Source organism: Urocitellus parryii, chromosome 11 (assembly GCF_045843805.1).
Source record: "Urocitellus parryii isolate mUroPar1 chromosome 11, mUroPar1.hap1, whole genome shotgun sequence".
In the NCBI taxonomy this organism is placed as follows: Eukaryota; Metazoa; Chordata; class Mammalia; order Rodentia; family Sciuridae; genus Urocitellus; species Urocitellus parryii.
In genome coordinates this window covers 30,970,028-31,040,874 of record NC_135541.1, presented here as the reverse complement: position 1 = coordinate 31,040,874, position 70,847 = coordinate 30,970,028, and the positions used below count along the sequence as shown (strand labels likewise).

General features: G+C 43.3%; 3 protein-coding genes across 7 annotated transcripts; all 3 read left to right on the top strand.

The window, feature by feature from the left end:
* Positions 1–17,203: 17,203 nt before the first annotated feature.
* On the top strand, positions 17,204–27,283 carry LOC144249251 (cytochrome P450 4A11-like). 2 transcript variants are annotated; one of them, XM_077791537.1, is made up of 12 exons: positions 17,204–17,392; positions 18,590–18,731; positions 19,408–19,452; positions 19,943–20,070; positions 21,915–22,036; positions 22,398–22,552; positions 22,961–23,067; positions 23,154–23,344; positions 23,446–23,579; positions 24,484–24,548; positions 24,694–24,770; positions 27,024–27,283. In XM_077791537.1, exons 1-12 carry the CDS (start codon positions 17,204–17,206, stop codon positions 27,190–27,192), a joined length of 1,524 nt encoding a protein of 507 aa, XP_077647663.1. In that variant the 3' UTR covers positions 27,193–27,283. The 2 variants fall into 2 exon arrangements, with proteins under 2 accessions (XP_077647663.1, XP_077647664.1); XM_077791538.1 differs by lacking the exons at positions 24,484–24,548; positions 27,024–27,283 and having other exon boundaries at positions 24,694–24,749.
* A 4,316-nt stretch (positions 27,284–31,599) lies between these two features.
* On the top strand, positions 31,600–43,484 carry LOC144249250 (cytochrome P450 4A11-like). 2 transcript variants are annotated; one of them, XM_077791535.1, is made up of 12 exons: positions 31,600–31,849; positions 33,065–33,206; positions 33,882–33,926; positions 34,416–34,543; positions 36,379–36,500; positions 36,861–37,015; positions 37,410–37,516; positions 37,603–37,793; positions 37,895–38,028; positions 38,936–39,000; positions 39,146–39,222; positions 41,487–43,483. In XM_077791535.1, exons 1-12 carry the CDS (start codon positions 31,661–31,663, stop codon positions 41,653–41,655), a joined length of 1,524 nt encoding a protein of 507 aa, XP_077647661.1. In that variant the 5' UTR covers positions 31,600–31,660; the 3' UTR covers positions 41,656–43,483. The 2 variants fall into 2 exon arrangements, with proteins under 2 accessions (XP_077647661.1, XP_077647662.1); XM_077791536.1 differs by lacking the exon at positions 33,065–33,206 and having other exon boundaries at positions 31,692–31,849; positions 41,487–43,484.
* Positions 43,485–45,572: 2,088 nt separating this feature from the next.
* LOC113189061 (cytochrome P450 4A11-like) lies at positions 45,573–65,891 on the top strand. 3 transcript variants are annotated; one of them, XM_077791447.1, is made up of 12 exons: positions 45,573–45,761; positions 48,876–49,017; positions 56,640–56,684; positions 58,005–58,132; positions 59,006–59,127; positions 60,339–60,397; positions 60,823–60,929; positions 61,016–61,206; positions 61,308–61,441; positions 62,509–62,573; positions 62,722–62,798; positions 65,034–65,891. In XM_077791447.1, exons 1-12 carry the CDS (start codon positions 45,573–45,575, stop codon positions 65,200–65,202), a joined length of 1,428 nt encoding a protein of 475 aa, XP_077647573.1. In that variant the 3' UTR covers positions 65,203–65,891. The 3 variants fall into 3 exon arrangements, with proteins under 3 accessions (XP_077647573.1, XP_077647572.1, XP_077647574.1); XM_077791446.1 differs by having other exon boundaries at positions 60,243–60,397; XM_077791448.1 differs by lacking the exons at positions 48,876–49,017; positions 56,640–56,684; positions 58,005–58,132 and having other exon boundaries at positions 60,243–60,397.
* Positions 65,892–70,847: the final 4,956 nt, after the last annotated feature.

Below are 70,847 nucleotides of genomic sequence, written 5' to 3'. Positions count from 1 at the left end.
AGTTAGACCTTCCCATTTCTAGTATGTTCTGCCTCCCTTCTTGGACTTAATTGGCCTTTCCCATGTGAGGAATGCCTTTTATGGTAATGAGAGGATCTATAAACTGACCTCCAATGGCCTATGAGCACACAGCTTTTGTCACCTCCTTCTGTTTTCTCTCCTTTAACAGACTCAGCTAAAATGAGCTGGCCACGACCCCTCAGGCAGAGCCGGCCCCCCTGTGTGTGCAGGGGCTGGGTATACTCATTTGGCATAATTCCCTAGTTGACTGTTTGTGAGTCCAGATTATAGGGTGTCAGGTGCTATATAGGGGATTACTTGTGCCAGTGTATTGGGGGCGTTGAATAAGATCCATCCCAGCACATTCAACAGGAGCTCCATGAATTGTGCTCCTGAGTGGAGGTCTCACCTGCATCAGATGGGGTTGGATTCCCACCCTGCCCACACCCCTACCCCCACCAGCATCTTGAGCTCTACAGGGCACCCAGATTATGACAGTGGCTACATGCATTTATTGGTGGTTTGCTGTCTGCTCTGCTTGGTAACTGCTGTCCTGGGACAGAGCAAGTGATCAGGCAGAGGCTCAGCTGCAGGACAAGGGAGAGCTGGAGGAAGAGGTGGTTGGATTTCCAGGACATCCTCCTGCTCACCAAAGTGAGTCTGTAGGAAAGAAGGCTGAGGGTTTGCCCAGGAGCAATGGGAGGGACAAACCCTGCCTTCTCAGCCATGGCCTCCCCAGATGGAGAATGGGAGGAGCCTGTCTGATGAGGACCTGCGTGCCGAGGTGGACACCTTCATGTTTGAGGGCCATGACACCACGGCCAGTGGTATCTCCTGGATCTTCTATGCTCTGGCCACACACCCTGAGCATCAGCAGAGGTGCAGGGAGGAGGTCCAGAGCCTCCTGGGGGACGGAGCCTCCATCACCTGGTGAGTGAGAGCTCAAGAGGTGGGAGAGCCCTGCCTCTGGTAGGGACAAGGTGCTGATCTGCCCAGGCCCTCAGGATGGTCTTCGCTTCAGTGACTACCCGGGCCAGATCCCCTATGCCATCATGTGCATCAAGGAGGCCCTGAGGCTCCATCCATCAGTGCCAGCTGTGAGCAGAGAACTTAGCAAAACCTGTCACCTTCCCTGATGGATGTTCCTTACCCCAAAATATGTGCTCCCCAGACTCACTCACCTAGACTCTCCCAAGGGACCAAGGAAGATTTGAATGTGCTTTACCAGTCCTGAAATTCACTGGGTCTCCCTTTATAGCTATGGCAAAGGAGTCTTACTTTGAAATTAGGATGCATCTTATGAAAGACTGAGCTTTACTTTAGCCAAAGCTCAGTAAATGAAAGTTTACCTATGTATCTGTCCCCAAAACTTTATCCTAAAATTTCATTCCTTAAGAGGTGGAGGATAGAGAGAGAAACAAGCAAGGGCAGAAAGAGCAGTGGGCCTTCATTAGGGTGTCAAGTGAAATGAGGGAGATCAGGAAGTCCTGTGTCGTGAGCCCGATGTGGTACAGTCTCTGAAGAGCCCTGATGACCAGAGATGACACCCCTGCCGTGGGAGGAAGCCACCAGTTGAAACATTCACCATTGCATATGTTCTCAGTCCTGCCACATTCTAGCTGTGCAAACTTACACAGAATGATTAACTTTCTGAGACTCAAGGATCTCATTTGAAAAGTGAGAATGAATAATGTCTTCCTTGGAGGGTGCTCCTGAGTATTGGGTAAGTTCATGGACATTCTCCAAAAGCTCTTGGAAGGCATTTGATGAATGTGCATTGTCTTTTTAATTAGTACAGACCAGAAGGCTCTGATAATTGCTTCCTTTTCATTCCTGAGTTGGTAGTTTTCTGTTCCTTTTCCATTCCAAGGTGTTTTGCCAAACCCAGCTGGTCTCCCTCTAACAGGACCACCTTGATCAAGATGATGATTTATGGTCCCAGGCTCTTTCTGTGTGCAGGTCTCCTGCTGGCTGAGAGGCCAATCAGTCTCTCACTGTCTCCTCTCTGCTTCACAAGTATCACAGTCACACTCTTCACTTACACCCTTCACCACAACCCAAAGGCATGGCCAAAGCCAGAGATAAGAGGACCCTGGGAAGAAGGTAGGAGAGGAATTCTCTGGGACCAACACTTCCTCCTTCTCCCACCTCTGGGCATTCTGTGCCCTCATGGGTTGAAAGCAGGGACTTGACCCCCTACCTGTCCTGGCCTTGGTGCTCTCCCTGCAGATGTTTAACCCTTCCCCTTTTGCATCTGGTTCTGCTAGACCCAGCCCCTCTTTCCCACCTTCTCAGGAGGATTAAGGTGAGGTGTCCTCCATGTGGTCACATAGGATGAGATGGAGAACCAGGGAGTCTATGGTCACATCCCTCTATAATTCCTTATGTTTCTTTGTGACATCTTTAGTATGCCACCATTGTTGGTGTTTGCTGGAAGCAGGCATCATGTGGGTGTCTCTGAGTACCAAAGTAGCATTCCAGGGCCTACCATGGAGAGTTTGTTCCACCCGCCCTTTCCAATGGTCATCCAAAATCAATGTCAGTGAACAATTCAAATTTCAGGATATTTTGGTGTTTTTCCTCACTGCTGGAGTATGGATTTTCAGAATGAGTTTTTGTCATGTAAACTAACCTTCCTGTGTTTCTTTTTTATCAATTTACAGATGTCATAAAGGATGGATTTCTCTCTTTTCTCACTTTGTCAATGTAGCCCACCACCTTTTCTGTTTAATTCCCTAGTTGGCCACTACAATGTATCATTGAAATATTTCCATATATTTAGAAGAATCATACAGGCCTTTCTGGTCCTATTACTGAAGCCATATATGTGAGAGTTTTCAGCCCATTGTAGAAGGTTGAACACCAGTGAATGTTGTCTCACAGTTTTAGCTTCTGGCTAAAAAAATATTTTCACTGCATGTTACTCATTACATATATCTACTTCCCCAGTCAGCAAAATTCTGCAGGTGGAGAAGGATCTCTACACCATAGTGTCATGGCCACCTAGTCAAACATTGGCAAGAAGAGGATGCTAAACTGCCTCTGGAGAAAACCCATTATTTAATTGACACAGAGCACATGTCATGTGTACTCCCAAATACACCTGAAATAGCTGTTGACCTAGATAGGACCAGTTCAAAAGAGCTGCTGAGAAAACCCACCAAGGCTGCAGGAATCAGCTTGTGAAATACACATTACCATGAACCTACTAAATAATTAGTAGAAGTCAATAATTCTATGAATTCTATAATTTCAAGCGAACTTTCACAGGACCAGTATTAAATGTTTATCTTTATCCTAGAGAATCCATCTCTCTAGGATAAAGTTTTTCCTGGAGTTGAGAACTGCCTCCTAGACATTAACTATGAATCATGGTGCTACCATTTGAGGGCAGGAGAATATTAGATAGCTCAATTACTAGCTGGAAATGCTTATCCTTCATTTTTCCACTGCATTTCAATTTATTTTTGAAGTTCAACAAAATTAATTAAAACACAAAAGAAGTCAAATGTATGTTTTTCTATGCTACATCCGTGCTCAAAGATAGAAACACAGAGACACAGGATTCTATTCAAGTTCAGCAACAAAAGCAGAGTGGGTGTTGTACAGGATGAGACACCAACCATTTGAGACAGACATGATTCCTTTCTTCATTTTTTTTTCTACTCTCCATTCACTCACTGAGAAGCATATGGAAGGTTTTATGTCTCGGGCACTGTTAGAGGCCTGGACTGTGGTGTGTCTATTTTAGTCACCTCTTTGCTGCTGTGACTAAAAGACCTGACAAGAAAGAAGTTTACTTGGGGGCTCTCGGTTTCAGAGGTCTCATCCGTAGATAGCTGGCTCCATTCCTTGGGGCTTGGGAGGAGGCTGAACATCATGGCTGAAGAGTACGGTGAGGGAAGTGGCTCACATGATGATCAGGAAACAGAGAGAGACTCCACTCACCAGATACAAATATATACCCCAAAAGGCATGCTCTCAATGCCCACCTCCTCCAGCCACATCTTACCTGCCTTCAGTTACCACTCAGTTAATCCTGTCATGGGATTAATTCACTGATTGGGTTAAGGCTCTCACAACCCTATCATTTCTCCTCTAAATCTTCTTGCATTGCCTCACACACACACACATGAGCTTCTGGGGGATACCTCATATCCAAAACATAATGATGTCCTTGAATAAAGCAGGGATGGCAGCTTAGGGGCCTGGGAGGGAGAGGGACAGCCAGCAGAGGGGTGAGAGCCAGCTGGTCACTGGTCTGAATGGTGAGGATATTCAGGCAGAGGTGAAGGGAGGGCAATTTCAGTGATTCCCATAGCAGGAGCTGAGCTAGGAAGGGGGACTGGAGAGACAAGACGTGGTTGAGGCAGCAGCTCACAGCAGATGTGGAGGGAGCTGAGCCATTTGGACACTCTCCTAACTGTTGAAGGGAATGGTGTATGAGCGTTTGGGGAGGGGAGTCAGGGAGACCCTAGAAGTGCAGGTGAGGGGGACTGAAGGCTGACAAAAAATTCCTCTTTCCCACCAATTTGGAGGATTGAGATGGAGAATTTGGGTCCCTGTTTGTCCCACTACATGGTGATCCCTGGGAATGTGGTACCCTCCCCCAACCCATGTGACCCTACAAATGTCTTTCACACTGGTAAACTAGAAACTTAGTGGAGCAGTGAATTATCCAATAATTAACTCTCGATGATTCGAGATGACACTGTCCCTCTGAGTCCGATGGTGTGCTCACAGAGATTTTATGCCCATCAGAGCAGACATAGCATCAGGGTTAGCACAAAAAAATGTGGGAGGCCTTGTCAAAGGTCTGGAGATTGCGAACAAAGGTCTGAAGTAGAGGTTTGAGTGGCCTGTAAAGAAGGCGTTAGCTAGGCCCCATAAAGCAGCCCCTGCATGACCAGCTCCGGGCTATGACTTAGGGGCCAATGCCAGTCCAGATCAGAATGGGGCCTGAGGCCACTTCTCTTTCACTGTCCCTGCCTGACCTAGGCACGGCATTGGAAGCAATTTTCCATGAATGAGATGAATGAAGGTGGCTGTGGCCCTGACCCTGCTCCACTCTGAGCTGCTGCCAGATTCCACCAGGTTCCTTTCCCCTTGGCACACTTTGTGCTGAAGCCCATGAGTGGGATCCACCTGCATCTCAAGAAGTTCCAATAATACTGGTGAGGCCAAGGACAAGCTCTGAGGGCCTCCTGCTGCTACCTGTCACCAGCTCTGGTCCCTGACTGTTGCCCCAACATCTTGCTTTCTATCTTTTTACCTGCCCTTCTCCCACCTGCCTGCTCTCCTGCCCCCTCTCCTCCTGTCTGTTGGTCCTCTGTCTCTCACCTAACTCCAGGCTCTCTACCTGCTTCTCTTTATAACTCTCACCCTCCTGCCTGTATCTCTATCTCCTGGTCACCTGCCTGCCTACCACCCTGTCTGTCCTTTACCGATCATTTTCCCTTGTGCTGTTTGTTTGTCCATCTATGAGTTTCCTACTGTTGCTCTAAAAAATGACAACAACCTCAGTGGCTTTGCATGACAGAAATCTAGTTCCTTATGGTTCTGAAGATCAAAGTTCTAACATGGGTTTCCTTGAGATGCAACCAGGGTAACTGTGCTGTTACTACATTACATATCCAGGGCAGTAGTGTGTCTCTTCCTTTTGTCATTTCCATTACTTAGAGCTGCTTTGCTGGGCTTCAGGACCCATGGTCAATATTCAAATGCTGCAACACCTTTAAATCTCTCTACTTCTGTCCTTACATTAAATCTCTAGCACAAGGACTTTTGTGATTACAATGTGTCCACTATGATAATACAGGACATCATAATCATTCTCCCAGGTTGAGGATGTGTACATTGTGTGAGCCATATTCAGCCTAACACATTCCTTCCTATCACCCAATTTTTGTATCTGTGTCTCTCCTGTACATCTCTTACCCAAACCTCTTCAATTTCCCTCCCTCCTGCAACAACATTCATGAAGTTGAAAAAAAAAAAACATTCACGAAGTTGGATGAATTGCCTATCTTCCCTTGGAAGAAAATGGAGGAAAAAGATGGACAATTGGGAAAACAGAAGAGACAGGTCACTACAGAGGAAGGAGGAGGAGATGAGATCTGCTTTGTGGTGCCAGGAGCCTGCCTCACCAGATGCAGCCCACCCACTCCAGGTCACCTTGTTCATAGGATCCCTGATGCCCCGCACCTGCCCACTGGTTGAGGGCTCCATGAAACCTCAGCTTTTTGACAAGGTCTCTTCCCTAGAAATTCAGAAGGAAAAGTTCATACTTGTTAGGGAAAGAAAGCAGAATTCAAACAATAATAAGTGTTGGCGAGGATGTGGGGGAAAAAGGCACACCCATGCATTCTTGGTGGGACTGCAAATTGGTGCAGCCAATATGGAAAGCAGTATGGAGATTCCTTGGAAAACTGGGAATGGAGCCACCTTTTGACCCAGCTATTCCTCTCCTCGGTCTATACCCAAAGGACTTAAAAACAGCACACTACAGGGACATAGTCACATCAATGTTTATAGCAGCACAATTCACAATAGCTAAAATATGGAACCAATCTAGATGCCCTTCAGTAGATGAATGGATTAAAAAAGTGACATATATACACAATGGAATATTACTCAGCAATAAAAGAGAATAAAATCATGACATTTGCAGGTAAATGGATGACGTTGGAGAAGATAATGCTAAGTGAAGTTAGCCGATCCCCCCAAAACAACTGCCAACTGTTTTCTCTAATATAAGGGGACTGACTCACAGTGGGGTAGGGAGGGAGAGCATGGGAGGAATAGAAGAACTCTAGATAGGGCAGAGGGGTGGGAGGGGAAGGGAGGGGGCATGGGGTTAGAAATGATGGTGGAATGTTATAGACATCATTATCCAAAGTACATGTATGAAGACATGAATTGGTGTGAATATGCTTTGTATACAAACAGAGATATGAAAAATTGTGCTCCATATGTGTAATAAGAATTGTAATGCATTCCACTGTCATGTATTTAAAAGATAAAATCAATTTAAAAAATTGTATTCAAGGACTAGTGTTCCTCACACTAGATTTTTTTCTAAATCATATTAAGTTAGAGACTTGAGCTGAGAAGGAGGGCCAGTTGGAGGTAACTGAAACCTGAGTGGCCATCCTGAGGGAGGAAGGCTTCACTGACCATGCTTACATCTGGTGATTGCCTGGGTGCTAAGGCTTCTTACCTGGGTGCTACTTCTTGTATCTGTTCCCTATACTCTTCCCGGGCTTCCCAAGTCCCTGCACTAAGAAGGAACCAGAGAGGGCAGATTGAACATGAACTGCCTGGTTCAAGGATGAAGCAAGGAGAGTGAGATGGGAGGGTCCTGGACAGGCTGAATGGCAGTCTTCTGGCATCAGGTGGGACAGGAGGGCTCATGCTGGCCATGCTCAGAGAGCGAGGACAAAGGGGAGCTAACTGCCATTATGACACTCAGTCCTGTGGAAACAGGAGGAGCTGCACATGACAGCAAGTGACAATGTCTGAGTCCCAGAGGTGGAGACCTGACCGCAGAGGGAGAAATCTGAATGTCCACATGTAATGAGCGACTTCGGTACTTACCTCTTCCATACATATAAAATAACCAAAATGAATTGGAGAGTTAAGAGAGCCCACAGAAGGGCAGGAAATGTTTTTAAGTCAGATGAAGATATATGAAGAACCCCAATTTAACAACAAAAACACAACCATCCCATGAAAAAAATAAGCACAGAACTTCAATGGACACTTCCTCTGAATAATATGGGTATATGGCCATTAGAAGGACAGGATGCTCAATATCATTTGTTGTTAAACTAATGATGTAAATCAAACCCATAATAAGACACCCCTTAGGGTGCATTAAATTAATTTTTAAGGAGAATAAGAATATTTGGACAGAATGTGCACAACTCTTATGGAACTCGTACCCATTACAGGTAAAGGTGAGCTGGTACAACCAATTAGGAAACAAGATAGAAACAATTAGGAAGAAAGAAAGTTATAAAAAGAATTACTGTAGGTTTCAGCAATTCCACTACCAGGTATTTATCCTAAATAATTGAAAATGGGCACTAAAATAGATATTGGTAAGTCAGTGTTCATAGAAGCATTGTTCATAAGAGTCATAAGGTGGAGTACACCTGAGTGTCTATCAAAAAATGAATGGATACCAAACATACAGCCTATACATACAATAAGATATTATTGAGTTATAAAAAGGAATGAAATCTGATGTATGGTGTAGCACGAATGGCCTTGATCAGAGTCTGCTCAGCGAAATGAGCCAGACACAAAAGGACAGATATTATAAGCTTCCACTCACAGCTATAGAATGGGAAATTTTATAAAGCCAAAAATAAAACTAGAAAAAGTAGATTAAAGATTGCAAAGGAGCCAGATGTGGTGGTGCATGCCGTTAATCCCAGTGGCTTGGGAGGAGAAGCACAAGTTCAAAGCCAGCCTCAGCAACTTAATGAGGCCCTAGTGAGACCCTGCCTCAAAAAAAAAAAAAAAAAAGGGATTGGGATGTGGCTCAGTGTTTAAGCATCCTTAGGTTCAATCTGGTCCCCAAACATATAGAAACAAAGCAAAGAAGAAAGAAAGAAAGGCGGGGGTGTGGGGTGGATGGATGGGGTGGTGGTGGAGAGAATGGGCATTTATAGTGTTCTGGTGCATAATTTCATAGTTATTTTGATCTTCATGCCTAATTTTAAATTTCTGTGAGCACCCCTATTTTGTTTTCATTTTGGCTGCTCACATGTGTGGATAATGAGTAAGTTTAGGCACACGTGGACAACCTCTCTTTGGGGAGTCCAGCCAGTTATTGTGGTTCTTTCTTGTGAAAAATTACACTAAAGATAATTTATGACCATTTTAGGGATCATTCTGACTCCCCAAACCTCTTATTGGGACTTAAAAATTGTCTCTCTGCACACACTGTCTCAAGCCTTAGCTGAAATGTCCCCATCCTCCAGTTAGCCTTCACTGAGCAGACTTCTCGATCCCACATCGCTCCTCAGTGACTAACCTGATTCTGAGACAGGCAAGCTAGCTTTCAGTCTGCTGAGGTGAACAGACGTAACAGAAAAATAGGAGTCAAAAAGTGATCCAGTCTTCAGGGTTATGGAATGAAGCAATCTCCAGGAGATGGGAGGCTGGGAAGTCAGCTCAGCCTTCTGAGGCAGAAGGAACAAGGATGGCAAAATCAAACCCAGAATGACAGTCTGCCCTGTTCTGAAAATGATATTTGGTGCCTTCCCAGATGGTGGTGAGGGGGCAAACACCTGTGTAGCATACTTGCTAAAGTAACCTGAAGTCATCTTCACCTTATTAGCATGATAAAAACCACACTCCAAGAGGAGACTAATATGCTAATGAGGCAGGCATTGCTTGAAGAGGCTTGATGAAGACAAACGTGGGTGCAACTAACTCCCCCCCCCCTCCATGGGATAAAATCAAGGGAATGGGTTCCTGCCTACCTTCCAGATGCCTTCCAAGCTGAACACCTTTGTCCTTTGAGCCAGCCTGACACTCTTGGTCAACACTACATCTCCCTCTTGCTTCTGCAGAAGCCTCCAGTGAAGAGCCTTGGTCCTGTTACACTGTGCATGTGCCTGATTATTCTAGAAGAGAGCACAAGAACCCATCATGCCCGGAATACTTTGGTGTCCAACACCCACCCCTCTTCAGAGATCCCAATGGTGATCTCCAATGGCAGAGAGAGTTGACCTGGATCTACCTTCAACTGACCAATCTTCAGCATTTAATTGAATAAGTGAGCAATTCAGCCTTGCTAGGGTGAATCATAAACATCACATTCCACAATGGCAAGTTGTCATTTATATACATCTCCATAAACTTACTAAATTTGCAAATAAAGATTTGCTGTATAACCTAATAACTCTGAATGATGCCTTTATTTAAAAAAAATGGTTCTTTTTAGTTATACAAGACAGTAGAATTCATTTTGATATATTTATATAAGTATGGAATATATCTTATTTTAATAGGACCCCATTCTTGTGGGTGTACACAATGGTGGGATTCACTATGTTGTATTCATAAATGGACATAGGAAAATTATTTCAGATGTATTCCACTGTCTTTCCTTTTCCTATTCTCCTGCCTTTCCCTTCATTGCCTTTGTCTAATCTACTTGAATTTCCATTCTTCTCCAACCCCCCTTACTGTGGGTTAGCTTCCACATATTAGTGAAAACATTTGACTTTTGGGGACTGGCTTATTTCACTTAGCATGATAGGCTCCAGACTCATCCATTTACTGGCAAATGTCATTAAGTCATTCTTCTTAATGGCTAAGTGATACTTCATTTGTGTGTGTGTGTGTGTGTGTGTGTGTGTGTGTGTGTATCTCACAGTTTTTTTTTTTATCCATTCATCTATTGAAGGGCAAGGGCACCTAGGTTGGTTCCATAGCTTAGCTTTTTGTGAATCGTGCTACTATAAACATTGATGTGGCTACATCACTGTAGTATGCTGATTTTAAATCTTTTGGATATATACTCCATACCATTTTCTAGGGTGGTTGCATTAATTAGCAGTCCCATCAACAATGTATAAGTACACCTTTTTCCCAAATTCTTGCCAACATTTATTATTAGTCTTGATAATTGCCATTCTGAATGGAATGAGATGAAATCTCAAAGTAATTTAGATTTATTTTCTCTGATTGCTAGAGATATAAAACATTTTTCCATGTATTTATTGACAATTTGTATTTCTTCATTTGAGAAATGTCTCTAGTTCTTTTACCCATGTATTAATTGGGTTATTTGGTATTTTGGTGTTAAGTTTTTTAGTTGTATATTCTCAATATTAATGCCCTATCTGAGGAGCAGGTGGCAAAGATATTCCATTATGTGGGATCTCTCTTCACAATCTTGATTCCTTTTCTGGGTACAAGTTTTTTAATTTGATGTCATTCCACTTATTAATTTTTATTTTATTTCTTGTACTTGAGGAGTCTCATTAAGAAAGTTGGCTCCTGTGTCAACATGTCGGACTAGTGGGCCTACATTTTGTTTTAGCAGGTGCAGAGTTTCTGGTCTAATTCCTAGGTCTTTGATCCACTTTGAGTTGAGTTTTGTGAAGGGTGAGGGATTGGGGTTAAATTTCAGTCTACTACATAAGAATTTCCAGTTTTCCAAGCATCATTTGTTAGAAATGTTTTTGGCACCTTTTTCTAGTATGAGATAACTGGATTTGTGTGGGTTTGCCTCTGTGTCTCCTACTGTGTTCCATTTAACTATATCTCTGTAGTATAATATGAGGTCTGGTTTTGAAGTCTCCTGCTTTACTATATATATATATATATATATATATATATATATATATTTTTTTTTTTTGCTAAGGATAAGGATTGCTTTGGCTATTCTGGTTCTCTTATGTTTCCAAATGAATTTTAGTGCTGCTTTTTCTAGTTCTGTGAAGAATGTTTTTGGTATTTTCATGGGTTTACATTGCTTTTGGTGGTATGGCAGTTTTACAAATTTATTTATTTATATTTCTTTTAAGAGAAAAAGAGACAGAGAATTTTTTTTAATATTTATTTTTCAGTTTTTGGTGGACACAACATCTTTATTTTATTTTTTATTTTTTTATGTGGTGCTGAGGATTGAACCCAGCGCCACGCGCAAGCCAGGTGAGCGCGTTACCACTTGAGCCACATCCCGAGCCCATACAAATGTATTTTTTTTAAAGTTTATAAACAAAATGAGAAAATACATGCTGGAGACTTTAATCTTAAAACTCTGTTATATTTAAATTTTATATTAGATGTGTGGTCATTATTAAATTTGTATCAATAGATAATAATATGTTAAGAAGAGGTACTGCCAGGTGTGGTGGCACATGACTATAATCACAACAGCTCAGGAGGCTGAGGCAGGAGGATGGTGAGTTCAAAGCCAGCCTCAGCAAAAGTGAGGTGCTAAATGAAATACAAAATAGGGCTGGGGATGTGGCTGAGTGGTTGATTGCCCCTGACTTCAATTCCTGGTGCCCTCTTCCCCCTAGAAAAAGAACACTAGTAGAGTTGAGGAGGAGGATCGGGGCAGGGAGGAGTAGGACTGAAAAACAAAACAAATAAAGAATATATTAAGAAAATAACACTTATTTGAATAGCATTTATTCCCAGTGTACATCAATTTGAGTGCTAAATTAAGCACTTAAAAAACTAGTAAATTGGCAATCTCCTTGACAGATAAGGAACCCTGCTCTTAGAGAGGTTAGATAACTTGCTCAGGGCCTTATGGCTTGAAAGTAGAAAGGCCAGGAGGACTGGCCCTATGGCAACCTTCTTCCATGCTCCCCTGAGGCCATATTTTATAATTACTTGTTAACGCATTGTTTCTCAGGACATGTTTAATCCCGTGATAGAAGCAGGTCCATAGCCTATCAGGAACCAGGCAACTTATACAACCCAGTTCACTTATATATGTTCCAGTTCACTTTTTACCTTGCTCCCGTGTTTACCCAGAGCTCCAACTATGCCAAGAAAGCTCTGAGTAAAACAGATCACAGAACATTAATACACGAAGCTTGTCTCATCATCTGCCTTTGACAATATTAATTCTGCTTATCCAAGAACATGGGAGGTCTTCCAATCTTCCAAGGTCTTCTTCAATTTCTTTCTTTAGAATTTCACAGATTTCATTGAAGAGATCTTCCACCTATTTTCCCCAGAAGATAAGGCAAAGCCAGTGGATGATGTTCACTCCTCCCTTTGATATTCTATGACCTTCATAGTGTGAAAACCTACCTGTGCAGAGCTTAGGCGTAGCCATTTCAGAGGGACAAGAAAGATGAGGTCCTTCCCTTTAATTTTAGGCAGAAGAAGGAAAATAGGCAAGTAGACAGTTAAGTATAATTTTCACAGACAGCAGAAAGTGCAGAAAGGAAATAAAGATGCTATCACCAGAGAGGACCTGCTTGAACAGGACAATATGGGAAGGCTTCTAGTTGGAGAGGATGTTTAAGGTGAACCTGGAAGGATGATACGGTCTGAGGGGGTGAAGAGTCATGGAAGAGCACTCTGGAGCAGGGAAGCAAGCACAAAGGCTCTCTCGGGTGGGAAGGCTCTTGATGTCTCTTAGGAGCTGCCCATGAGGAGACAATCATCTGAGAACAGGTTGGAAAGACCAAGGGAAGGGTTCTGTGTACTCCACGACAGGGCATCACTAAGGTGAAAGAATATGGAAAAGCCGTCATCTGCTGCCCAGAACATAGATGGTATTGCACAAATAAATGACAGTGCAATTATCACAGAAAAGAGGAAGTTCAGGAAGGAAATAAAGAAGGTGTTACCAGAGAGGCCAATAGGAAGACCTGCTTGGGAGGCCACCTGGGGAAGGCTTCTTGTTGGGGAGGGCATTTGACATGAGCCTGGAAGGAGGATAAGTATCTGGCTGTGTGAAGAGTGTGGCATGTACACTGTTGGGGGAGGGACAACAAGTTCAAAGGCTCTAAAGTGGGACAAACCATGGTATCTCACAAACAGCCCCATGATGAGACAGACACCTGAGATGAGGTTGTGAGGTCAGGGCAGGGTGGGTGTGCTCCATGACAGGATATCAACAGACTGAAGGAAGAAAATATATGACAGTTCTTGTCTCCATGCTCTGCAGGCTGCTGGTGCTAAACTAAATAAACTCAAGTAGTAGAAAATGAGGAGTTAGATTTGATATGATGCCCTTGACTCTGACACTTCTTTTGTGACTTTCAGAAAATCAATTAGCATCTGTATGCACTAGTTCTCTTGTCTGTAGAATAACATTAGCAACACCTGGTAAACTGAGGCACAGGTGTGCTTTGCAAAGTCTAAGCACTGTACAAATATTTGTGAAGCTTCTCTGTATGCCAGCACTGTGTAGGGTGTTGAGGTGAAGGAACCTCACTTTCTCAGACTAGCTCTGTCTGTCATGCCAAGGAGAAGCAGAGGTACAGGATGTCCCCAGCTGATAAAAACAGAAACAAAACAAAAACATGAGAGTTCTTTTTATGCCTTTCATCAGTTGAGAAAAGTAGCAAACATTTAGGTTTCAAAAGTGTATGGCTGGAATAGTCAGTCTTTGTAGATGAATAATTGTGAGAAATGTAAAATGGAATCACCATCAAACTCAACTTTATGAAAATTCTGAAAGTAAGAAGGGCCTGGGGTAAACTACACACAAGAGTACCTGTTCCAAGCTGTCACCTCAGGATCCATGGCCTCTTCCTCTGCTTACCTTCACTTTTAAACTAAAACCAGGAAGCATCCAGAAACATTAAGAAATATCAACTTATATTTTAAAATGTGGCATCCAAACCTGACCGGGTCTGAGAAGGATGATGAGCTAACCAGTCCTAAGTTACTCCCTCTCTCACTCATCAAATCAGAATGTATTAACTGGGCATCATCAGTATGTGCGGGTCTCTTCCTCATGCTATAGGGAAAATCAGGAAATACAATGTCTAGTTACAACCCTCTAGGAGTCTTTGGTTGGGGTGTACATAAAGAAAAAAGATTGCAAAAATATTTACTGGTAAGAAATCTTCACATGCCAAACACAGTTTGACTGAAACATCAGATCACACCGCACATGGAGCTCTGTATTCTGCTCTTGTCACTTATTTTGTAATCATTGCTCATATCCTGCTAAATTCTCCATCAGAATAATTTTCAGTGACAAGGATCTAGCCACATGGTTGGCCCTGTACCTTCTCACAAAGCGTCCTTGTGTAGAGAATCTTGCATTTGTGCCAATATGTGGAGTAGATCATCTGCCATGTGTTTGTGCTACATGGGAACACTGAATGAACATGGTAGACAAGAAATACTCCCTGCAATGTTGGAGCATGCCCTAGAACTGTCCCTCCAGCTAATTATTAAATTCACTTTAAGGGTCAACAGCAATGTCTTTGGGTCCCAATGGCCTGGGATAGAATCCTGGCTGTGCTTTGGACCAGCTGGTTGAACCTGGGCAAGAAGCTAAGCCCTTTCTTCCTTAGGTTTCCCATCTGTACTATGAGATGTTTTGTTTTTAAAAACTGTTTTTAGGCTTGTTGGGAAAGAAAGCAGGTAAAGAGTTGATCATTACCCTGAACACAGAGTGCTCACTACTCTAAAGAAGACATAAGAATGGAAAGGAATGAGGAAAATGAGGAAAAAAGTTGAGAGAAATATGGTGTGAATAGTTATATGCTCCTCTTCCCTTGGGTTCTGAGAGGACACAGGATCAGAGGACAAAGAGAAGAACTCTGCCCCTTCTTGATTAATGAATCACCCGTCATTGATGTCAGGCAATGAAGGAGCTGGTGGGAAAAACCATGTGGATGAGTGAAGGGGTCAGGCCAGAAGGAACCTTGCAGCTGCTGGGAGAGCCAGCTTCCCCCAGATTCTTCCTGAAGTATCTTGTATTTTACTCTCTGAATCCTACATGTTTGGTTTTGAAAGGCCAAGTTTTGTCGTCAGAGATTAAAATGCACACACACAGATAGCAGTGACAAAGATGAAGCACCTTATTGCAAGCTGGTGTTAGCTTATATAGAAAGTGAGAGTCAGTGATCTTAAACCAGGAAGCTCCCTGGGCCAATCATAGTAAAGGTCAGGTCATCACCTAAGGTGCATGCACGTCCGCCCTGCATAAGATTCATGGGGGGCATGAACTGTCCACGTGTACGAAAGACGGGAGGGACAATTAGAAGGTTTTCAAAACAACTTGTTATCCGTCCACTGGCAACTTGCCCGCCACCATGTTGCATTAGAGGCTCCTTATGTTGCATTAGGGGCTCCTTATCTGAAAGGCCCGGGGAGTTCTAGCTGCCCAATGGAAATTTGCCCACTGCCATTTTTGAAAGGCCCGGGAGTTCTCAGGGAGACTCCCAACAGGTTTGATCTTGGAGAACTATGAGAAGTGAGAGTAAGGGTCTTCAAGATGTGAACCTTCCCTAATTCTCCATGGTGTGTTGGAGACTGATCTTCCAGAGGCCCACCCACCCTCAGGTGGTCTCCTATTCCTTCCTTCTCACCTGGTGGACATTTCATTGCTCCACTATAGCTTTATCCCATTTTCCTATACTGATGTCATTTTCTTCATTGACTCACAAGACACTGAGGCTGCTGAGAAATTTTCTTGAAATTGTTGAAAGACTGAAAGAATGAGCTGCACTCAAGAGTAATTGGGAAAAGGATTAATAGCCTTCTTACAAGGAAGACACTGAACTCAGAGAGGATAAGTTGCCAGGCCTCAGTCTCCTGAGTCCCACTCCAGTGCTCCACTCAGAGCGTGCTCACTCTCCATACGGTGGATATGGAGAGTCTCAAGGAATATTTCTGAAGCAGCTGGGACTCACACACTGGAGGTGAACAGTTGGGCTCAGATTTGGTTGCCAATAAGAAAGGATTCTAATCCCACCACCCACTTTCTTTGACCATTTTCCTCTGAATACCTCACCTTATGTTTTTGGAATAATCATTTTTTCATCAAACTGAATGTTTGATGGATTAGGCTAGGAATTTCTTCAAGTGTGAGTTCCTGTGTGTTCTTTATATAGCTTGACCCACCCACTTCCTAGCTGTGGGAGGAGCAATCCTCCCAGACTTAGGCAGGGCTGGTCAGGGTATCTTAGTGACTGTGAGGGACAGTGAGTGATCTAGAAGCTTCTGCACCATGAGTGTGTTAGCACTGAACCACATACTTTGTTTTGAAGGCTCTTTTCCTCTGAGCATTCAAAGCAGGTGATGGGGGTCAGTGCTAAGCCTTCCATTTACCTCTTTGTAATAATAAACTTTTCATTATTAAATAATGGCAGCAGCACAACACAGCCACACCTACTAAATGTTAGATTAGTAACATTCTCAAAGAAATTCTCAAAGTCTAGGTTCAGGTCTGTTCTTTAAGCAGCTCTGGAATGCAACTAGCATGCAGCCTAGCAGATAGTTGGTGCCCAACAAGTATATGTCATCAATATGGAGAAGGGGAAATGGGTGTGTGCATGGCCATTGCCTCTGTCCACTGATAAGTTTTTGACCTCACTGTTTCCCAAGGTGAAACTTTCAGGTTAATCAATTCTGTACACTGAGATCAAGCCCTGCCCGCACAGTTCACACTACCACAAGTGGGTGGGACGTTCCTTCCAGACTTAATCAGTGACAAAGGGACAGTGAGTAACACAGAAGCTTCTGCACCATGAGCATCTCTACACTGAGCCTCACCAGATTCCCGGGCAGCATCTCTGGGCTCCTCCAAGTGGCCTCACTGCTCAGCTTGCTTCTGCTGCTGTTCAAGGCAGCCCAGTTCCTCCTGCACAGGCAATGGCTGCTCAAAGCCCTTCAGCAGTTTCCATCTCCACCATCCCACTGGTTCTTTGGCCACAAGGTAGGAAGAAATGGGAAGGGGAGTAGGAGGGAAGGGAGACTTCAGCCCAAAGACTGGCCAGGAAGTCCACAGGACAAAGCCTGTTGCTGGCAGGACAAAGCCTGTTGCATGCTCTAGGCATCTGAGGAACACCCGGATTACCTCTCAGGCTTGGCCCATCCCAGCACCAGGAGCTTACTCCTTTAAAAGAAGCCTGTCCTGCTGTTACTCACCTCTGTCACTCACTCTATCACCATGCAGATCTGACATCTGTCCTTGCAGCCTGGTACCTTAGAGGACTGTTGTTTGTTCTTCCTGAGTCTTTTCTTCTCAAGGACAAGCTCACCTAGACCCCTCAAAGATCCTCCATCTCAGAACCAGCCTTCTACAGTCTTTCCTGCCCCACTCACAGACTAGGATACTCTTTGGTCCTGAGTTTGCTCTGAAACACAGATATCAGTGTGATGGAGTCAGTATCCTGAGGAGATCATTCTGGGATAACAAAGGGCATGAATATGAGGAGGAGTCAGGACATAGGGAATCAGCTACCTCTGCTCAGGTGGGGGGACCAAATGGATAGGTTTGTTTCTAGAATGTGTGTTTTGAGGGGGCAAATGTATGTCATGGGTATAGGAGACAGGAATAGCAGCACATTTTTTTTTTTTTTTTTTTTTTTGCTGGTGAGGGTGACTGGTTTTAGTGTTAACCTCCAAACAAGATTTGTTTATCTCTCCCTCAACGCATCTTGCATGTGAGGTCTTTGGGATTTGGGCACCCCAACACTGTCTTGTACCCCAGTGCCCAGAGCAGAGCCTGGCCCCTTGTGTAGAGTCAGAGGAAGGAGAGAAAGGAAGAGCCTGAGGGCAGTGGAGGGAGGGGGCCAAATTCCTGCACTTCCAGCACTGAGGGAGCTCACAGAGCATGATAAGGGACAGCAGGGAGAGAAGCTCTGCTAGGAATTGTGCTCTGAACACACTCAAGAGGAGGTGGAGGATGTCCACACAGACAGCTGAGGCTCTGCCCCCCACAGCTCTACTCTCCAGGGCCACAGGATCCAGCTTAGGGCAGCACACGTAGGTTAGCAGAAACAGCTCCAAAACCCTGAGTTCTGCTGAAAGATCCAGAAATATGTCCTGATGGTTATGCTGCCCTTCACTACAGTCCCTAAGCCAGAAATAAAAGATGATTTTTAAAACCTTGTCTTTCCCCTGATATCAGATCCCGAAAGACCAGGAGCTACAATACGTTCTGAAGTGGGTTAATGAGTTCCCAAGTGCCTTCCCACACTGGCTGTGGGGCAGCAAAGTGCGCTTCCTCATCTATGACCCTGAATACATGAAGGCGATTCTGGGGAGGTCAGGTGAGAGTGAACCCCCTCTCAGCAGGCTCAGTTTTTCTCTTTTGAGATCATACCTGGGTCTCTGAAAGTCCAGACAAATTGGCCATTCATAAGTAGATGTGAATAATCTACCTACTGCTTTCCCTGGATACACCTACTACTTGGGCAATAGTATTTACTTCATAGTGGACATTAAAATAGCTTGTGGCACTATTTTTTTGTCTTTTTCCTGTCTTTTTAAAAAACTAATTGAGAAAATCAGTGAGGTATATGAGTTGTATCTATTGAGGTGATTTGTTAGGTATATTGACTGTATCTGAGAATCAAACTTCATATCCAAGTGACCTTGGTTTGAAACCCCCAATTTCCCCCTGTTTAGATAATAAGCTATCTAAGCCACCACTCATTGTGAACACACCCCAAGGCTCAATCATATTCTGTGGCATTGAGAACATGTCCCGTATTACTTTTCAGCTTCTTATTGTAGTCCTGCTGGTCCAAGGAGCCTGTCTTCCTGAGCCATTTTACAGTCTCAACAGAGACCAAATGGGATGGGAGGCAGTGGGAGGTGACATGCGACAAAATGCCAATTGATAGTCATCAGTCACTTATGACAGCCCATGGCCTCAATCACAATTGCCCCGGGTCTGTATTATTTGTTTGCTGTTTGTAACTAATCCCATTACTTAATTTTCAGATCCAAAAGCTCATAGTACATACAGATTTGTGGCTCCCTGGATTGGTATGTACATCTAAGAGTGGGCACTCTGAAATTAGGGTTGGCAAAATCTCTCTCTCTGATTCACAGAGAACAAGAGTTGATGAGCCACTACTGTGATTGTCCCTAAATGAAGCTTCATTTCTTTTAATCTATCCAGACCCCCACCCCTTCTGCAAGCTCTTGTGAGCCCTCCTGAGGCTAACTCCTTCCACCTCTCCTTCTAGGTACCTCCAAACTGTCTCAGCCTGACATGGACTTGGGTACCTCTTTTTTCCTGCCCACAAATCCTTTCTACATCTCCTTTGCAGCTGTCATAATCACATCAGATGCACCAGGCCAACTGGGAAATCCATATTCCTGAAAAGTGCCAGTCATTACTGTGTTTGTCCAAAGATGTTCTGCCCTCTGGGTTCTCTCCCCCAAGAGTTCCACTATTTGTCTATCTTAAATTGTCCCCACTCTCCATCTCTCATTGCCCACTCACTGATGCACACAACCATATATGACCCAGGGTATGGTTTGCTCCTGTTGAATGGGGAGACATGGTTCCAGCACCGCCGGATGTTGACCCCAGCCTTCCACTATGACATCCTGAAGCCCTACGTGGGAATCACAGCTGACTCTGTCAGAGTGATGCTGGTGAGTCTCTCTCTTTCATTCCCATTCACTCACTCAAGGCCTACACTCAGATTCCACAGCCTAACAGCCATCGAAAACAGTCACATGGAACAACAATCTAAGGCCATTACTGTGAGAGTGAGTTCTTCAAAAGTTGAAGGAGCAGAGTGGACCCAAAAGCAGGATATAGTCACTTCCTTATGGTCCAAGGCAGACAGCATCATGGTGGATATAGACTCCTCTTCCTACTTCCAAGTTTTCAGCACAGTGAACTGCAGGAGGAGTTGATCCAGCTTAGCACTGCCAATCCTGGGGTAGGATTCTCTCAGGGTGGAGTTGAGGGCTTCCATGTGGACTTGAGTGACCCATGTATTGATATGGACACCAGGTCCACATCTCACAGTGAACCTGCCCATCCATCACATCCATCAGAACTCAGATGAATGATCTGACAGTGCTCAGCAACTTTTCTTTTTTTTTAATTGGTGTTCGAAACATTACAATGCTCTTAACATATCATATTTCATACATTTGATTCAAGTGGGTTAGGAACTCCCATTTTTACCCTGTATACAGATTGCAGATTCACATTGGTTACACATCCACATTTATCCCTACTGCCATACTAGTGTGTATTGTATTTTGTTGCCTTTCCTATCCCCTTCCCATACCCCTGCCCTCCCCTCCCTCCCATCTTCTCTCTCTACCCCATCTACTGTAATTCATTTCTCTCTCTTGTTTTTTTCTCTTTCCCCTCACATCCTCTTATATGTGAATTTGTATAACCCTGAGGGTCTCCTTCCATTTCCATGTAATTCCCCTTCTCTCTCCCTTTCCCTCCCAACTCTCGTCCTTGTTTAATGTTAATCTTCTTCTCATGCTCTTCCTCCATGTTCTGTTTTGAGTTGCCCTCCTTCTATCAAAGAAGACATTCGGCATTTGTTTTTTAGGGATTGGCTAACTTCACTTAGCATAATCTGCTCTAATGCCATCCATTTCCCTTCAAATCCCATGATTTTGTTATTTTTTTTAGTGCTGAGTAATATTCCATTGTGTATAAATGCCACATTTTTTTTTTTTACCCATTCATCTATTGAAGGGCATCTAGGTTGGTTCCACAGTCTAGCTATTGTGAATTGTGCTGCTATGAACATCGATGTAGCAGTGTCCCTGTAGTATGCTCTTTTTAGGTCTTTGGGGAATAGTCCGAGAAGGGGAATAGCTGGGTCGAATGGTGGTTCCATTCCCAGCTTTCCAAGGAATCTCCATACTGCTTTTCAGATTGGCTGCACCAATTTGTAGTCCCACCAGCAATGTATAAGTGTACCCTTTTCCCCACATCCTCCCCAGCACTTGTTGTTTGACTTCATAATGGCTGCCATTCTTACTGGAGTGAGAGGGTATCTTAGCATGGTTTTAATTTGCATTTCTCTGATTTCAGCAACTTTTCTTGAAGGATAATGAAAAGAATTATTTTCAATATGTGGCTTGTGAGCCCCAGAGATTCAATTTGCTTAACATTATCTTGTCCTCATATTTGGTATTCTGTTAGTTTTTAAGTTTAGGTCATGAATTTGAAACCTAAAGAGTGTCTCAGGAGCTTTCATCAATCAAATGGTCAGAAGTGATTGCCTAAAATTCTAAATTTAATAATCTATTATGTAAATGTTTGTTCCATTTTGTAATAAAAATTTCTGAGAAAGAGGCAGCAGAATACAAATATTTGCTTGAACTCTTCATTTGAGAAAATTTGTGTGACCCTGAGATTCAGGAAAGAATACTTGGAGATGCAGGGAAAGAGGGTAACCTAGTCAGCACAGGCCTTCTGAGGAACTGCATAGGGTAATGACCTTCTTCCTCCCCAGGACAAATGGGAGCAGCTTATTGGACAGGACTCCCTAGAGATTTTTCAGCATGTCTCCCTGATGACCCTGGACACCATCATGAAGTGTGCCTTCAGCCACCAGGGCAGTATCCAGCTGGAGAGGTCAGTGCCAAACTGACCTCTTGTTCTAACTAACTGGTGTAAATTTACCCCAGAGTCAGTGATGCATCTTGGATGCTCATAAATAAAATGGGAGATTCTTATCCTGGTCTTAGGCCAAGGCCTGATCCCTGACTAGACCCAAACATGCTCCAGACATAGGTCATTGATTCCTGCATGGGGTAGAAGTCTGGTTATCATGCCATCTTCTAAAGTCCCAAAGCTCACAAGAGATGTAACACAGATACAAGGTGTACCTCAGTGTTGTCTGTCCACAGCATTAAAGGAATCTCCTAATAGAACTCACACTGCTTCCAAGTCTCGTGGCTCCACAATCCAATCTGTTCTTCAATCTCTCCATCAGAAATTCCAAGTCCTACATTCAGGCTGTTGGGGATCTGAACTACCTGCTTTTTTCTCGTATGAGGAATGTCTTTCACCAGAACGACACCATCTACAGACTGACCTCTGTTGGCCGCTTGTTCCACCATGCCTGCCAGCTTGCCCATGAGCACACAGGTTCTGTCTCTAATCCTGTCTCCTTTCCTTTACCAGGTTCAGTCTAAGAGATAGGGCCATGGCCCATGAGACAGAGGCAGGGCACCTGCTAACCATGAAAATAAACTAGGGCACCCTCATGTTGGCACTATCCTACTGCAAGTGTTAGGAGCTGAGATGTTAGTGTGTCAGGTACAGCACAATACCAGTATCATCACATTAGCAGTGTTGAATGAGACCTATCCCACCAGCAATCAACAGGGACTCCCATGGGAGGTCGGCCTGCATCAGATGGTGCTAGACTCCCACACACCCACTCACCTGTGCATTCTGAGGTCCACAGGACACCCAGATTGTCATAGGGGTAAAATGGCTTATTAGGGGTTGTTGTAGCTGTGTATTTGCCTGGTAATTCCTATCCTGGGACAGATCAAGTGATCAGGCAGAGGAAGGCTCAGCTGCAGAATGAGGGAGAGCTGGAGAAGATCAGGCAGAAGAGGCACTTGGATTTCTTGGACATCCTTCTGTGTGCCAAAGTGAGTATGTGGTGGGTGGAAAAACCAGAGACTTTGCCTAGGAGAGGGAGGAACAAACCCTGCTCTCTAATCTATGGACTCCCCAGATGAAGAATGGGAGCAGCCTGTCTGATAAGGACCTTCGTGCCGAGGTGGACACCTTCATGTTTGAGGGCCATGACACCACAGCCAGTGGTATCTCCTGGATCTTCTATGCTCTGGCCACAAACCCTGAGCATCAGCAGAGGTGCAGGGAGGAGGTCCAGAGCCTCCTGGGGGACGGAGCCTCCATCACCTGGTGAGTGAGAGCTCAAGAGGTGGGAGAGCCCTGCCTCTGGTAGGGGCAAGCTGCTGGTCTTCCTGGGCCCTGCCTGCGCCTCAGGATGGCCTTCACCTCAGGGACCACATGGACCAGATGCCCTATACCACCATGTGCATCAAGGAGGCCCTGAGGATCTATCCACCAGTAACAAGTGTGAGCAGAGATCTTAGCAAACCTCTCACTTTCCCTGATGGATGCTCCTTACCCAAAGGTATGACCTTTGTATACTCACCTATTCACTCTCTAGGGAAACAATGGATGAGAGATCCACCTGATTTTTAGTTTTTATTAGCTTCTCTCAGCCTCCCTTTCCTCCTCTATAGAAAGCATAGTTACTCTGAAATTTTGATGAGTCTTATGAAATTCTGGACTTGAAGCTTAAAATCAGAAAAATTTCTATAAAAAATGTCAACCTCTAGATTAATATCAGCCTCCAGATATTATCCTTGTGATTATCAGTATTTGAGAAGAGCAGGGTAGAGAAAGAATCATACAGAGTTGAGAATATATATATATATATATATATATATATATATATATATATATATATATATAAATGCCTCAAGGCAAATGAAAGAGATCATGAAAGTCCATGTTACAAGTCAATGTGGTCCTTAGAATGTAAGGATTGGTCAGGATCATAGAAGGGAGAAGCTGATATTCCTGCCCTGTTAGGAAGCCACCTTTGGCTCACCCAACATTGTGTCTGAACATTGCTCTGGCACATGCCAGCTGTGTGAATATGGGAAAGATAACCTCACTGAGACGCCAGTATCTCATATGAAAACGGGTGTAGACCAGTGTATTCTGAAGGGTGCTCATGAGGGTTGGTTGAGAGCATGCCTACTCTCCACAGTTTCATGGAAGGTATTGGATGGCTGTGTGTTGTCACTTCATTTGGTGTAAGCAGTGAGTCTCCAATATTTTCTTGTTCTTATTCCTAGGCTGACAGTTTTCTTTCCTTACTGTCACTCAGATGCTTTGTAAAGTCATTCTACTCAAAGTGACGATTTCGGGACCCATGCAACTTAGGTGTGCATGTTTTCTGCTGTTTGAGAGACCAGAGCTATAGCCCAGTAGGGTAATTAGTCATCTGTCTCCTAACTATCCCACAGGTTTCATGGTCACACTCTCCATTTATGGCCTTCATCACAATCCGAAGGTGTGGCCAAACCCAGAGGTAGGAGGCCTTGTGGGGAGGGAAGGGGATGATGTGATGATCAAACCCTCTTCTTGCTCCCTCATCTGTGGATCATGTCCCACCATGATTGGAAAGCAGGGACTTGATCCCAACTTGTCCTGGTTTCCTGCTGCTCTCTCTGCAGGTGTTTGATCCTTCTCGATTTGCACCTGGATCTTCTCGACACAGCCACTCCTTCCTGCCCTTCTCAGGAGGATCAAGGTGAGATGTCCCCTGAGTGCCAATGGGGTGGGGAGAATGGGGAGTCTCTGTTCAAGACCCAATATTTTGATTCCCTAGTGTTTTTTAAGGCTTCTTCATGTAGGCCATTGTTTGTTGGCTTTTGTGGGTAGAAGTTGTTGTGTGTTTGTGCCTGTGCCCCAAAGACAGGACACACTGTGGAGAGTTTGATCCACCGCCCTACCCAATGGCCAACCATTTGGTGAGTTAAACACCAAAATAATAGAAGTTTGGACCACAAGTTTCATTGTGTCTTGGTGTTTTATTCATTTTGGAGTATGAATTTTCAGAATTAGATTTGCATATACAATTGACACTTCACATGCTTGGTTTCCTCAATTCTCAAGTATCTTAAGAGGTGGATTTCTCTTTCTTCCACATTTTCTATGAGCTCATCACCTTTTCTGCTTAATTCCTCAGTAGGCACTTGGAATTACTCCTTGTTGTTCTTACTGTAAAGCCATCCGTGTAGAGTTTGCAGCCTGTTGTACCGGGGTGGACACCAGTGAGTGTGATTTCAAGAAGTTTTGGCTTCTGCCCTCCAATTTTTGGTCTCATATTAATATTCACAATGGGTGTTCATGTTCCCAGTGAGAAAAATTCTACATTTGGAGAGAGATCTCTACCCAAAATCCATGGCATAGGATGAGGAAGCTAAATGCCTCAGAGAAAACTATTCAGGCAATACAGAGCACATACTGTCTTACACTCAAAAACACACCTGAAGTTGCAGTTAAGCTGGACAGGCCATTTCAAAGGGGCTGTTATGAAAGGCCAGCAAGGCTACAGGAATCAGCCTGTGAAATACACATTACCATAAACCTACTAAATTGATTAGTAGGTAGATGTTTCCAAGTCAAACATCTGTGAATTTTACAATGCTGAATCAAATTTCATAGAACAGGCATAAAATAAAATTGTCCATGGAAAAATCATATGTCTTAGATAAAATTTATCCTGGAATTGATAACTTCCTATTAGATACTGGCTACAAATTATGGCACTGACGTTGGAGGACAGGAGACTATAAGGTAGCTCAGTTACTAGGTAGGAATTCACTGTGTGTCCAAATGCATTTGAAATTTACAGTTCAACTAATCTAAGTTATATGAAAGTATTAAAAAATTGTGTGTCTCTGTGCCAAGTCCTGTGCTCTGAGGCAAGTGTCTGCTCTCTGTTCAGTGAGAACAGAAAGGTGTTGTTCAGAATCAGACAACTGCAATTGAGACAAATATCACTCTTTCAAAAACTTTGTGACTTTCTCATCACTCATTGAACATTGATGCAAGTTTCTTTGTCCCTGGCACTGTTGGAGGCCATTGGTTGTGGTGGCTACTTGAATAAAACACTGATGGTAACTTGGGAGAGAGAGGGTCAGCCAGCAGAGGGTTAAGATTCAGCTGGCCATTGTCCTGAGCCTTGAGGATGTTCAGGCAGAGTAGAAGGAGGACATCCTCAGCAACCTCAAGAATATGAGCTGAAGCAGGAAGTGGGGCTGGGCAGGTGAGAGGTGGGTGAGGCAGTAGCCCACAGAGGGTGAGCAGGGAGGTGAGGCCTTGGATACTGCCCTTACTGGTGGGGGGCATGGGAGTAAGGAGGGAGGGGAGTCAGGGAGACCAGTGAAGCCTGGAAGAAGAGACTGAAGATGGCAAGAGGGATATTTCTGGAGTAGAAGTCTAGAGATGCTGGTGGACCAAGGGTGTGAGGGGAGGCTGGAGCCTGACCACTGGGTGGGAGGAGATGGAATCAGAGCAAACAGATCCCCAGCACAATGTCCTAATAAGATGACTCTGACATCTGATTCTGCCATCAGAATCCTTTGACGCCAGAGATATGATCCCAGGGAGTGTGGTCCACACATTCCCATGCAGTCCAGACCAGTGATAACCACACGGATGAACCAGAAACCCTCAGTAGAGAGACTCAACTAGCCAATGACTTATTCTTAAAATGGAAAGTGTTATTAGAGTTGATTGTTCAGTGTGCTAGCCTTACCTTACCTTAGCAGAGATTTCATGTCTATGAATGTAGAAGTGGAGTCAGAGCTTTCTATAGACGAGTAGGGGCCTTGACAAAGGGCAGGAGAGTGTGAATCCAGGCTAGAAGCAGAGCTGTATGCCACCTCTAATTAAAGGAGGTTTCTGAATCTTCGTTCTTATCAGGAGCTCAGGGCTCAAGGCCTCCCCAGCTCAGAGTGGGGCCTGAGACCACTTTCTTTGTCCCTGCCTGGTTCAGGAACTGCATTGGGCAACAATTTGCCGTGAATGAGCTGAAAGTGGCCGTGGCCCTGACTCTACTTCGTTTTGAGCTACTGCCAGATCCCACCAGGGTCCCTGTACCCATGTTACTCCCTGTTTTGAAGTCCAAGAATGGAATCCACCTGCGTCTCAGGAAGCTCCAATAATTCTGGTGGAACAGAGGACAAGTCTGCAGGCCAGCTGCTTGACATTTTGTGTTTCTGTCACCTGTTCTTGTACTCCTTCCATTGCCCCAAAACTGCTTTCAATCTTTTAATCTGCCCTTCTCCCACCTGCCCGCTCTCCTGCCTCCTGTCCTGTCTGTTGGCCCTCTGTCTCTCACCTAACCACAGGCTCCCTACCTGTTTCTTTTTCTATCTGTCTCTCACCTGCCTGTATCTCTATCCCCTGGTCACCTGCCTGCCCACCACCCTGTCTGTCCTTTACCAATCATTTTCCCTTGTGTTTCTTGTCTGTCCATCTGAGATTCCTACTGTTGCTATAAAAATGACAACAACCTCAGTGGCTTTGTATGACAGAAATGTAGTTCCTTTTGGTTCTGAAGATCAGAGTTCTAACATGGATTCATTGCAGTGTACCCAAGGACATTGGAGTACCACAGCACATCTATTACCTGGAGCTACATTGCTGGGCTTCAGGACCCATGGTCAATATTCAAATCCTGCAACACCGTTGAATCTCTCTACTTCTGTCTTCACATCAAATCTTTATCATAAGGACCTTTTTGATAACAATGTGCCCACTGTGTTGCTAAGACATGATCATAGTTCTCCCAGGGAGTTGAGGATGTGTACATAAATGAGCCATTATTCATCCTAGCACACTTCCTTCCTGATTGTCACCCAATCTGTCCATGTATATCTCTCCTGAAAATCTATTATATAAACCTTTTCTTCTCTCCCTCCTGCATGCAATAAAGTTCACAAAATTTTATGAAGTGTCTGCCCTCCCTTGAAAGTAAATGGAGAGAAAAGAGATGGATGAATGGGAAAAAGAAGAAACAGGTATCTTCTAATGAAGTGGCACCCAATTTCTCCATAGAAATGCCCTCTTCACCATGGCTGATTTTAGGACTGTCAGCAAAAGAGTCTCTGCTGAGGGCCATTGCCAAGTAGGAATGACGCATCGAAATTTCCTTGCCAGTGTACCCCATGTTGCTTAGAGGAAGGACTTGTGGAAATGGACTTGCCTTGGACATTCGCTGTGACATTGCATGTATGTTTGAGAAAGGTGACCCTGCTCAAGGACCAGGGTGGATCCGGGTTTAGGGAGGATCCTACTGGATTAGGGCGGATCCAGGGTTAGGGTGTATCCTGCAGGTTTTAGGGAGTATCCGGCTCCTTGGGTTTAGGGCATTCCCACTTTAGGACAATCTGGGTTTAGGGCAGTTCCAGGTTTAATGTTATTCCTGCTGGGAATAGGGTGTATCCTGCTGCTTGAGTTCCCCTTGAGTTCTCCTGGGATTCAGAAAATATTTGGGATTCTAAGCCTGGTGGAGTCAGTGAATTTTGAGGCAGAATGTGGATTTCCCAGAACGTGTTTGTGAGGGCCGGTGTGAGTTCGGGAATAAAGAATTGCTGTTTGAATCTACAAAGCTGTGAGTGGCTCGTGATTCTGTGCCCAGCCAGACTGTGGCAAGTCTCTGCAAAAGAGTCCAATGTAGATAAACTTCCTATTTTCGTGTCACTCTGTTTTACTTGGCCACTGGCCGTGAAGATACCAGCACTCCAGGTGCTGGACACCCCCTTAGTAGTTTTTCACAAACATATTCAGTATAGTACTTTGTAGAACTGTGCAAACAAGGCCTCTGGCCTTGATCTGGGCTTCACAGAGATGTCTACATTTTTAAGATAAGTTACAATTGGGCTCCATGGTAATAGCTGGCAGGGGGGGTAAGAAAGGGGAGATAAAGCTCTCCCCTTCTCAGGTGTTGTCCTTGAAGGGTTAACTTGCCCAAAACAATGAAAGAAAAAGCTGCTTTTATGTGAACTTCTGCAGACTGTGAACTTCTGAGCCCCTCCCGTTACATGCTGGATATAAACTCTGAAACTCCCTGAACATGGGGTTCAGGGGATTGATTGATTATAGCAAAAGCTGTGCCCTCTGAACCTGGCTGCAGCCAAATAAAACTGTTTCCTGTTACCTTTGGTGCCCTGCCTTGTTTGTCCCTACAACACTGAGGAAGGAGAAGATGACATCTGCCTGGCCAGATGCATGCCCACATACTCCAGGAGGCCTTGTTCCTGAGACCCCCTGATGCCCCTTAACTGCCCATGGGTTCTGTGCAGCTGATCTTAGAATTCCCTTGTAGTACACAGAAGCTCACATCTGTTGGGGTAAGAAAACAGGCCTACATTTTATCCAAGAGTTCCTACTCCTCAAGTTCAGGTCTTCTAAATATCACCAAGATAGACCCTGAACTGAGCAGCAATGCCACATGGTGGTGCCCTGCACCCTGAGTGGCCATCCCAAACCAATCCTAGCCTATAGACTGGAAACCATAGACTGAGGTCTGTTTGTAGCGTGACACCACCTTCTGTTCTCTAAATGGGCTTCTCCCCGGGAGGGCGGGGGGGGGGGTGGCCACCAGCCAGGGTCCTCCTCTCAGGTTCCTGGTTGCCCTGGACAAATTCAGCCCTGCACTAAGAGGAACCACAGAAGGCAAGCTGGACAGGAAATGCCTGCTCCAAGGATGAAGGAAGGAGAGAGATGGGAGTGTCCTGAACAGGCTGAATGGCAGTCTTCTGGCATCAGGTGGGACAGGAAGGCTCATGCTGGCCATGCTCAAGTAAAGATTTGATCATTACCCTAAACACTGAGTACTCACTACTCTAAAGAAGACATAAGAATTGAAAGGAATGAGGAAAAAGGTGAGAGAAATGTGATGTAAATAGTTACATGCTCCTCTGCCCTTGGGTTCTGAGAGGACACAGGATCAGAGGACAAAGAGAAGAACTCTGCCCCTTCTTGATTAATGAATCACCCGTCATGATGTCAGGCAATGAAGGAGCTGGTGGGAAAAACCATGTGGATGAGTGAAGGGGTCAGGCCAGAAGGAACCTTGCAGCTGCTGGGAGAGCCAGCTTCCCCCAGATTCTTCCTGAAGTATCTTGTGTTTTACTCTCTGAATCCTGCATTTGGTTTGGTTTGATCTTGGAGAACTATGAGAAGTGAGAGTAAGGGTCTCTAAGATGTGAACCTTCCCTAATTCTCCATGGTGTGTTGGAGACTGATCTTCCAGAGGCCACCCACCCTCAGGTGGTCTCCTATTCCTTCCTTCTCACCTGGTGGACATTTCATTGCTCCAGTATAGCTTTATCCTATTTTCCTATACTGATGTCATTTTCTTCATTGACTCACAAGACAGTGAGGCTGAGAAATATTCTTGAAATTGTTGAAAAGACTGAAAGAATGAGCTGCACTCAAGAGTAATTGGGAAAAGGATTAATGGCCTCTTACAAGGAAGACACTGAACTCAGAGAGGATAAGTTGCCAGATCCTCCATCTCAGAACCAGCCTTCTACAGTCTTTCGTGCCCTACTCACAGACTAGGATACTCTCCTGAGTCCCACTCCAGTGCTCCACTCAGAGCGTGGTCACCTGGATCATATAACAGCATGGTGCATATGGAGAGTCTCAAGGAATATTTCTGAAGCAGCTGGGACTCACACACTGGAGTTGAACAGTTGGGCTCAGATTTGGTTGCCAATAAGAAAGGATTCTAATCCCACCACCCATTTTCTTTGACCATTTTCCTCTGAACACCTCACGTTATGTCTTTGGAATAATAATTTTTTCATCAAACTGAATGTTTGATGGATTAGGCTAGGAATTTCTTCAACTGTGAGTTCATGTGTGTTCTTTATATAGCTTGACCCACCCCCTTCCTAGCCCCTAGTTGGTACTCAAAACATATTTGTGTGCAATAAGGAGTAGAGAAAGTGAGTCTGTGCATGGCCTTTGCCTCTGTCAGTTTATAAGAGTTAAACCTCCCTGTTTCCCAAGGTGGATCTTTCAGGTTAATCAATTCTAGACTCAGGTCAATTTTTGTCTCACCCTGCTCCCTCCCACCTGTGGGTGAAGCAATAATCCCAGACTTAGTCAGGGCTGGTCAGGGTATCTTAGTGACTATGAGGGAGAGCAAGTGATGTGGAAATTTCTGCACCATAAGTCTTCAAAGCAGGTCATGAGGTTCAGTGCTAAGCCTTCCATTTACCACTTTGTAACAATAAACTTTTCATTATAAATAATGGCAATAGGTTCTCACAACACAGCCACACCTACAGAATGTTTGAATAATTACCTCTGCAATTCTGGGTTCAGGTCCTTTCTGCTACACCAACTAGAATGTAGCCTAGCACATAGTTGGTGCCCAACAAGAATATGTCATCAGTATGGAGAAGGGTAAATGGGTGTGTGCATGCCCATTGCCTCTGTCCACTGATAAGGTTTTGACCTCACTGTTTCCCAAGGTGAAACTTTCAGGTTAATCAATTCTGTACACTGAGATCAAGCCCTGCCCGCACAGTTCACACTACCACAAGAGGGTGGGACGTTCCTCCCAGACTTAATCAGTGACAAGGGGACAGTGAGTAATACAGAAGCTTCTGCACCATGAGCATCTCTACACTGAGCCTCACCAGATTCCCGGGCAGCATCTCTGGGCTCCTCCAAGTGGCCTCACTGCTCAGCTTGCTTCTGCTGCTGTTCAAGACAGCCCAGTTCCTCCTGCACAGGCAATGGCTGCTCAAAGCCCTTCAGCAGTTTCCATCTCCACCATCCCACTGGTTCTTTGGTCACAAGGTAGGAATAAATGGGAAGGGGAGTAGGAGGGAAGGGAGACTTCAGCCCAAAGACTGGCCAGGAAGTCCACAGGACAAAGCCTGTTGCAGGTAGGACAAAGCCTGTTGCATGCTCTAGGCATCTGAGGAACACCCGGATTACCTCCCATGCTTGACCCATCCCAGCACCAGGAGCTTACTCCTTTAAAAGAAGCCTGTCCTGCTGTTACTCACCTCTGTCACTCACTCTATCACCATGCAGATCTGACATCTGTCCTTGCAGCCTGGCACCTTAGAGGACTGTTGTTTGTTCTTCCTGAGTCTTTTCTTCTCAAGGCCAAGCACACCCAGACCCCTCAAAGATCCCTCATCTCAGAACCAGCCTTCTTCAGGCTTTCCTGCCCCACTCACAGACTAGGATACTCTTTGGTCCTGAGTTTGCTCTGAAACACAGATATCAGTGTGATGGAGTCAGTATCCTGAGGAGATCATTCTGGGATAACAAAGGGCATGAATATGAGGAGGAGTCAGGACATAGGGAATCAGCTACCTCTGCTCAGGTGGGGGGACCAAATGGATAGTTTTGCCCCCAACTGAGGATGTTTCCAGAATGTGTGTTTTGAGGGGCAAATGTATGTCATGGGTATAGGAAACAGGAATGGCAGCACATTTTTTTTGCTGGTGAGGGTGACTGGTTTTAGTGTTAACCTCCAAACAAGATTTGTTTATCTCTCCTTCAACGCACCTTGCATGTGAGGTCTTTGGGATTTGGGCACCCCAACACTGTCTTGTACCCCAGTGCCCAGAGCAGAGCCTGGCACCTTGTGTAGAGTCAGAGGAAGGAGAGAAAGGAAGAGCCTGAGGGCAGTGGAGGGAGGGGGCCAAATTCCTGCACTTCCAGCCCTGAGGGAGCTCACAGAGCATGATAAGGGACAGCAGGGAGAGAAGCTCTGCTAGGAATTGTGCTCTGAACACACTCAAGAGGAGGTGGAGGATGTCTACACAGACAGCTGAGGCTCTGCCCCCCACAGCTCTGCTGAGGCACACAGCTCTACTCTCCAGGGCCACAGGATCCAGCTTAGGGCAGCACACATAGGTCAGCAGAAACAGCTCCAAAACCTTGAGTTCTGCTGAAAGATCCAGAAATATGTCCTGATGGTTATGCTGCCCTTCACTACAGTCCCTAAGCCAGAAATAAAAGATGATTTTTAAAGCCTTCTCTTTCCCCTGATATCAGATCCCGAAAGACCAGGAGCTACAATACGTTCTGAAGTGGGTTAATGAGTTCCCAAGTGCCTTCCCACACTGGCTGTGGGGCAGCAAAGTGCGTGTCCTCATCTATGACCCTGAATACATGAAGGCGATTCTGGGGAGGTCAGGTGAGAGTGAACCCCCTCTCAGCAGGCTCAGTTTTTCTCTTTTGAGATCATACCTGGGTCTCTGAAAGTCCAGGCAAATTGGCCATTCATAAGTAGATGTGAATAATCTACCTACTGCTTTCCCTGGATACACCTACTACTTGGGCAATAGTATTTACTTCATAGTGGACATTAAAATAGCTTATGGCACTATTTTTTTGTCTTTTTCCTGTCTTTTTAAAAAACTAATTGAGAAAATCAGTGAGGTATATGAGTTGTATCTATTGAGGTGATTTGTTAGGTATATTGACTGTATCTGAGAATCAAACTTCATATCCAAGTGACCTTGGTTTGAAACCCCCAATTTCCCCCTGTTTAGAAATAAGCTATCTAAGCCACCACTCATTGTGAACACACCCCAAGGCTCAATCATATTCTGTGGCATTGAGAACATGTCCCGTATTACTTTTCAGCTTCTTATTGTAGTCCTGCTGGTCCAAGGAGCCTGTTTTCCTGAGCCATTTTACAGTCTCAACAGAGACCGAATGGGATGGGAGGCAGTGGGAGGTGACATGGGACAAAATGCCAATTGATAGTCATCAGTCACTTATGACAGCCCATGGCCTCAATCACAATTGCCCCGGGTCTGTATTATTTGTTTGCTGTTTGTAACTAATCCCATTACTTAATTTTCAGATCCAAAAGCTCATAGTATATACAGACTTGTGGCTCCCTGGATTGGTATGTACATCTAAGAGTGGGCACTCTGAAATTAGGGTTGGCAAAATCTCTCTCTCTGATTCACAGAGAACAAGAGTTGATGAGCCACTACTGTGATTGTCCCTAAATGAAGCTTCATTTCTTTTAATCTATCCAGAACCCCACCCCTTCTGCAAGCTCTTGTGAGCCCTCCTGAGGCTAACTCCTTCCACCTCTCCTTCTAGGTACCTCCAAACTGTCTCAGCCTGACATGGACTTGGGTACCTCTTTCTCCTGCCCACAAATCCTTTCTACATCTCCTTTGCAGCTGTCACAATCACATCAGATACACCAGGCCAACTGGGAAATCCATATTCCTGAAAAGTGCCAGTCATTACTGTGTTTGTCCAAAGATGTTCTGCCCTCTGGGTTCTCTCCCCCAAGCGTTCCACTATTTGTCTATCTTAAATTGTCCCCACTCTCCATCTCTCATTGCCCCCTCACTGATGCACACAACCATATATGACCCAGGGTATGGTTTGCTCCTGTTGAATGGGGAGACATGGTTCCAGCACCGCCGGATGTTGACCCCAGCCTTCCACTATGACATCCTGAAGCCCTACGTGGGAATCACGGCTGACTCTGTCAGAGTGATGCTGGTGAGTCTCTCTCTTTCATTCCCATTCACTCACTCAAGGCCTACACTCAGATTCCACAGCCTAACAGCCATCGAAAACAGTCACATGGAACAACAATTTCAGGCCATTACTGTGAGAGTGAGTTCTTCAAAAGTTGAAGGAGCAGAGTGGACCCAAAAGCAGGATATAGTCACTTCCTTATGGTCCAAGGCAGACAGCATCATGGTGGATATAGACTCCTCTTCCTACTTCCAAGTTTTCAGCACAGTGAACTGCAGGAGGAGTTGATCCAGCTTAGCACTGCCAATCCTGGGGTAGGATTCTCTCAGGGTGGAGTTGAGGGCTTCCATGTGGACTTGAGTGACCCATGTATTGATATGGACACCAGGTCCACATCTCACAGTGAACCTGCCCATCCATCACATCCATCAGAACTCAGATGAATGATCTGACAGTGCTCAGCAACTTTTCTTTTTTTTTAATTGGTGTTCAAAACATTACAATGCTCTTAACATATCATATTTCATACATTTGATTCAAGTGGGTTAGGAACTCCCATTTTTACCCTGTATACAGATTGCAGATTCACATTGGTTACACATCCACATTTATCCCTACTGCCATACTAGTGTCTGTTGTATTTTGTTGCCTTTCCTATCCCCTTCCCATACCCCTGCCCTCCCCTCCCCTCCCATCTTCTCTCTCTACCCCATCTACTGTAATTCATTTCTCTCTCTTGTTTTTTTCCCTTTCCCCTCACATCCTCTTATATGTAATTTTGTATAACCCTGAGGGTCTCCTTCCATTTCCATGCAATTTCCCTTCTCTCTCCCTTTCCCAACCACCTTATTCCTTTTTAAAGGTAATCTTCTTCTCATGCTCTTCCTCCCTGTTCTGTTTTGAGTTGCCCTCCTTCTATCAAAGAAGACATTCGGCATTTGTTTTTTAGGTATTGGCTAGCTTCACTTAGCATAATCTGCTCTAATGCCATCCATTTCCCTGCAAATCCCATGATTTTGTCATTTTTTTAATGCTGAGTAATATTCCATTGTGTATAAATGCCACATTTTTTTTTATCCATTCATCTATTGAAGGGCATCTAGGTTGGTTCCATAGACTAGCTATTGTGAATTGTGCTGCTATGAACATTGATGTAGCTGTATCCCTATAGTACGCTCTTTTTAGGTCTTTGGGGAATAGTCCCAGAAGGGGAATAGCAGGGTCAAATGGTGGTTCCATTCCCAGCTTTCCAAGGAATCTCCATACTGCTTTTCAGATTGGCTGCACCAATTTGCAGTCCCACCAGCAATGTATAAGTGTACCCTTTTCCCCACATCCTCGCCAGCACTTGTTGTTTGACTTCATAATGGCTGCCATTCTTACTGGAGTGAGATGGTATCTTAGCATGGTTTTAATTTGCATTTCTCTGATTTCAGCAACTTTTCTTGAAGGATAATGAAAAGAATTATTTTCAATATGTGGCTTGTGAGCCCCAGAGGTTCAATTTGCTTAACATTATCTTGTCCTCATATTTGGTATTCTGTTAGTTTTTAAGTTTAGGTCATGAATTTGAAACCTAAAGAGTGTCTCAGGGGCTTTCATCAATCAAATGGTCAGAAGTGATTGCCTAAAATTCTAAATTTAATAATTTATTATGTAAATGTTTCATTTTGTAATAAAAATTTCTGAGAAAGAGGCAGCAGAATACAAATATTTGCTTGAACTCTTCATTTGAGAAAATTTGTGTGACCCTGAGATTCAGGAAAGAATACTTGGAGATGCAGGGAAAGAGGGTAACCTAGTCAGCACAGGCCTTCTGAGGAACTGCATAGGGTAATGACCTTCTTCCTCCCCAGGACAAATGGGAGCAGCTTATTGGACAGGACTCCCTAGAGATTTTTCAGCATGTCTCCCTGATGACCCTGGACACCATCATGAAGTGTGCCTTCAGCCACCAGGGCAGTATCCAGCTGGAGAGGTCAGTGCCAAACTGACCTCTTGTTCTAACTAACTGGTGTAAATTTACCCCAGAGTCAGTGATGCATCTTGGATGCTCATAAATAAAATGGGAGATTCTTATCCTGGTCTTAGGCCAAGGCCTGATCCCTGACCAGACCCAAACATGCCCCAGCCATATGTCCTTGATTCCTGCATTGGGTAGAAGTCTGGTTATCATACCATCTTCTAACGTCCCAAAGCTCACAAGAGATGTAACACAGATACAAGGTGTACCTCAGTGTTGTCTGTCCATAGCATTAAAGGAATCTCCTAATAGAACTCACACTGCTTCCAGTCATGTGGCTCCACAATCCAATCTGTTCTTCAATCTCTCCATCAGGAATTCCAAGTCCTACATTCAGGCTATTGGGGATCTGAACTACCTGTTTTTTTCTCGTGCGAGGAATGTCTTTCACCAGAACGACACCATCTACAGACTGACCTCTGTTGGCCGCTTGTTCCACCATGCCTGCCAGCTTGCCCATGAGCACACAGGTTCTGTCTCTAATCCTGTCTCCTTTCCTTTACCAGGTTCAGTCTAAGAGATAGGGCCATGGCCCATGAGACAGAGGCAGGGCACCTGCTAACCATGAAAATAAACTAGGGCACCCTCATGTTGGCACTATCCTACTGCAAGTGTTAGGAGCTGAGATGTTAGTGTGTCAGGTACAGCACAATGCCAGTATCATCACATTAGCAGTGTTGAATGAGACCTATCCCACCAGCAATCAACAGGGACTCCCATGGGAGGATGGTGCTAGACTCCCACACACCCACTCACCTGTGCATTCTGAGCTCCATAGGACACCCATATTGTCATAGGGGTAAAATGGCTTTTTAGGGGTTGTTGTAGCTGTTTATTTGCCTGGTAATTCCTATCCTGGGACAGATCAAGTGATCAGGCAAAGGAAGGCTCAGCTGCAGAATGAGGGAGAGCTGGAGAAAATCAGGCAGAAGAGGCACTTGGATTTCTTGGACATCCTTCTGTGTGCCAAAGTGAGTATGTGGTGGGTGGAAAAACCAGAGACTTTGCCTAGGAGAGGGAGGAACAAACCCTGCTCTCTCATCCATGGACTCCCCAGTTGGAGAATGGGAGCAGCCTGTCTGATGAGGACCTTCGTGCCGAGGTGGACACCTTCATGTTTGAGGGCCATGACACCACAGCCAGTGGTATCTCCTGGATCTTCTATGCTCTGGCCACACACCCTGAGCATCAGCAGAGGTGCAGGGAGGAGGTCCAGAGCCTTCTGGGGGACGGAGCCTCCATCACCTGGTGAGTGAGAGCTCAAGAGGTGGGAGAGCCCTGCCTCTGGTAGGGACAAGCTGCTGGTCTTCCTGGGCCCTGCCTGCCCCTCAGGATGGCCTTCACTTCAGGGACCACATGGACCAGATGCCCTATACCACCATGTGCATCAAGGAGGCCCTGAGGATCTATCCACCAGTAACAAGTGTGAGCAGAGATCTCAGCAAACCTCTCACTTTCCCTGATGGACGCTCCTTACCCAAAGGTATGACCTTTCTATACTCACCTATTCACTCTCTAGGGAAACAATGGATGAGAGATCCACCTGATTTTTAGTTTTTATTAGCTTCTCTCAGCCTCCCTTTCCTCCTCTATAGAAAGCATAGTTACTCTGAAATTTTGATGAGTCTTATGAAATGCTGGATTTGGAGCTTGAAATCGGAAAAATTTCTATAAAAAATGTCAACCTCTAGATTAATATCAGCCTCCAGATATTATCCTTGTGATTATCAGTACTTGAGAAGAGCAGGGTAGAGAAAGAATCATACAGAGTTGAGAAGATATATATATATATATATATATATATATATATATATATATATATATATATAAATGCCTCAAGGCAAATGAAAGAGATCATGAAAGCCCATGTTACAAGTCAATGTGGTCCTTAGAATATAAGGATTCTTCAGGATCATAGAAGGGAGAAGCTGATATTCCTGCCCTGTTATGAAGCCACCCATTGGCTCACCCAACATTGTGTCTGAACATTGCTCTGGCACATGCCAGCTGTGTGAATATGGGAAAGATAACCTCACTGAGACGCCAGTATCTCATATGAAAATGGGTGTGGACCAGTGTATTCTGAAGGGTGCTCATGAGGGTTGGTTGAGAGCATGCCTACTCTCCACAGTTTCATGGAAGGTATTGGATGGCTGTGTGTTGTCACTTCATTTGGTGTAAGCAGTGAGTCTCCAATATTTTCTTGTTCTTATTCCTAGGCTGACAGTTTTCTTTCCTTACTGTCACTCAGATGCTTTGTAAAGTCATTCTACTCAAAATGACGATTTCGGGACCCATGCAACTTAGGTGTGCATGTTTTCTGCTGTTTGAGAAACCAGAGCTATAGCCCAGTAGGGTAATTAGTCATCTGTCTCCTAACTATCCCACAGGTTTCATGGTCACACTCTCCATTTATGGCCTTCATCACAATCCGAAGGTGTGGCCAAACCCAGAGGTAGGAGGCCTTGTGGGGAGGGAAGGGGATGATGTGATGATCAAACCCTCTTCTTGCTCCCTCATCTGTGGATCATGTCCCACCATGATTGGAAAGCAGGGACTTGATCCCAACTTGTCCTGGTTTCCTGCTGCTCTCTCTGCAGGTGTTTGATCCCTCTCGATTTGCACCTGGATCTTCTCGACACAGCCACTCCTTCCTGCCCTTCTCAGGAGGATCAAGGTGAGATGTCCCCTGAGTGCCAATGGGGTGGGGAGAATGGGGAGTCTCTGTTCAAGACCCAATATTTTGATTCCCTAGTGTTTTTTAAGGCTTCTTCATGTAGGCCATTGTTTGTTGGCTTTTGTGGGTAGAAGTTGTTGTGTGTTTGTGCCTGTGCCCCAAAGACAGGACACACTGTGGAGAGTTTGATCCACCGCCCTACCCAATGGCCAACCATTTGGTGAGTTAAACACCAAAATAATAGAAGTTTGGACCACAAGTTTCATTGTGTCTTGGTGTTTTATTCATTTTGGAGTATGAATTTTCAGAATTAGATTTGCATATACAATTGACACTTCACATGCTTGGTTTCCTCAATTCTCAAGTATCTTAAGAGGTGGATTTCTCTTTCTTCCACATTTGCTATGAGCTCATCACCTTTTCTGCTTAATTCCTCAGTGGGCACTTGATGAATCACTGAAATATTTCCATATATTTAGAATTACTCCTTGTTGTTCTTACTGAAAAGCCATCCGTGTAGAGTTTGCAGCCTGTTGTACAGGGGTGGACATCAGTGAGTGTGATTTCAAGAAGTTTTGGCTTCTGCCCTCCAATTTTTGGTCTCATATTAATATTCACAATGGGTGTTCATGTTCCCAGTCAGAAAAATTCTACATTTGGAGAGGGATCTCTTCCCAGAATCCATGGCATAGGATGAGGAAGCTAAATGCCTCAGAGAAAACTCACTATTCAGGCAACACGGAGCACATACTGTCTTACACTCAAAAACACACCTGAAGTTGCAGTTGAGCTGGACAGGCCATGCCAAAGGGGCTGTTATGAAAGCCCAGCAAGGCTACAGGAATCAGCCTGTAGCCTTGATTAGTAGGTAGATGTTTCCGAGTCAAACATCTGTGAATTTTACAATGCTGAATCAAATTTCATAGAACAGGCATAAAATAAAATTGTCCATGGAAAAATCATATGTCTTAGATAAAATTTATCCTGGAATTGATAACTTCCTATTAGATACTGGCTACAAATTATGGCACTGACGTTGGAGGACAGGAGACTAAGGTAGCTGAGTTACTAGGTAGGAATTCACTGTGTGTCCAAATGCATTTCATTTTTACAGTTCACCTAATCTAAGTTATATGAAAGTATTTAAATATTGTGTGTCTCTGTGCCAAGTCCTGTGCTCCGAGGCAAGTGTCTGCTCTCTGTTCAGAGAGAACAGAAAGGTGTTGTTCAGAATCAGACAACTGCAATTGAGACAAATATCACTCTTTCCAAAACTTTTTGACTTTCTCATCACTCATTGAACATTGATGCAAGTTTCTTTGTCCCTGGCACTGTTGGAGTCCATTGGTTGTGGTGGCTACTTGAATAAAACACTGATGGTAACTTGGGAGAGAGAGGGACAGCCAGCAGAAGGTTAAGGGTCATCTGGCCATTGTCCTGAGCCTTGAGGATGTTCAGGCAGAGTAGAAGGAGGACATCCTCAGCAACCTCAAGAATATGAGGGAAGCAGGAAGTGGGGCTGGGCAGGTGAGAGGTGGGTGAGGCAGTAGCCCACAGAGGGTGAGCAGGGAGGTGAGGCCTTGGATACTGCCCTTACTGGTGGGGGGCATGGGAGTAAGGAGGGAGGGTAGTCAGGGAGACCAGTGAAGCCTGGAAGAAGAGAATGAAGATGGCAAGAGGGATATTTCTGGAGTAGAAGTCTAGAGATGCTGGTGGACCAAGGGTGTGAGGGGAGGCTGGAGCCTGACCACTGGGTGGGAGGCAGATGGAATCAGAGCAAACAGATCCCCAGCACAATGTCCTAATCAGGAGATGACACTGACATCTGATTCTGCCATCAGAATCCTTTGATGCCAGAGATATGATCCCAGGGAGTGTGGTCCACACATTCCCATGCAGCCCAGACCAGTGATAACCACACGGATGAACCAGAAACCATCAGTAGAGAGACTCAACTAGCCAATGACTTATTCTTAAAATGGAAAATGTTATTAGAGTTGATTGTTCAATGTGCTAGCCTTACCTTACCTTAGCAGAGATTTCATGTCCATGAATATACAAGTGGGGTCAGAGCTTTCCATAGATGAGTAGGGGCCTTATCAAAGGGCAGGAGAGTGTGAATCCAGGCTAGAAGCAGAGCTGTATGCCACCTCTAATTAAAGGAGGTTTCTGAATGCTTAGTCCTTATCAGGAGCTCAGGGCTCAAGGCCTCCCCAGCTCAGAGTGGGGCCTGAGACCACTTTCTTTGTCCCTGCCTGGTTCAGGAACTGCATTGGGCAACAATTTGCCATGAATGAGCTGAAAGTGGCCGTGGCCCTGACTCTACTTCGTTTTGAGCTACTGCCAGATCCCACCAGGGTCCCTGTACCCATGTTACTCCCTGTTTTGAAGTCCAAGAATGGAATCCACCTGCATCTCAGGAAGCTCCAATAATTCTGGTGGAAGAGAGGACATGTCTGCAGGCCAGCTGCTTGACATTTTGTGTTTCTGTCACCTGTTCTTGTACACCTTCCATTGCCCCAAAACTGCTTTCAATCTTTTAATCTGCCCTTCTCCCACCTGCCCGCTCTCCTGCCTCCTGTCCTGTCTGTTGGCCCTCTGTCTCTCACCTAACCCCAGGCTCCCTACCTGTTTCTTTTTCTATCTGTCTCTCACCTGCCTGTATCTCTATCCCCTGGTCACCTGATTGCCCACCACCCTGTCTGTCCTTTACCAATCATTTTCCCTTGTTCTACTTGTCTGTCCATCTGAGTTTCCTACTGTTGTATAAAAAATGACAACAACCTCAGTTGGCTTTGTATGACAGAAATGTAGTTCCTCTTGGTTCTGAAGATCAAAGTTCTAACATGGATTCATCTCGGTGTACCCAAGGTCATTGGAGTACCACAGCACATCCAGGGCCATTGGTGTGCCTCTTCCTTTTGTCATTTCCATTACTTGGAGCTGCATTGCTGGGCTTCAGGACCCATGGTCAATATTCAAATCCTGCAACACCTTTGAATCTCTCTACTTCTGTCTTCACATCAAATCTTTATCGTAAGGACCTTTTTGATAACAATGTGCCCACTGTGTTGCTAAGACATGATCATAGTCCTCCCCGGGAGTTAAGGATTTGTACATAAATGAGCCATTATTCATCCTAGCACACTTTCTTCCTGATTGTCACCCAATCTGTCCATGTATATCTCTCCTGAAAAAATCTATTATATAAACCTTTTCTTCTCTCCCTCCTGCAATAATGTTCACAAATTTTTATGAAGTGTCTGCCCTCCCTTGAAAGGAAATGGAGAGAAAAGAGATGGATGAATGGGAAAAAAGAAGAAACAGGTACCTTCTGATGAAGTGGCACCCCCCTTTCTCCACAGAAAAGCCCTCTTCACCATGGCTGATATTAGGAGTGTCAGCAAACGAATCTCTGCAAAAGAGTCCAATGTTGATAAACTTCCTATTTTCATGTCGCCCTGTTTTATTTGGCCACTGGCTGGGAAGATACCAGCACTACAGGTGCTGGACACTTCCTTACTAGTTTTTCACAAACAAATCCAGTATAGTACTTTGTAGACTGTGCAAATAAGGCCTCTGGCCTTGATCTGGGCTTCACAGAGATGTCAAAATTTTAAGAGAAGTTACCAATTGGGCTCCATGGTAACAGCTGGAAGGAGGAGGAAAGAAAGGAGAGAAGCTCTCCCCTTCTCAGGTGTTGGCCTTGAAGGGTTAACTTGCCCAAAACAGTGAAACAAAAAGCTGCTTTTATGTGAACTTCTGAGCCCCTTCCCTTACATGCTGGGTATAAAACTCTGAAACTCCCTGAACTTGGGATTCAGGAGATTGATTGATTACAGCAAAAGCTGTGCCCTCTGAACCTGGCTGCAGCCAAATAAAACTGTTTCCTGTTACCTTTGATGCCCTGCCTTGTTTGTCCCTACAACACTGAGGAAGGAGAAGATGACATCTGCCTGGCCAGATGCATGCCCAAGTACTTCAGGAGGCCTTGTTCCTGAGACCCCCTGATGCCCCTTAACTGCCCATGGGTTCTGTGCAGCTAATCTTAGAATTCCCTTGTAGTACACAGAAGCTCACATCTGTTGGGGTAAGAAAACAGGCGGCCTACATTTTATCTGAGTTACTACTCCTCAGGTCTTCTAAATATCACCCAGATAGACCCTGAGCTGAGCAGCAATGCCACATGGTGGTGCCCTGCACCCTGAGTGGCCATCCCAAACCAATCCTAGCCTATAGACTGGAAACCATAGACTGAGGTCTGTTTGTAGCATGACACCACCTTCTGTTCTCTAAATGGGCTTCTCCCAGGGAGGGCGGGGGGGGGGGTGGCCACCAGCCAGGGTCCTCCTCTCAGGTTCCTGGTTGCCCTGGACAAATTCAGCCCTGCACTAAGAGGAACCACAGAAGGCAAGCTGGACAGGAAATGCCTGCTCCAAGGATGAAGGAAGGAGAGAGATGGGAGTGTCCTGAACAGGCTGAATGGCAGTCTTCTGGCATCAGGTGGGACAGGAAGGCTCATGCTGGCCATGCTCAAGTAAAGATTTGATCATTACCCTAAACACCGAGTACTCACTACTCTAAAGAAGACATAAGAATTGAAAGGAATGAGGAAAAAGGTGAGAGAAATGTGGTGTAAATAGTTACATGCTCCTCTGCCCTTGGGTTCTGAGAGGACACAGGATCAGAGGACAAAGAGAAGAACTCTGCCCCTTCTTGATTAATGAATCACCCGTCATGATGTCAGGCAATGAAGGAGCTGGTGGAAAAAACCATGTGGATGAGTGAAGGGGTCAGGCCAGAAGGAAACTTGCAGCTGCTGGGAGAGCCAGCTTCCCCCAGATTCTTCCTGAAGTATCTTGTGTTTTACTCTCTGAATCCTGCATTTGGTTTGGTATGATCTTGGAGAACTATGAGAAGTGAGAGTAAGGGTCTCTAAGATGTGAACCTTCCCTAATTCTCCATGGTGTGTTGGAGACTGATCTTCCAGAGGCCACCCACCCTCAGGTGGTCTCCTATTCCTTCCTTCTCACCTGGTGGACATTATAGATTTATCCCATTTTCCTATACTGATGTCATTTTCTTCATTTACTCACAAGACAGTGAGGCTGAGAAATTTTCTTGAAATTGTTGAAAAGACTGAAAGAATGAGCTGCACTCAAGAGTAATTGGGAAAAGGATTAATGGCCTCTTACAAGGAAGACACTGAGCTCAGAGAGGATAAGTTGCCAGATCCTCCATCTCAGAACCAGCCTTCTACAGTCTTTTCTGTCCTGCTCACAGACTAGGATACTCTCCTGAGTCCCACTCCAGTGCTCCACTCAGAGCGTGGTCACCTGGATCATATAACAGCATGGTGCATATGGAGAGTCTCAAGGAATATTTCTGAAGCAGCTGGGACTCACACACTGGAGGTGAACAGTTGGGCTCAGATTTGGTTGCCAATAAGAAAGGATTCTAATCCCACCACCCACTTTCTTTGACCATTTTCCTCTGAACACCTCATGTTATGTCTTTGGAATAATAATTTTTTCATCAAACTGAATGTTTGATGGATTAGGCTAGGAATTCCTTCAAGTGTGAATTCGTGTGTGTTCTTTACATAGCTTGACCCACCCACTTCCTACCCCCTAGTTGGTACTCAACACATATTTGTGTGCAATAAGGAGTAGAGAAAGTGAGTCTGTGCATGGCCTTTGCCTCTGTCAGTTTATAAGAGTTAGACCTCACGGTTTCCCAAGGTGGATCTTTCAGGTTAATCAATTCTAGACTCAGGTCAATTTTTGTCTCACCCTGCTCCCTCCCACCTGTGGGTGAAGCAATAATCCCAGACTTAGTCAGGGCTGGTCAGGGTATCTTAGTGACTATGAGGGAGATCAAGTGATGTGGAAATTTCTGCACCATAAGTCTTCAAAGCAGGTCATGAGGTTCAGTGCTAAGCCTTCCATTTACCTCTTTGTAACAATAAACTTTTCATTATAAATAATGGCAATAGGTTCTCACAACACAGCCACACCTACAGAATGTTTGAATAATTACCTCTGCAATTCTGGGTTCAGGTCCGTTCTGCTACACCAACTAGAATGTAGCCTAGCACATAGTTGATGCCCAACAAGAATATGTCATCAGTATGGAGAAGGGGAAATGGGTGTGTGCATGGCCATTGCCTCTGTCCACTGATAAGGTTTTGACCTCACTGTTTCCCAAGGTGAAACTTTCAGGTTAATCAATTCTGTACACTGAGATCAAGCCCTACCCGCACAGTTCACTCTACCACAAGAGGGTGGGACGTTCCTCCCAGACTTAATCAGTGACAAGGGGACAGTGAGTAATACAGAAGCTTCTGCACCATGAGCATCTCTACACTGAGCCTCACCAGATTCCCGGGCAGCATCTCTGGGCTCCTCCAAGTGGCCTGCCTGCTCAGCTTGCTTCTGCTGCTGTTCAAGGCAGCCCAGTTCCTCCTGCACAGGCAATGGCTGCTCAAAGCCCTTCAGCAGTTTCCATCTCCACCATCCCACTGGTTCTTTGGTCACAAGGTAGGAATAAATGGGAAGGGGAGTAGCAGGGAAGGGAGACTTCAGCCCAAAGACTGGCCAGGAAGTCCACAGGACAAAGCCTGTTGCTGGCAGGACAAAGCCTGTTGCATGCTCTAGGCATCTGAGGAACACCTGGATTACCTCTCAGGCTTGGCCCATCCCAGCACCAGGAGCTCACTCCTTTAAAAAAGCCTGTCCTACTGTTACTCACCTCTGTCACTCACTCTATCACCATGCAGATCTGACATCTGTCCTTGCAGCCTGGCACCTTAGAGGACTGTTGTTTGTTCTTCCTGAGTCTTTTCTTCTCAAGGCCAAGCACACCTAGACCCTCAAAGATCTTCCATCTCAGAACCAGCCTTCTTCAGGCTTTCCTGCCCCACTCACAGACTAGGATACTCTTTGTCTGGTCCTGAGTTTGCTCTGAAACACAGATATCAGTGTGATGGAGTCACTATGCTGAGGAGATCATTCTGGGATAACTAAGGGCATGAATATCAGGACGTGTCAGGACACAGGGAATCAGCTACCTCTGCTCAGGTAGGGGGACCAAATGGATGGGTTTGCCCCCAACTGAGGATGTTTCCAGAATGTGTGTTTTGAGGGGCAAATGTATGTCATGGGTATAGGAAACAGGAATGGCAGCACTTTTTTTTTGCTGGTGAGGGTGACTGGTTTTAGTGTTAACCTCCAAACAAGATTTGTCTATCTCTCCTTCAACGCACCTTGCATGTGAGGTCTTTGGGATTTGGGCACCCCAACACTGTCTTGTACCCCAGTGCCCAGAGCAGAGCCTGGCACCTTGTGTAAAGTCAGAGGAAGGAGAGAAAGGAAGACCCTGAGGGCAGTGGAGGGAGGGGGTCAACTTCCTGCACTTCCAGCCCTGAGGGAGCTCACAGAGCATGATAAGGGACAGCAGGGAGAGAAGCTCTGCTAGGAATTGTGCTCTGAACACACTCAAGAGGAGGTGGAGGATGTCCACACAGACAGCTGAGGCTCTGCCCCCCACAGCTCTGCTGAGGCACACAGCTCTACTCTCCAGGGCCACAGGATCCAGCTTAGGGCAGCACACGTAGGTCAGCAGAAACAGCTCCAAAACCCTGAGTTCTGCTGAAAGATCCAGAAATATGTCCTGATGGTTATGCTGCCCTTCACTACAGTCCCTAAGCCAGAAATAAAAGATGATTTTTAAAGTGAAGAGGGCCATTGCCAAGTAGGAATGACGCATCGAAATTTCCTTGCCAGCGTACCCCATGTTAAATGGAAATTTGCTATGACATTGCATGTGTCTTTGAGAAAGGTGACCCTGCTCAAGGACCAGGGTGGATCCAGGTTTAAGGTGTATCCTGCAGGATTGAGGAAGTATCCCGCTCCTTGGGTTTAGGGCATTCCCGATTTAAGACAAGTTTAAGGTGTTCCCGGTTTAAGATAATCTGGGTTTAGGGAAGTTCCAGGTTTAAGATAATTGCTGCTGGGAATAGGGCGTTCCTGCTGCCTGAGTTCCCTTTGAGTTCTTGTGGAATTCAGAAAGCATTTGGGACGTGAATTGTGCGGCAGAACTTGGATTTCCCCAGAACGTGTTTGTGTAGAGGCCTGTGTGAGTTTGGGAATAAAGAATTGCTTTTGGAATCTACAAGGTGTGTGGTGGCTCGTGATCTTGTCCCCAGCCAAGACTGCGGCATTTTACAACTTTTTACTTTACCACAGAGATTATCTCATCTAGAAACATTTCTTTTTCCTTTAACCTTTGATATTAAAATATATTTCCACATCTTGAATCTTTTATATCTCTTTTTTAACCATTAACCCTTTTTATAAATTCACATTCTGAAACAACCCTTATAAAATTTTTGAATTTAGACAAATTACTCCACTTTAATAAGATGAAATACTTTCATGTTTTTTATGGTACTATAATACTGTAATTGAAACTTCTTATACTCTTTGTATATAAATTACACCTGATAGAATCTTAACACTTAGTAACCTTGTTTCAGCAAAGACACAGACCAAAGCAATATTAAACTTTTTTCTATTTACCAATTTATGAAAACACACATAATGTTTAAATATATTACCTTATGGAACTTAATAAGTAAAGAGTACTTGATTTCATATTTAGTGGTTGATATTTTAACATTTTAGCTTTGTAAATTAATCAGATATCTGTAAAAACCAAGATCTCAGACAAATGTAGTAAACAGAATTAGCCATCTCTTTCTTGTTGAAGAAAAATCCTTCTACAGGATACCATGATGGTCCCATTGATATACTTAATAACTCCTCTCTAAAAAGCCATGGGCTACATTTTTGTACTGTATCAACATATGCCCTAGCTGTTCTTGGTCTTACTGGGGTGCCTCCTTCCTCTAACAGTTTCTCTTCCTCAGAGGCTAACAAATTCAAACCTTGAGTCAACCATTTTCCCCAGTTTGCCTGAGAAAGTTCTAGGAACAGGCAACTTGAAATAAAAACAAAATAAATCAAAACAAGAACACATTGTTTTTTGAAATGGTCACCCATTTTTTTGCTCTCCTTCAGGAGCGAGCAAATTCACTTACCCCCAAGCTTCAGACATTCCCCGTAAGGACCACCAAATGCCAATGTCTTGCCTGGGCACAAGATCACGAGCCACCACACACCTTGTAGATTCAAACAGCAATTCTTTATTCCCGAACTCACACTGGCCTCTACACAAACACGTTCTGGGGAAATCCAAGTTCTGCCGCACAATTCACGTCCCAAATGCTTTCTGAATTCCACAAGAACTCAAAGGGAACTCAGGCAGCAGGAACGCCCTATTCCCAGCAGTAATAACCTTAAACCTGGAACTTCCCTAAACCCAGATTGTCTTAAACTGGGAACACCTTAAACTTGTCTTAAACCGGGAATGCCCTAAACCCAAGGAGCGGGATACTTCCTCAATCCTGCAGGATACACCTTAAACCTGGATCCACCCTGGTCCTTGAGCAGGGTCACCTTTCTCAAAGACACATGCAATGTCATAGCAAATTTCCATTTAACATGGGGTATGCTGGCAAGGAAATTTCGATGCGTCATTTCTACTTGGCAATGGCCCTCAGCATTAAAGCATTGTCTTTCCCCTGATATCAGATCCCAAAGGACCAGGAACTACAATACGTTCTGAAGTGGGTTAATGAGTTCCCGTGCGCCTTTCCACAATGGCTGTGGGGCAGCAAAGTGCGTGTCCTCGTCTATGATCCTGAATACATGAAGGCGATTCTGGGGAGATCAGGTGAGACTGAACCCGCTCTCAGCAGGTTCAGTTTTTCTCTTTTGAGATCATACCTGGGTCTGTGGAAGTCCATAAAAAAAGTAGCCATTTATAAATAAATGTCTGAATTATCTACTTACTTTTCTCCCTGGATACACCTAGCATATGGGCAATAATACTTACTTTATAGTGGACATTTACAACAGTTTGGGGGGATGATTTATTTATTTATTTATTTATTTTATTATCTTTAATTTATTCTGATTTGTTATATATGACAGCAGAATGCATTACAATTCATATTATACATGTAGAGGCCAATTTTTCATATCTCTAGTTGTTCACAACGAAGAGTCACCATGCGTGTCTTCATACATGGGCTTACGATAATGATGTCCATCTTATTTCAGTGTCTTTCCTACCCCCATGTTCCTCCCATTCTCTCCCAATTCTTTGCCCTGTCTAGAGTTCATCTAATCCTCCCATGCTCCCTGCCAACCCCACTATGAATCTGCATCCTTATGTCAGAGAAACATTCGGCATTTGGTTTTTTGGAATTCACTAATTTCATTTGGCATTATATTCTCCAACTCCATCCATTTACCTGCAAATGCCATTATTTTATTCTCTTTTATTGCTGAGTAATATTCCAGTGCATACACACACACACACACACACACACACACACACACACACACACCACAGTTTCTTATCCATTCATCTAATGAAGGGCATCTAGGTTGGTTTCACAGTTTGGCTATTATGAATTGTGCAGCTATTCACATTGATGTGGTATTCACATTGATGTAGCTGTGTCCCTGTAGTATGCTGTTTTTATGTCCTTTGGGTATAGACCAAGGAGTGGGATAGCTGGGTCAAATGGTGTTTCCATTCCGTTTTCCAAAAAGAATCTCCATATGACCCTGAATACATGAAGGTGATTCTGGGAAGATTAGGTGAGAGTGATCTATTTTCCATATTGGCTGCAGCAATTTTCAGTTCCACCAGCAATGTATGAGTGTGCCTTTCCCCCACATCCTCGCCAACACTTATTGTTGTTTATATTCTTAATAGCTGCCATTTTGACTGGAGTGAGATGAAATCTCAGTGTAGTTTTGATTTGCATTTCTCTAATTGCTAGAGATGTTGAACATTTATTCATATATTTGTTGATTGATATACATATCATCTTCTGAGAAGTGTCTGTTTGGTCCCTTGACCCATTTATTCATTGAGTTATTTGTTTGTTTGTTTGGTTTTTGGTGTTAAGATTTTTTAGTTCTTTATATGTCCTAGAGATTAGTGCTCTATCTGATGTACGTAGAACGTGTAGTAAAATTTGCTCCCATCCTGTAGGCTTTCTATTCACCTCACTGATTGTTTCTTTTGCTGAGAAGAAGCTTTTTAGTTTGAATTCATTCCATTTATTGATTCTTGATTTTAACTTTTGCTCTATAAGAGTCTTATTAAGGAAGTCAGGGTCTAATCTCACCTGATGGAGGTTTGGGCCTACTTTTTCTTCTATTAGGTGCAGGGTCTCTGTTTAATTCCAAGGTTCTTGATCCACTCTGAGTTGAGTTTTGCATGTGGTGAGAGATAGGGGCTTAATTTTATTTTGTTGCATATGGATTTCCAGTTTTTCCAGCACCATTTGTTGAAGAGACTATCTTTTCTCCAATGTATTTTTTGATGACTTTGTCTAATATAATATAATGTAATTATGTGTGTTTATCTCTATGTCTTCTATTCTGTACCATTGGTTCTACCAGTTTATTTTGGTGCCAATATGCCAATATCATGCTGTTTTTGTTACTATTGCTCTGTAGTATAGTTTAAGGTCTGGTATAGTGATGCCACCTGCTTTACTATTCTTGCTAAGTATTGCTTTAGCTATTCTGGGTCTCTTATTTTTCCAGATAAATTTCATAACTGCTTTTCTATTTCTTTTTGTTTTTTAAATTAATTAATTAATATTTTTATTCTGGTTTGTTATATATGACAGTAGAATGCATTACAATTCATATTACACATACAGAACACAATTTTTCATGTCTCCAGTTGTATACAAAATATGTTCACAACATTCGTGTCTTCATACATGTACTTAAGGTAATGATATCCATCTCATTCCACCATCCTTTCTACCACCATCCCCCTCCCTTTCCCTCCCACCCCTTTGCTGTCTTTGTTACTGTTGCTCTATAGTACAGTTTAAGGCTCTGGAATAGTGATGTCACCTGCTTCTCTATTCTTGCTGAGGATTGCTTTGGGATTCTTGGTCTCTTATTTTTCCAGATGAATTTCATGATTGTCTTTTCTATTTCTATGAGGAATGTCATTGGGATTTTGATTGGGATTTCATTGAATCTATATAGTGCGTTTAGAAGTATAGTCATTTTGACAATATTAATTCTGCCTATCCAAGAACAAGGGAGATCTTTCCATCTTCTAAGTTCTTCTTTAATTTCTTTCTTTAGTGTTCTATAATTTTGATTGTAGAGATCTTTCACTTCTTTCATTAAGTTGATTCCCAACTATTTAATTTTTTTGAGGCTATTGTTAGTGTGGTGGTTTTCCTAGTTTCTCTTTATGAGGATTTGTCACTGATTATATAGAAATGCCTTTGATTTATGGGTGTTGATTTTATATCCTGCTACTTTGTTGAATTCATTTACTAGTTCAAGAAGTTTTCTGGTGGAATTTTTTGGGTCTTCTAGGTATAGAATCATATTTTCAGAAAATAGTGATAATTTAAGTTCTTCTTTTTACTATCCATATCCCTTTAATTTCTTTCATCTATCTAATTGCTCTGGCTATAGTTTCAAAAGTAAGTTAAATAGAAGTGGTGAAAGAAGACATCTCTGTCCTGTTCCAGTTTTTAGAGGGAATGCTTTCAATTTTTCTCCATTTAGAATGATGTTGGCCTTGTGCTTAGCATGGATAGCTTTCACAATGTTGAGATATGTTCCTGTTATCCCTAGTTTTTCTAGTGTTCTAAACATGAAGGGGTACTATAGTTTGTCAAATGCTTTTTTTGTATCTTTTAAGATGATCTTATGATTCTAATCTTTAAGTCTATTGATGGGATGAATCACATTTTTTGATTTCCATATGTTGAATCAACTTTGCATCCCTGGAATAACCTCCACTTGATGGTGGTGCATTAACTTTTAGATATGTTTTTGTATTTGATTTGCCAGAATTTTTGCATCTGTGTTCATTAGAGATATTAGTCTGAAATTTTCTTCCTTTGATGTGTATTTGCCTGTTTGGGGATCAGTGTGATATTGGCTTCATAGAATGAATTTGGAAGTGCTCTCTCTTTTTCTATTTTACGAAATAAGTTGAAGAGTATGGTATTAGTTCTTCTTTAAAGGTCTTATAGAACTCAGCTGTGTATCCATCTGGTCCTGGGATTTTCTAGATTGGTAGGCTTCTGATAGTGTCTTCTATTTCATTGCTTGAAATTGATCTGTTTAAATTGTGTATATCATCCTGATTCAGTTTGAGTAAATAATATGACTCAAGAAATTTGTGAGTGCCTCTATTTTATTGGAGTACAAATTTTCAAAATAATTTCTAATTATCTTCTGTATTTCTGTAGTGTCCAGCATGATATTTCCTTTTTCATCATAGATGTTAGTAATTTGAGTTTTCTCTCTTCCTCTCTTCATTAGCATGGCTAAGGGCTTATCAATTTTATTTTTTTCAAAGACCAACTTTTTGTTTTGTCAACTTTTTGAATTGCTTCTTTTGTTTCAATGTCATTGATTTCAGCTCTGATTTTAATTATTTTCTGTCTTCTACTGCTTTTGATATTGATTTATTCTTCATTTTCTAGGGCTTTGAGATGTAATGTTAGGTCATTTATTTGTTGACTTTTTCTTCTTTTAAGGAATGAGCTCCATGCAATGAACTTTCCTCTGAACTGCTTTCATAGTGTCCTGGAGATTTTGATATGTTGTATCAATGTTCTCATTTACCTCTAAGAATTTTTAATCTCTTCTTTGATGTCTTTTGCAACCAACTTTTCGTTCAATAGCATATTATTTAGTCTCCAGGTATTGGAGTAGCTTCTATTTTTTATTTTATCACTGATTTTTAATTTTATTCCTTTGTAATCTGATAGAATGGAGGGTATTATCTCTATTTCTTTGTATTTGCTAAGTGTTGCTTTGTGGCACAATATATGGTCTATTTTAGAGAAGGATCCATGTGCTGTTGAGAAGAAAGTGTATTTGCTCATTGAATGATAAAATATTCTATGTTTTAAGATCATCTTTTAAAATGATCTTATGATTCTAATCTTTAAGTCTATTGATGGGATGAATTACATCTTTTGATTTCCATATGTTGAATCAACTTTGCATCCCTGGAATAAACTCCACTTGATAGTGGTACATTAACTTTTAGATATGTTTTTGTATTTGATTTGCCAGAATTTTTGCATCTATGTTCATTAGAGATATTAGTCTGAAGTTTTCTTCCTTTGATGTGTATTTGCCTGGTTTGGGGATCAGTGTGATATTGGCTTCATAGAATGAATTTGGAAGTGCTCTCTCTTTTTCTATTTTACGATATAAGTTGAAGAGTAAGTTTAATAACTTAAGTCTAAGTTATTGATTGTATTATTGAGTTCTATAGTTTCTTTGTTTAGCTTTTGTTTGGAAGATGCATCCAGAGGTGAATGAGGAGCGTTAAAATTACCCAGAATTATTGTGTTGTGGTATATTTGACTCTTGAACTTGAGAAGAGTTTGTTTGATGAATGTAGATGCTCCAATTTGGGGAGCATATATATTTATAACTGTTATGTCTTGTTGGTGTATGGTTTCCTTGAGCAGTATAAAATGTCTTTCTTTATCCCTTTTTATTAACTTTGGCTTGAAGTCTACTTTATTTGATGGGATGTTGGAAACCCTTGTTTGTTTCTGCAGTCCATGTGAGTGGTCTGATTTTTCCCAACTTTTCAGTCTGTGGATGTATTTTCCTATGAGATGAGTCTCTTGAAGGCAGAATATTGTTGGGTCTTTTTTTAAAAAAAAGTCTAATATGCTAGTCTATTTTTTTTCCTTACCATGACTCAAAGTGGTGTAGGGAGGGAGAGCATGGGAGAAAGATTACCTCTAGATAGGGAAAAGTGGTGGGAGGAAAAGGGAGGGGAAGGGGAATAGCAAGGATGGTGGAAGGTGATAGTCTATGTTTTTTTATTGGTGAGTTTCAGCCATTAACATTCAGGGTTATTACTGAGACATGATTTATATTCCCAGCCATTTTTGTTTGTTTTTAGTATTTAACTTGACTTGGTTTCTCATTTGATTAGTTTTTCCTTTAGTGTAAGACCTACCTCTGCTGATTTTCATTGTTGTTTTTCATTTTCTTTTCATGTAATATTTTGCCTAGGATGTTTCATAGTGCAGGCTTTCTAGTTGTAAATTCTTTTAACTTTTGTTTATTATGCAAGTTTTTTAGTTCATCATCAAATTTTAAGCATAATTTTGCTGGATATAAGATTCTTGGTTGGCATCCATTTTCTTTCAGAGCTTGGTATATGTTGTTCCAGGATCTTCTAGCTTTCGGGTACTGGTTGAAAAATCTTCTCAAAATCTAATTTGTTTCCCCCTATATGTATTCTGATTCCTTTCTCTCATGGCTTTTAAAATTCTCTCCTTATTCTGTATGCTAGGCATTTTCATTTTAATGTTCCTTGGTGTGGATCTGTTGTGATTTTGTACATTTGGTGTCCTGTAAATCTCTTGTATTTGATTTTAGAATTCCTTCTTCATGTTTGGAAAATCTTCTGATATTATTTCATTGAATAGATTGTTCATTTCTTTGGTTTGGAACTCTATTTCTTTCTCTATCCCAATAACTCTTAAATTTGGTGTTTATATTCTATCCCATATTTCTTGAATGTTCTGCTCATGGTTTCTTACCATCTTCATTGTGTGGTCTACATTTTTTTCAAGATTACATATTTTGTCTTCATTATCTGAGGTCCTGTCTTCCAAGTGGTCTAATCTGTTGGTGATGCTTTCAAGTGATCTTTTAATTTGATTTATTATTCTTTCATTTTAATTATTTCTGATTGTTTTTTTAGAACCTCTATCTCCCTATTGAAGTAATCTTTTGCTTCCCATATTTGTTTATGTAGCTCTTTATCGAAATGATTTTTTTGATGTCTGTATTTGCTCTCTTATATCATCCTTTAATTCACAGAACATTTTAATTATATACATTCTGAACTCCTTCTCTGTAATTTCTTCTGCTGTGCTGTCCATGGATTCTTATAATGTAGTATCTTGATTTGTTTGGGGGCACTTCCTTCCCTTATTTTTTTATATTGTTTTTATATTCCCTTCTAACAATGCAGATGCAAGGAATTGCCATTTTACCCTATAGGCTTATAGTGCCCCTACAGGGTTCCAATACCTCTCCTTCAAGGGGAAGGACAATGTTAAAGATCTCAATGCAAACAATATACAACCTTAAACCAAATAGTTGCTATTAAGAGGTTTACAGTTTGGTTACAACATACAAAGTATTGTATATTGTATATTGTAACTGATATACAATATACAGAAGTTCAGTTATTTTCTACAATATGAACACTATGTTTGCAAAAGTATTTACAGTTTTTGATGGTGGACAAAGAACTGGGGGTGAAATTTAGGACGATAGGCTGAGGAGGTAGGAGGTGAGGATATGGAATTATTGTGTGAGAGAGGAATCTAAAGAAAGTTAGTAGCAGGAGAAGAGAGAGGAAGTAATTTTGGGTGGAGAAGTAAGTGGGAAGACAGTAGAGTACATAAAACAAACAGACATAAATATTAAGAAAAATAAAAATGTAAAAATAGAAGAAAAAAAGAATATACAACACAACTGTAATATATTATTCAGACATCCCAGTCTCAATATCCTAATTCATGAAATGTACTTGGTTTCACATATGTTGGGGACATGAGGGCGAGAGAATAGAAGGAGGAAGAGATAATGTGCTGCTGGCGGCCACATCAGCTGCTCCTCTGTTGGCGGGGAAGGGACCCCAGGGGCAGCTTGGAGCAGGGCTGGTGCTTGGGTGGCAGATGGAGGAAGTAGGAAGGGAGGCAGCAAGTGAGTGGCACCTATTGGGGAGGGAGAGGGAGGGAGGGTGGGGGATGATTTTTATGTCATTTTTTTCTGTCTCTTTTAAAACTATTGAGGTGATCACTTAGGTATATCAGCTTGTATCTTTTGAGGTGATTTCTTAGGTATATTGGCCTGATCTGTTAGGTGTATTGGCCTATATCTCCACATTAACTTTGGTTTGAAACCTCTAATCTCCCCCTACTTAATAATGGGCTAACTAAGCCATCACTCATTGTGAGAACATTCCAAGGCTCAGTCTTATTCTTTGTCATTGAGAACATGTCCTATGTCCCTTGCCAGCTTCTCATTGCAGTCCTTCTGGTCCATGTCTTCCTGAGCCCTTTAGTTGTTGTAGCAGAGACAGAATGGGATGAGAGGAAGTGAGAGGTGACATGGAACCAAATGCCAATTGACAGTCATCAGGCACTCATGACAGTGCCTGGCCTCAACCACAGAGGCCCTGGGTCTTCATTATTTGTCTCCTTCTTGCAATTAATCCCATTACTTACTTTTCAGATCCAAAAACTCATAATATATACAGAATTGTGGCTCCCTGGATTGGTATGTACATCTGAAAGTGGGCACTCTGAAATTAGGGTTGGCAAAATCTCTCTCTCTGACTCACACAGAACAAGATTTGATGGGTCACTACCATGATTTCCACTAAATAAAGCCTCATTTCTTTTTTAAAATTAATATTTAAAAAATTTATATATGACAGAAAAATGTATTACAATTCATATTGCACATATAGAGCATAATTTTTCATATCTCTGGTTGTATATAAAGTATATTCACACCAATTCCTGTCTTCATACATGTACTTTGGATAATGATGTCCATCACATTCCACTATCAATTCTAAGCCTATGCCCCCTTCCTTTCCCTCCCACCCCTCTGCCCTATCTAGAGTTCGTCTATTCCTACATGCTCCCCCTCCCTACCCCACTATGAGTCAGCCTCCTTATATCACAGAAAACATTTGGCATTTGTTTTTTTTTTTTTTGAGGATTGGCTACTTTACTTAGCATCATCTTCTCCAACCCTATCCATTTACCTGCAAATACCATGATTTTATTCTATTTTATTGCTGAGTGCTTTCCACTGCATATAAATGCCACATTTTTTTAATCTACTCATCTACTGAAGGGCATCTAGTCTGGTTCCACAGTTTAGCCATTGTGAACTGTGGTGCTATAAACATTGATATGGCTGTGTCCCTGTACTATGCTGTTTTTAAGTCCTTTGGATAAACTGAGGAATATTATAGCTGGGTCAAATGGTGGCTCCATTCCCAATTTTCCAAGAAATCTCCATACTGCTTTCCATATTGGCTGCAGCAATTTGAAGTCCCACCAGCAATGTATGAGTGTGCCTTTTCCCCCACATCCTCACCAACACTTATTGTTGTTTGTCTTCATAATAGCTCATAATAGCTACCATTCTGACTGGAGTGACATGAAATCTTAGAGTAGTTTTGATTTGCACTTCTCTAATGGCTGAGAAGTTTCTTTCAATCTATCCAGAACCCTACCCCTCCTGCAAGCTGTTGTGAGCCCTCCTGAGGCTCACTCCTTCCACCTCTCCTTCTAGGTACCTCCAAACAGTCTCAGTCTGACATGGACTTGGGTACCTCTTTCTCTGGCCCACAAATCCTTTCTACATCTCCTTTGCAGCTGTCATAATCACAACAGATATACCAGCCCAACTGGGAAATTCATTTTCCTGAAAAGTGCCAGTCATTACTGTCTTTGTCCAAAGATGTTCTGTCCTCTGGATCTCTTCCCCAAGAGTCCCACCATCAGTCTCTCCCACATTGTCCCCAGACTTCCTCTCCTCCCATTGTCCGCTCACTCATGCACACAACCATGTATGGCCCAGGGTATGGTTTGCTCCTGTTGAATGGGGAGACATGGTTCCAGCACCGCCGGATGTTGACCCCAGCCTTCCACTATGACATCCTGAAGCTCTACGTGAGAATCATGGCTGATTCTGTCAGAGTGATGCTGGTGAGTCTCTCTCTTTCATTCTCATTCACTCACTCAAGGCTCACACTCAGATTCCACAGCCTAACAGCCATCAAAAACAGTCACTTGGAACAATCTCAGGCCATTACTGTGAGAGTCAGTTCTTCAAAAGTTGAAGGAGCAGAGTGGACCTGGGCAGCAGGATATGGTCACTTCCTTATGGTCCAAGGCAGACAGCATCATGGTGATATAGACTCCCCTTCCTACTTCCAAGTCTTCAGCAGGGGGAGTTGATCCAGCTTGACAGCAGGCCTGTGCAATGGCATCTTCAGTAGCACTGCGGATCCTGGGGTAGGATTCTCTCAGGGAGGAGTTGAGGGCTTCCATGTGGACTTGAGTTGATATGGACACCAGATCCACATCTCACAATGAACCTGCACATCCCTCACATCCATCAGAGCTCAGATGAATGATCTGAGAGTGCTCAGCAACTTTTTTTTTGAAGGATAATGAAAAGAATTATTTTCAATATGTGGCTCATGAGTCCTAGAGGTTCTATTTGCTTGAAATTTTCTTGTCCTCATATTTGGTATTCTGCCTGTTTTTTAAGTCTAGCTCATGAATTTAAAACTTAAATGGTGGCCTATGAGCTTTTTTATCAATTGAATGGTCATAAGTGATTGCCCAAAAATCTAAATTAATAATCTATTATGTAAATATTTGTTTCATTTTATAATAAAAATTTCTGAGGAAAACATCAGAGTACAAATATTTGCTTCATACTCTTAATTTGCAAAAATGCATGTGACTCTGAGATTCAGGAAAGAATACCTGGAGATGCAGAGAAAGAGGTTAGCCCTATAAGCATATGTCTTTTGGGGAATTGAATAGGATAATGACCTTCTCCCTCCCCAGGACAAATGGGAGCAGCTTATTGAACAGAACTCCCTGGAGATTTTTCAGCATGTCTCCCTGATGACCCTGGATACCATCATGAAGTGTGCCTTCAGCCACCAGGGCAGTGTCCAGCAGGAGAGGTCAGTGCCAAACCCATGAGGTAAGGGATACTTGTTCTAATCAACTGGTGTAAGTTTACCCAAGATTTGAGTGATGCATCTTGGACATTTACCACATTAAAATGGGAGATTCTTATTCTGGTCCCAGACCAAGCCCTGATTCCTGAGCAGACCCAAACATGCCCCATCCACAGGTCCCTGGTTCCTGAATGGGGTAGAAGTCTGATTGCTCATGTCATCTTCTAAAGTCCCAATGCTTGCCGCAGTCTGGCTGGGCACAAATCACGAGCCACTCAAGCAGGAACAAACTTTATTTTCTGAACTCCCACAAACTCCACCCACGTGGCCATCCTAGGCACCGTACACCAACTGGAACTCCCTCCACCAGAACTTCACCAAGCAACGCGAACTCCCCAGGCATCCCCGTAAGAACTCCAAAGTACCGGGCGGGCGCCTGAGGCAGACAGCAGGGGTCTATATACAATTGAATACACAATCTGTTTCAATCCAGCATCATCTTAAAGGCTTGCCTCTCAACCATTACTTCTGGCAAAATGCCAGGGGCCATTCCTACTTGGCTGTGGCTCTCAACAAATGCTCACAAGGGATGTAATGCCGCAGTCTGGCTGGGCACAATTCAGGAGCCACTTGTCAAAAGAAACTAACTTTATTTTTAGAACTACAAATGCCAAGCAAAACAGCTCCTCAGGAAAAAAAAAAAAACCTTCAGAGCCCAACTGCCACCACCTGCTTCCACAAGCCTCTCCCCCACACAAACCTCCCCACCTCCCACAATCCTCCTGCTCTTGAGGCCGATTGGCTGGGTCGCGTGGGCGGAGCCAAAAAAGTCCCCCAATGAGCAGCTCTGTGGTCTGAAAGGGCAGGGAAACAGCCCAATGAGCAGCTCCGTGGAGGAGCCAATCAGCTAGATGTTGCTGGGGCCGCTGTGAGCCAATCATCAGCCGGCAGCTGGAAGTTTGCTGGGGCCCCTTTGGCTGTGGCTCTCAACAATGTAACACAGATATAAGGTGTCAGTGTTGTCTGTCCCAATCATTCAGTAATCTCCATATAGAACCCACACTGCTTCCAGGTCATGTGGCCCCATAGTATGATGTGTTCTGCAATCTCTCCATCAGGAATTCCAAGTCCTACATTCAGGCTGTTGGGGATATGAACTACCTGTTTTTATCTTGTGCGAGGAATGTCTTTCACCAGAACGACACCATCTACAGACTGACCTCTGATGGCCGCTTGTTCCACCATGCCTGCCAGCTTGCCCATGAGCACACAGGTTCTGTCTCTAATCCTGTCTACTTTCCTTTACCAGGTTCAGTCTAAGAGATAGGGCCATGGCCCCTGAGACAGAGGCAGGGCATCTGCTAACAATGGAAAGAAACTAGGACACCCTTATGCTGGACACTATCTTACTGCAAGTGTTAGGAGCTGAGATGTTAGTGTGTCGGGTACAGCACAATACCAGTGTCATCACATTAGCAGTGTTGAATGAGACCTATCCCACCAGCATTCAACAGGGACTCCCATGACTATGTTCCGGAGGGAAGCCTGGCCTGCATCAGATGGTGCTAGACTCCCACACACCCACTCACCTGTGTATCCTGAGCTCCACAGGATACCCAGATTGTCATAGGGGTAAAATGGCTTATTAGGGGTTGCTGTAGCTGTGTTTTCTACCTGGTAATTCCTATCCTGGGACAGATCAAGTGATCAGGCAAAGGAAGGCTCAGCTGCAGAATGAGGGAGAGCTGGAGAAGATCAGGCAAAAGAGGCACTTGGATTTCTTGGACATCCTTCTGTGTGCCAAAGTGAGTATGTGGTGGGTGGAAAAACTAGATGCTTTGCCTAGGAAAGGGAGGGATAAACACTGCTCTCTCAACCATGGACTCCCCAGATGGAAAATGGGAGCAGCCTGTCTGATGAGGACCTGCATGCCGAGGTGGACACCTTCATGTTTGAGGGCCATGACACCACAGTCAGTGGTATCTCCTGGATCTTCTATGCTCTGGCCACACACCCGGAGCATCAGCAGAGGTGCAGGGAGGAGGTCCAGAGCCTCCTGGGGGACAGAGCCTCCATCACCTGGTGAGTGAGAGCTCAAGAGGTGGGAGAGCCCTGCCTCTGGTAGGGGCAAGCTGCTGGTCTTCCTGGGCCCTTCCTACCCCTCAGGATGGCCTACACTTCAGGGACCACCTGGACCAAATGCCCTACATCACCATGTGCATCAAGGAGGCCCTGAGGCTCTATCCACCAGTAGCAGGTGTGAGCAGAGATCTCAGCAAATCTATCACTTTCCCTGATGGACGCTCCTTACCCAAAGGTATGACCTTTCTATACTCACCTAATCTCTCCCTAGGGAAAGGTGGACCAAAGATCCACATGTTCTTTAGATTTTATGAGCCTCTCTCAGCCTCCCTTTCTTCCTTTGTAGAACAGATAGTTACTCAGGGCTGGGGATGTGGCTCAAGCAGTAGTGCGCTCGCCTGGCATGCCTGCGGCCCGGGTTCGATCCTCAGCACCACATACAAACAAAGATGTTGTGTCTGCCGAAACTAAAAAATAAATATTAAAATTCTCAAAAAAAGTTAAAAAAAAGAAAAGATAGTTACTCTGAAATTTGGATGACTCTTATGAAATGCTGGACAGAGAGCTTGAAATCAGAAAAATCTCAACTAAAAAATGCCAACTATGGATTCAATATCAACCTTCAGATATTATACTTGTGATTATCAGTACTTGAGAAGAGCAGGGTAGAGAGATAATCATACAGGGTCAATGAGTTGTGGTTTTTATTTTTTTTTTAATGCCTCAAGGCAAATGAAGGAGATCATGAAAACCCATGTTACAAGTCAGTGTGGCCCAGAATCTAAGGATTTTCTGGTTGATAGAAAGGAGAAGCTGATATTTCTACCCTGTTAGGAAGCCACCCATTGGCTCACCCAGCATTGAGTCTGATCCTTGCTCTGCTACATGCCAGCTGTGTGAATATAAAAAAGTTAAGCAACCTCACTGAAACTCCAGGATCTCATAAGAAAATGGGTGTAAACCTGTGTATTCTGAAGGGTGCTTGTGAGGGTCGGGTGAGTTCATGTATACTTTCCACTGTTTCATGGAAGGTACTAGATGGATAGTATTCATTTAGTGTAAGCAGTGAGTCTCCGATATTTTCTTGGTCTTATTCCTGGGCTCACAGTTTTCTGTTCCTCACCTTCACTCAGATGCTTTGCCATGCCAACGCTACCTTCCTGTGGTAAAATCATCCTGCTCAAAGTGATGATATCTGGGACGCATACAACTCATGTGTGCAGGTGTCCTGCTGTTTCAGAGACAGAGTTCTGGGACACTGGAATAAATAATCTTTTTTTCTGTTTCCTAACTGTCCCACAGGTTTCATGGTCACACTCTCCATTTATGGCCTTCACCACAACCCAAAGGTGTGGCCAAACCCAGAGGTAGGAGGCCTTGTGGGGGTGGGGAAGGGGATGATCTGTTAAGACCAGCACATCCTCCTTCTTCCACCTCTGTGGATCCTGTCCCCTCTGTGGCTGGAAAGCAGGGACTTGATCCCAATTTGTCCTGGCCCTGCTGCTCTCTCTGCAGGTGTTTGATCCCTCTCAATTTGCACCTGGATCTTCTCGACACAGCTACTCCTTCCTGCCCTTCTCAGGAGGATCAAGGTGAGATGTCCTCTAAGTGGCAATGGGGTGGGGAGAACAGGAATTCTCTGACACATACCCAATGTTTGTGATCCCCTAGTTTTCTATGTGGCTTCTTCATGGAGGCCCTTGTTGGTTGGTTTTTGTGGGTAGAAGGTGTTGTGTGTCTGTGTCTGTGCCCCAAAGACAGGACACACTGTGGAGAGTTTGACCAACGGCTCTTTCCAATGGCCCACCCCCCAAATACACAGAAGTTTTAGCCCAAGTGTCATTTTATCTTGGTGTTTTATTCATTTTGGAGAATGAATTTTTAGAATCAGATTTCCATATGCAAACTATCCTTTGGGCGTTTGTTTTCCTCAATTGTAAGGTTTTAAGAAGTGGATTTCTTTTTCTTCTCACATTTGAATGAGATCATCCCATTTTCTGCTTAATTCCTCAGTGGCCACTGAGGAATTTTGAAATATTTCCAAATATTTAGAATTATAAAAACCTCGTTGTTCTTACTGTAAAACCATCTGTGTAAAGTTTGCAGCCTGTTGTAGAAGGGTGGATAACAAGTGATTGTGATTTCATGCAGGGCATCTGATCTCCAATTTGTGGTCTCATATCAATTGTCACATTCAGTTTCTATCAAAAATCTACATGTAGAGAATGATCTCTACCCATAGTTCATGGTATAGGATGAGAAAGCTAAATGCCTCTGAGAGAAAACTCACTACTAACTTGACACAAAGCACATACTGTCATGTACACTCACAAACTCACCTGAAGTAGCTGTTGAGCTGGATAGTCCCACACCATAGGGGCTGTGGTGAAAACCCAGCAATGTTATGGGAATCAGCCTTTGAAATACACATTGACATAAACCTACTAAATAATCAGTAGAAAGGTTTTTCTGGGTCAAAAATTCTGTGAATGTTACAAGCGTAGTCAAGTTTTGAAGAACAGGCATTAAGACTGTCCATGGAGAAATCATATTTCTCAGATAAAATTTATCCTGGAATTGATAACTAGCTACAAATCATGACACTGACATTGTAGGGCAGGGCAGCATTAAGTAGCTCAATTTTTAGGTAGAAAGGTTTACATTCTATGTTCCATTGCATTTCATTTTTATTTTTGTAGTTCAACATATCTGAGTCAAATACAAATGTATTAAAAAGTATGTTTCTCTGTGTCAAGTCCTGTGCTCTGAGGCAGGTTTCTGCTCTTGGCTCAGACACTTACAATTGAGATAGACAATACTATTTCCATAATTTTTTCACTTTCTCATCACTCATTGAACATTGATGCAAGTTTCTTTGTCCCTGGCACAGTTGGAGGCCATTGGTTGTGGTGGCTACTTGAATAAAAACTCTAATGGTATCTTGGGGGCTTGAAAGAGAGAGGGTCAGCCAGCAGAGGGTTAAGGGTCATCTGGCCATTGTCCTGAGCCTTGAGGATGTTCAGGCAGAGTAGAAGGAGGACATCCTCAGCAACCTCAAGAATATGAGCTGAAGCAGGAAGTGGGGCTGGGCAGGTGAGAGGTGGGTGAGGCAGTAGCCCACAGAGGGTGAGCAGGGAGGTGAGGCCTTGGATACTGCCCTTACTGGTGGGGGGCATGGGAGTAAGGAGGGAGGGGAGTCAGGGAGACCAGTGAAGCCTGGAAGAAGAGACTGAAGATGGCAAGAGGGATATTTCTAGAGTAGAAGTCTAGAGATGCTGGTGGACCAAGGGTGTGAGGGGAGGCTGGAGCCTGACCACTGGGTGGGAGGCAGATGGGGTCAGAGCAAACAGATCCCCAGCACAATGTCCTAATAAGATGACTCTGACATCTGATTCTGCCATCAGAATCCTTTGACACCAGAGATATGATCCCAGGGAGTGTGGTCCACACATTCCCATGCAGTCCAGACCAGTGATAACCACACGGATGAACCAGAAACCCTCAGTAGAGAGACTCAACTAGCCAATGACTTATTCTTAAAATGGAAAGTGTTATTAGAGTTGATTGTTCAGTGTGCTAGCCTTACCTTACCTTAGCAGAGATTTCATGTCTATGAATGTAGAAGTGGGGTCAGAGCTTTCCATAGATGAGTAGGGGCCTTATCAAAGGGCAGGAGAGTGTGAATCCAGGCTAGAAGCAGAGCTGTATGCCACCTCTAATTAAAGGAGGTTTCTGAATGCTTAGTCCTTATCAGGAGCTCAGGGCTCAAGGCCTCCCCAGCTCAGAGTGGGGCCTGAGACCACTTTCTTTGTCCCTGCCTGGTTCAGGAACTGCATTGGGAAACAATTTGCCATGAATGAGCTGAAAGTGGCCGTGGCCCTGACTCTACTTCGTTTTGAGCTACTACCAGATCCCACCAGGATTCCTGTACCCATGGCACTAATTGTGTTGAAGTCCAAGAATGGAATCCACCTGCATCTCAGGAAGCTCCAATAATTCTGGTGGAAGAGAAGTCATCTTTGGGCCAGCTGCTTGAAATTTTGAGTTTCTGTCACCTGTTCCTGTGCACCTTCCATTGCCCCAAAACTGCTTTCCATCTTTCCACCTGCCCTTCTTCCCACCTGCCTGCTCTCCTGCCTCTTTGTCTCATCTAACTCTAGGCTCCCTACCTGCTTTTTTTCTATGTGTCTCCCTCCTGCCTATATCTTTGTCCCCTGATAACCTGCATATCCATTTCCTTGTCTGTTCCTTTACCTTACTTGTGCTGCTTGTCTGTCCATCTATGAGTTTCTTACTGCTGCTATAAAAAGTGAGAACAACCTCAATGGCTTTGTATGACAGAAATATAGTTACTTATGGTCCTGAATAACAGAGTTCTAACATGGGTTGCCTTGAGTTGCAACCAAGATAATGGTGCTGTCACTGCACATCCACGGCCATTGGTGTGCCTCACCCTTTTGTCATTTCCGTTATCTAGAGCTGCATTGTTGGACTTCATGATCTATGGTTAATATTCAAATCCTGCAACACCTTTGACTCTCTCTACTTCTATCTTTATATCCAATCTCTATCATAAGGACCTTTGTGATAACAATGTGCCCATGTGATAATAGAGAATATCATCATAGTTCTCCCAGGTCAAGGATGTGTACATTGGTTGTGTACATTCAGCCTAGCATACTTCCTTCCTGTCACCCAATCTAACCATGTATATCTCTCCTCATATCTATTATCTAAGCCTCTTTGTCTTTTCTCCCTCCTGCATAAAGTTCACAAAGTTGAATATAGGGTCTGTCTTTCCTTAAAAGGTGATGGAGGGATGGGAAAAGAAAAGAAAAACGTCCCTTCTGAGATAGAAGATGATATCTGCCTGGCCAGATGCAGCCCACCCACTCCAAGTGGCTTTGTTCATGGGACCTTCTCATGTCACACAATTGCCCATTGGTTCCATGTAACTGAGCTTAGAACTCCCTGGTAGTTCAGCTAGAGAAATTCACATCCTTGGGGTAAAAGAATAGGCCTACATTCTATCCAAGGGTTAATACTCCTCATAATTGAATCTTCTAAATATCAAGACAGAGCCTGAATTGAGCAGCAGTGTCACATGGTAGTGCCTTGCACCCTGAATGGCCATCCCCCAGCCATTCCTAGCCTATGGACTCAAACCATAGTCTGAGGTCTGTTTGTAGTGTGACACCACCTTCTATTCTCTACATGGGCTTCTCCCCCAGTGGTGCCAGCAGCCAGGGTCTTCCTCCCAGGTTCCTGGCTGCCCAGGTCCCTGGACAAATTCAGCCCTGAACTAAGAAGGAACCAGAGAAGGCAGGCTGGACATGAAGTGCCTGGTTCAAAATGAAGGAGGAAGAGTGAGGTGGGAATGTCCTGGAGAGGCTGAATGGCAGTCTTCTGGCATCAGGTGGGACAGGAGGGTTCATGCTAACCATGCTCAGAGATCAGAGGTCAAGGGGAGCTAACTACCATCATGACACTCAGTCCTGTGGAAGCAAAGGAGAAGCTGTACATGAGAGCAGGTGTCAATATCTGAGTCCAAGAAGTCGAGACCTAACCCTGACCCAAGAGCAGGAGAAGGTTAGAAGAGGGAGAAATCTGAATGTCCACATGTCATGAGTGACTTGGGTACTTATCACTTCCATACACATAAAATAGCCAAAATTGATTGGAGAGTTAAAAGAGCCCACAGAAAGGCAGAAAATGTTTCAAATTAAATGAAGATATCAGAAGAACTCCTGTATTCAACAACAAAAACACAACCATCACATGCAAAAAAATAGGCACAGAACTTCAATAGACACTTCTTTCCTCTGAAGAATATGGGTATGTGGCCAAGAGAAGGACACAAAGATATGCTCAACATCATTTGTTGTTAAAATAATTATGTAAATTAAAGCCACAATTAGACACTCCTTGAGGTGTGCATTAAATTAAATTATTATATAAGGAGAACAAGAAATGTTGAATAGAATGTGCACAACTTTGGAAGTCTTATGCATTACAAGTAAAGGTGAGTTGGTACAGTACACTAGGAAACAATATATAAAAAAAAAAACGAAAGCTTGAAATAGAATTAGTATAGGATTCAGGAGTTTCACTACCAGGTGTTTACCTCAAGTAATTGAAAGTGGCTACTAAAATAGATACTGGCAAGTTTATTGCAGTATTGTTCACAAGAACCTTATGCACACCCAACTGTCCATCAAAAAATAAATGGATACCAATAAAATATTGCCTATGCAGTTAAATATTATTCAGTTTTGGAAAGCTATATAGTCTGATACCTGGTATAGCATGAAGGGTCTTGACAAGACTATGCTCAGTAAAATAAGCAGTACACAAAAAGACAAATCTTCTAGGCTTCCAGTCATCTCTAGTAGAATAGGTAATTTCATAAAGCCCCAAAGAAAGTTAGAAAATGTAGATTAGAGATTATGAAGGATTGGGGAAAGGGAGAATGGGATGTTAATGCCTAATGATTACAATATTTCTGTTTGAGGTGATGAAAAAGGTTTTGAAATAGAGGTTATGGCTGCAAAACATAATGAATGCAATTAATGTCAGTGAATTTTAGAATACAAATTGACCAAATTATCAAAATTTCATTCTGTATATTTTATTATTAAAAAATTAATGCCAGAAATTATGGAGTGATAAAAAGGTAAATTTTAGTGTATGCTAATTATATCTCAATCAAGATGTTAGTCTTAACCTATAAAAAGAGAAAAAACAAATATTTAAAATTAGTGATGAAAAAGGAGATATCACAATAGAGCCACCGACATATAAAGGATATTTAAGGTCTATCACAAACTGTTCTTGGGGAAAAAATGGAAAATCAGAAAAAATGATTACATTTCTGAACACACAGACCAAATTGATTGTTGAGGACACAGAAATCCTGAACAGATCAATAAAAATTCACAAAATGGAATTAATAATAGAATGTTTCTCTAAAAGGAAAAGACTTTGGATGTTCTCACTGATGAATTTCATCAAACTTTTAAGAATAACTAATGTAGTTCTTCTCAAACTATTCCCAAGTATTTAAAAAGAGGAATCCTCCCTTCTAATTTCATTCTAAGAGGAGGAATTACTGATACCAAAATCAGATACATACTTAACCAAAAAAAAAAAAGAAAGAAAAATACACACCAATATCACTGATGTATATAGATCCAAAGATTTTCTACAAAATACTAGAAAACCAAATTCAACAGCACGTAAAAATATTATATATTGTGAGGAAATGGGCTTTATTCCATGGGTACAAGAATGTTTCAAATCAATGTATGTAATGCATCGACAAAATAAATATGATTCATATAATTGTGTAAATAAATGGGGAAAAAAACATTCAAAAAAGTTCAACTTCCCTTCATGACAAAAACATCAAGTAAATAGGGAAGGAATGTGCCTCAGTACAATAAGGACTGTATATTATAAACCAATAGCCGAGATCAAACTGAGTGGGGGAAAAGTTACAATTATTTCCTCTCAGATTAGAAATGAGACACAGATGTTCACTTTCACCACTGTTATTCAATGTGCTACTGGAAGTCTTGGCAAGATCGAAAGACAAGAAAAAGAAATAAAGAGCATTGTAGTCAAATTATCCCTGCTTGCAGATGATACAACTTTATATGTAAAAAAAAATATAAAGTCTCTACCCCAACACTGTCAGAACAAACAAATGGATTTGGGAAGGTTGTAGGATACAAAATCAAAATAGAAAAAATCAGAGCCTTTTTTAATACATTAATTATAATCTTCCTGATAGAGAAATCTAGGAAGAAATCAGATTCACATTAGATACTAATATTAATACTAATAAATGCAAGAAGGAAATTTAACCAATGAAGTGAATGATTTCTATAGTGAAAAATGCAAGTCATTGTTTAAAGAAATTGAAATCGAGGGATCCAAGATGGCAGAATAGAGGAGGTACTGTTTCTGGCTGCTCTGTGGAATTAAACCAAGAAAGCAGTCAGGCGGCGTCTGCACAAGGTCTCACCTAGATGGAATACAACATCTCAGAGAGTGTGATAGGACCCCTATACAGCAGATTTTCACAGAAACCATCAGAACTGCGACCACCTGCACAGAAATCAGAGCCTCTGTGTTCCAGTAAGACTTCTGACTCCCGGACCCAAAGCCCACAGTTCTAGTTCACATACAGCTCTCAAGCCACGTAGCACAACCACCTAATCAGCTGCGCTCTGCTCCCATGCAGGCCACACAGCTGTAATATAGCCATAGCACAGGCCATCCCAGCTCTCCCCACCTCACTAGACACCCCAGTGCTGGAAGCAGACCGACTCCATCTTGGAAAACCTTTCTTGACATTTTTTTGGTGGGTGTGGCTATCAGCGGGAACTCCTTTTGAACAGGTACCTGGTTTCCGCTTCCTCCACCTTCTCTCCTCCCCAGCTGTGATTCCTCAGCACAAAAACCACTTTCAGCTGAACAGGGAGCACAGTGTGACCAGGGCACTGCCCACCTGGCACGAGTCTGGGGGCGAGAGGTCCCGAAGTTGGGACCTGAAAAGCAAAAGAGGGGAGGGTTCTAAAAACCTGAAGCAAAACAGAGAGATCAGGATTGGGAAGCTCCAGGCAGGAGAGGGAGACAATGTTAGTGGCGGAGGGGGGGGGCTTGAATCTTCTCACCCTGGTTACCTACACCACCCTGAGGATAGAGACCCCAGCTTAAGGTAGACAACCCCATTTACTGGAAGAGAAGAGAAGCACGAAGGAAACAGAATTCTAAGTATTTTTTTTAAATTTTTTTCCTTCTGATCCTTCTTCTTTCTCCTCTACCCTCTATCCTCTGGCCCTCACAACCCCAACATATGTGAAACTAAGAACTTTACATGAAATAGAACTTTCAGAACTGAGTCATCTGAAAAATATAATATAGAGGAATTGCATAAGCCCCCCTTTTATTCTCTTTTTTCTATTTTCTCTCTTTTTCTTTCCTTTTTTTCTTTTCCTTATTCTTCTTTCACCCTCTAAACTTTACTATTTTAACATCCTGTAATTTTCTAAATACACATGTGTGTTTATTTTTATGTACTTTATTGTCCTCCCATGTACTTGTCTACTCTAAATTACCTTCTGTCTATTCCCCTGCTACTAACCCTCTTCATTAGAGTTCTCCAAATTTCCTAAGTTATATTAACCCCATACCCTCACATCTTTCCCCCTTAGCATATTGTCCTATGCCCAACCCTCAGTTCACTGTCCACCACCAGAAACAGTACATCTTTTATGAAACTACTGATTTTATTTTAAATGATAATTGAATCCAACATTTCTGGACATTGAGACTAATTATAAATGTCTTAATAACAATAATTTATTCATAGGTGATATACTGTTGATATTAGGATCTGTTAATATTGCCCTTCCCCACAAAACAGGGATCTTGAACCATACAAGAGCACTACAAATCTATAGAGTTAAAAACAATAACACCAGTTCCACAGAGCTAGAAAGAAAAACACAAGCAATATGAAAAGACAAGGGAAGAAAGCACCCCAAACAATTCAAGACAACACATCATTAGAAGAATTGACAGCCAAAGCAGAAAAAAATGACAGAGAAAGATTTCAGGATATACATGATTAAAAT

Bases quoted from the DNA above. Each gene is read 5' to 3' on its own strand.
- LOC144249251 (XM_077791537.1), top strand. From the start codon at position 17,204: ATGAGCATCTCTACACTGAGCCTCACCAGATTCCCGGGCAGCATCTCT. The intron at 19,453-19,942 runs GTATGTACATCT...TATATGACCCAG, and splicing joins ATTTGTGGCTCCCTGGATTG to GGTATGGTTTGCTCCTGTTG. The intron at 23,068-23,153 runs GTGAGTATGTGG...TGGACTCCCCAG, and splicing joins ACATCCTTCTGTGTGCCAAA to ATGAAGAATGGGAGCAGCCT.
- LOC144249250 (XM_077791535.1), top strand. From the start codon at position 31,661: ATGAGCATCTCTACACTGAGCCTCACCAGATTCCCGGGCAGCATCTCT. The intron at 36,501-36,860 runs GTCAGTGCCAAA...TCTCTCCATCAG, and splicing joins GGCAGTATCCAGCTGGAGAG to GAATTCCAAGTCCTACATTC. The intron at 37,794-37,894 runs GTGAGTGAGAGC...CCTTCACTTCAG, and splicing joins GACGGAGCCTCCATCACCTG to GGACCACATGGACCAGATGC.
- LOC113189061 (XM_077791446.1), top strand. From the start codon at position 45,573: ATGAGCATCTCTACACTGAGCCTCACCAGATTCCCGGGCAGCATCTCT. The intron at 58,133-59,005 runs GTGAGTCTCTCT...CTCCCTCCCCAG, and splicing joins ATTCTGTCAGAGTGATGCTG to GACAAATGGGAGCAGCTTAT. The intron at 61,207-61,307 runs GTGAGTGAGAGC...CCTACACTTCAG, and splicing joins GACAGAGCCTCCATCACCTG to GGACCACCTGGACCAAATGC.